Genomic DNA, 71487 nt, shown 5'->3' on the forward strand with positions numbered 1-71487 from the left:
CCTAGTATAAAGTTAAACTTTTGAGATGAGTGGCAATCTCTTGGGAGCAGCTATAAGAAGAAAATACTCATGGATAATAGTATAAAAATATATTGAAAAATAAATTAAATAAAGAATTGCTACCTTATATAAGTTTGTTCACTCATACACTCACATGAACTTTGACATTGATGATCTTATGAGGAGTGAACATCCATAATGATTGTTGCAAATAAGAGAGTGTACCCTATGGAATTTGTTTTGTGAGTTACATTACACTATGTTTGAACTAAGATGCAACTTAAGTGTTTTAGCCCCACGAGTACACTACAGCCCCTAAGTTTATTTCTCTAACTCCCCTGATACAAAGCTCACGACACTCACCATATGTGAGCCCTAGCCCTTCTCATCTATTCCATATCTCCTTCGAATTTCTTGGGAGAAATAATTGGTTTTGAGTTTGTTAACTAAAGATTCTCTATCATGGTAAGATTTTAAGTTTATTCAAATCATTCTCTCATTCCAGTTATAGGTTTCGGCGCATATATATGGAAATTGGGATTTTGGTTGTTGTTTTCTGATGTTAGGGCTAGAATACCTTGGATACTTGAATATTTGTTCATATGAAATTATTTTATGTATGTATTGAGTATGATTTATGAGTGGGTTCTTGGCCTTTGTCATTCGGTTTTCATGGTATGCCCACCAAATGTTTGATTTTTTTATCTCAATTAAGTTGTCTTAATCATTTGCTTATTGTTTGACATACATTTATGCTCATACATCAGATGCATTTAATCCATAAAAAGTTGAGACACATGGGAGTTGTTCATCATGTCTTTCATCTCGACACATATAAATAATATTTATTCTCTTATGAGTCTTGTCAGATTCGTGTTAAAAAAAAAAAAGTAGGAGTGTTGAAGGAATAGAAAATTGAAATATGTTGAAATATTTTGATACTATGAAATTTAGGGGGAGTTTCAGTAAGTATGTTGTTGAGAGGGAGTTTAATGAACTTGCTTAAATGAATTTGTTGAGGGGGAAGTTGAATGATATTTGTTTATTTTTGTTGGACATAAATTTGATGTTGGACTAAAATATTGTTCTATGTCATTATTGTTTTATTCTTGATTATTTGCTAGAAATTTTTACTTGGTTTCTTGGTTTGCTATTTGTGATTTTGACAGGTTTTATATTACATTTATCAAGTTAGTTTTGTCACCAATCCGCCAAAGGGGGAGATTGTAAATGCAAAAATTGGATAAGATTATATGATTATATGATAAGATTTATCTTATCATTATATTTGAAATTGTTGGATGAATATAAAATAATTATTGATTTATTTCTAAACAATATTGAGTGTATCTAGAAGTCTTAAAGGTCGTTTAGATAAGTCATTGAGGTAAAAATCGAGTCCAAGAGGATCTGTATTTATCCAGAATGAAAGCTAAACAGAGAACAATCACTACAGAAGAGAGTTATCGCGAAATGCATGTCAGCCATTCATCAGGAGACGTTCTCGCGATAGATTCTATACGTCATCAGAATCCTACTTCAACTGGAACTTTTTCTAAATTGTTTATTTAAGAGATCCTATTGATTAGGATCTACAGAGATTTAGATCTACATATTTTTTAGAGCACTTTCTAATGCATATTTTGGGGAGAAGATTTTTCAGTGAATTTTTATATTTGTGATCTCTCTTTGAGTGTGACTGTGCTTCAAGTGTGAAGGATCATTGATTGGATTTTAATCATTAGAGTTTTAGGAGGGAAGTCAATAGTTTGAAAAGTGCTAGAAATTCTGACTACTACTGCAATAGAAGACAAATGGGTCATTTGTCTGGACAAATAAGAGAGTCAAGCTACAAAGGTTTTGTAATTGAGAATTACTTGTAATTGATTTTTAAATAATAAGATTGACTTTCCTGAGTTTGACTGCCCTGTTGAGTTTTACCTTTAAAGAGTTCTTTAAAGGGTTTCCCTTCGTAACCAATCGTTGTGTCTTGTAAGTTTGATTATTTATTTTAAGTATTTGATTCGTCATACAATCTTGATAATTGAGATCTAACCAATTTGTTCAAGAAAATTAGTAGACAATTTCGTAATTTTACATGAATACTTAGGAAATTTCAGAAGACAATATAGAAGAGTGGAATTTTGCAGGGTTTTATGGGCACCCTGAGGCAACCAAGAGGAAGTTTACTTGGGAGTTATTGTTTAGATTAAAATCTAGAGTAGGAATGACTTGGTGTGTTGCAGGAGATTTTAATGAAATATTAGCTCAAACTGAGAAGAAAGGGGGCAGATGAGACTTGAGAGACAAATGGTGATGTTTCTTGAGACCTTAGAAACAAATGATGTGTTTGATATGGGATATGTGGGAGATTGTTTTAAATGGAGTAATGGTCATGATGACCATAATTTTACAAAGGAAAGACTGGACAGATGTGTGGCAAACAAGGAATTGAGAGGGAGGTTTTAGCTAGTAAAGTTGGAAGGTCTGGTTGCGAGGAGCTCAGACCACAACCCTATATTAATAATTACAAGGAAAGAAGGATATGGGGTGAGGAAAAGGAGATTTCTATTCAAATTTGAAGCAAGTTGGCTAAAACAGGAGGATTGGGAGGCAATAGTTAAAAAAGTCTAGGAGAGGAAATAGTTGACACTTGAGCCTATTAAGCAGGTCCATAATTTGTTACAAAGATGCAGTGGTGAGCTATTTAAGGGCTTCAGAAAAAGGGACAAGGAAAGGGGAGGAAATATTGAGTTACTATAAATAAATAAATAAATAAATAAATAAATAAATAAAAATTAAAGAATTGCAAGATGTGGAGGATCCTTAGGTTGCAGTTGAATTGAGAGAGCTTAAAAAAGATGTCGGGAAATTGCTTGAGCAAGAGGACTTAAGGTGGAGGTAGAGGGCAAAAAGAAACTGGTACAACCTGGGAGACAAGAATACTAAGTTCTTCCATGCTTGTGCCAACCAAAGAAAAATAAGAAATAGGGTGCTTTCAATAATGGATGCTCAATAAGTTTTAAGGGTTGAAGAGAATGAGATTGCTGAAACTTTTAAGAGACATTTTTCTAATGTGTATAGATCTGAATCTCCTTCAAGAGAGGCCATTAAGGAATGCATACGTCCTATTGGTAAAAAAGTAACAAACAACATGAATGAGGAGCTGGAAAAAAGTTTTAGTAGGGAGGAGATGGAGGCAGCTTTGAGAGATATGGGCCCTCACAAATCTCCTGGTTCAGATGGCTATAGTGTTTGTTTTTATCAGAATTTATGGGGGATTGTTGGAGGTGAGGTTAGTGAAGTAGCTCTCAGTTTCTTGAATGGTGGTAAGATAGAAAAATCTTTGAACTTCACCTATATAGCTTTGATCCCAAAGTTGTCTAAGCCTGAAAAGGTGGGGTATTTCAGGCCAATAAGCTTGTGCAATGTCTTGTACTAGCTCATTGCAAAAGCCTTGGCAAATAGACTAAAGAAGGTGTTAAATGGAGTGATCTCATAGAATCAGAGTGCCTTTATCCCAGGCAGGTTGATTACAAACAATATAGTGGTAGCTTATGAGGCTTTACACTCTATGAAAACCAAACTAAAAGGTAAATTGGGGGCTATGGCTTTAAAACTCGATATTTCAAAAGCCTATGACAGAGTTGAATGGAGCTATCTTGAAGCAAGTATGGTGAAACTGTGGTTTGAGATACGATGGATAAGTATGATAATGGCTTGCATTACCACTGTCTCTTTTGCAGTTTTGTTGAATGGACATCCTGGTGAAATAATAACACCATCAAGGGGTTAAGGTAAGGATGTCCTTTATCTCCCTATCTTTTCTTATTATGTGCTGAAGGTTTGAGTGGCTTGTTGAACGAGGTAGAAGGGGCAGGCTTGATTAGAGGTGTGGCAGTGGCAAGAGGAGGAATAAAGCTCAATCATCTCCTTTTTGCCGATGACTGCATCATCTTTGAGAGAGCTTGTTGGGAGGAATGGGTGAGAATTAGAAGTATTTTGCAGCTTTATGAAAGGGCTTAAGGGCAATGCCTCAATAAACAAATGACTACCATCATGTTCAGCTCGAATGGTAGAAGAAGGGACTGGGAGAGAATCATAGAAGACTTGGGTGCTCGAGTCCAAAACAGTTTTGAAAAGTATTTGGGATTACCTGCAATTGTAGGGAAATCTAAGTATGATACTTTTAGATGTATTAAAGACAAAGTGTGGCAAACAATAAATAACTGGAAGAATCACTTTTTGTCTCCTACTGGGAAAGAAGTTCTTTTGAAAGCTGTGATCCTATCAATCCCGAATTATAGCATGAGTGTTTTTGCACTCCCAAAGAAACTATGCAAGGAAATAGCAGCTGAGATGGCAAATTTTTGGTGGAGTTTTAAAGAAAATGATAAAAAGATAAGATGGATGGGTTGGGACAGAATGGGAAGTTCAAAGAAAGTTGGGGTCCTTGGGTTTAGGGAGTTAGAGAACTTTAATAAGGCTCTCTTGGCTAAGCAATATTGGAGAGTTTTGCAAAATCCTGAATCCATAATTACAACCAAGGTTTTGCATGATAAGTACTTTAAAACATCTTGTTTGTTGGAGGCTAAGCTAGGGAGAAGTCTCTCTTTAATATGGATAAGTTTGTGGGGGGTTATGGATTTGTTAAAAGAGGGGTTGGTGTGGAGGGTAAATTGGGAGAGCATTAAAACGTGGGGTGATAGGTGGATCCCTCAACCTTCCTCTTATAAAGTCTAATCTCCTGTCACATATTTCTATAGGGAAGAAAAAATGGCTGTGCTAATTGATGAGAATAAAGGTAAGTGGAAGGTGGATGTGGTGCAGGAAATGTTTAATGAAGATGAAGCTGGAATTATTTGTGGTTTACCAGTTAGTAAAACTGGTAGACTAGATAAGCAGATATGGGCATCTTCAAGGAGTGGGTTTTTTAATGTAAAATTTGCATATCACTTTGAAATGCATAGAAGAATAAGGATATTGGGGGTGCCCTCAAATGATTCTTTTCAAAAGGAAGGTTGGAATGATATTTGGAAGTAAAAATCCCGGGGGTCATCAAGATGTTCTTATGGAAAACTTTAAACAACTGCTTACCAACAAGAAGAAATTTGTTTAAGAGGAAGATGCTTGGAAAACCTTGCTATCCAATCTGTAACCAATATGAAGAAACGACTTGTCATGTACTTTGGAGTTGTGTTGCAGCAGTGGATGTCTGGGCAGATGGAAGTAGTCCAGTACAAAAATCGTCATCAGAGGAAGTGGATTTTGGGCTGATATGGAGGAAGATGACAGAGACTTTGAATGCGGAAGAATTGGAATTGGCTGCTACATTTTAAGGAACATTTGGCTGAGAAGGAATATATTCATTTTCGAAGATCTATTTACTAGCCTTGCTACCATTTTTAAACAAGCTGTGATGACAATTGCTGAGTTCAAAGAAGTAAATTGTATAGGAAGATCAGAGGATAACTTTGTAAAGAGAGAGCTGGTAAGACGGAAGATGCCTAGAGAAGGGGTCACAAAAGTCAATTTAGATGCTGCTTTTCTAAAGGACAGCAGGAGGATGGGAGTTGGAATTATGCTCCGAGATTAGTTGTGGGATATCCTGATATCTGCTTGCATGCCACAGGTTAATGTCATGTCTGCTATTCAAGCAGAAGCTATTGCCTTGTGGAAATTGATGACGCTATGTGAGGAGGTGCAGGTGGGTAGATGAGAGTTTGAAGGAGACGCTTTGTGTATTGTTAAAGCTGTAAATGACAGAGGTGAGAATTGGGAGTGGGGAGGCCAAATAATTGAAGACATAAGAGGAATGTTAAGCAACAAACCTCATTGGTTAATCACTCATACGTATAGAGAGACCAATAAGACTTCTGATTTCTTAGCTAAATATGCTTTAAACATTGATGAAGATTTAGTATGGATGGAAGAGGGCCCTGAGGGTTTGTATAATTTGATTTTACAAGACAAAGTTGTAATTGATACTTCTTAATGAAATACAGAGGTATGTTTTGATAAAAATAAAAATAAAAAGGTTTAGCCAAGCTGATCTTACTTACGTCATATGCTTTGACATCTAACTCCGTTATTTTGATTACTTTGATGTATTTGAAAGTGATAAAATTTAAAATAAAGAACAAAGTACACTTGTTAGCGGCATAAAATCAAAATGATAGTAAGGCCAGTTCTGAATATATACATACTATCAATTTATTTCATTTTATTATTACAATTTTTTTAAATTTTCATACAAAATATAATAAACAATTCAATCTTTTCAAAATTTTAAACAATAATAATATTAAAAAATTAATATTCTAACAATATTTTATTTAATTTTTATCTAAAACTATTTTATCTCACTTCAATATCCAAACCTCACCTAAAACTCGCTCTTTCTATATTTTGGAATGCATGGGAGTGGATACAGATGAAAGTGCATGTTTTGTTTTGGAAGTTAAGGGATTGTTTTAATAATGAGATAAGATGAAATTATCAAATTTTTTTAAATATATTATTTATATATAAAATATTTTTTAATTTTAAATTTTAAAAATTTTTATTTAATTATTTTACAATTTTTACAAACTTCAAAATGAAAATTACTTTATAATATTTTTATTCAAATTTTTTTATCACATTTTTCAAAATTTAATAAAACATGTTAACTGAATTAATAATTTTACTATTTACTGATTATTTTATTATTATTCATAAAATTCTAAAATTTTGAAATATTTAAGCTTTTATTTGGAGAAGCCAAACGCAACCTAAGGGTGGATTTAGGTATTGAGAAGAATTGTGAATAATAATAAAAAGTAAGTAAAAAATAATAATACAATAATAAATAATAATAAAAAATAAGTAAAAAATATAAAATAATAATAAAAAATAAGTAAAAAATAATAATAAAATAATAAATAATAATAAAAAATATATATTAAAAAATATTAAAGATACCTCAACAACACATCCTAACTCTGCCAATTCGTGATTCACCCAAGTATTCTGCAGCTCGCTCCACGCAAATCCCGTTTCTCTCTAATGTCAACGCAGCTTTTATCAATTCAAGTGGTCGTTCACGAGGAAGAATACTTTTTCTTTATTTTTTTAGTCCAATACATGAGCGTGATAGGATTAGTATTACTATCTATTTATTATTAATTTTTTATTTAATTTTTTTTTATTTTACTTAATGATTAAAAAAATAAATATTAAAAAAATTATAAATTTTTAATTTTTTTAATAATTAAGAATATTAAAAAAATATTTAAAAATAATAAAATAATAAAAAAATTTAAAATAAATTTAAATAATAAATAGATAATAATAAGATAGCTATATAAAATTTGGGAAGCCAAGTGAGCAGACAAACGATCATGTTTCGCGCTTAAAATCATACTTGTCTTGGAAAAGGGAAATATAATATTATTTTTTCTATTTTCAAATAAATAATGCTATCATATGTCTCATATTTTGTCGTTGTGAATCATATATATTGATATGGTAATCACTTTAAATGTGTTTTATTAGTAAATGTGATTGAAAATGAACACATCTAAAATCAACAACTCATGTACCTTGCAGCTTACTTATTCGAATATGACAATAACTGCCCCTTGGAACATGGGATTTTTTCCATTTGGTTTTAGACACGTTTGGCTTCAGGTTTTAACCTACTTTGGTTTTTGAATAATTTATACCGACAGGGTCATTTAGATATTAAGAATATCAGTTAATAATAGTGGAATAATTTATAAATAATAGTAAAATAATTTGAATTAAGATTTTTTTTTATTTTGAAAAAAGAGAGAAAAAAAATTGAGTAAAAATATTATAAAATTAAAAAATTATTTAAATATAATTTTTGTTTGGAAGTTTTGAAAAATTGTATATGATTTTGTGTTTTGTTAGAGAGTTTGGAAAAGTTGTAATCATAATTAATTATGTAATAATTAGATGAAATTTTTTGAAGATTTGAATTTGAAAAGTATTTTGTATTTGAGTAATATTTAGAAATGAAATATTTGAAAATATCTAAAAATACCTAAAAATACAATAGTTGTGTTTTCAAATAGATCTTCAACTTCTTTGTGACCATTGAACCTTTTAGGCCATATTTGGTTGCTAAGGTGATTTTAGATAATCTGTTAATAATAATAAAAAAATAGTAAATAGTAATGATAAAGTAATTAATAGTAGTAAAATGTTTATGAATAGTAGTGAAGTAATTTGAGACTACTTCATTTACCAAACATAGCTTAATTGTCTGGTCCTTGACCATCCGATTCCTATTTTGCACATTAACATTATTTGAATTTTGGGTTCAATTCAACATAATAATATGTCTTTGCACAACAATTTCCCCACCATGCTCGCCAGTATTGTGCTTTGGAGTGCACTACAATAATGTTCTAGTTTCTCTAAGACCTATTTTGAATAGTGAGTTGAGATTAATTGGGATTATTTGTAAATAATAGTGAAATATTTGAACTGAGATGATAAGAGTTAGAAATGGTTTTAAGTTAAATTTTTTTATGAGATTTTGGAAAAGGAGAGAGAAAAAATTTAATAAAAATATTACAAAGTAAAAATATTGTTAGAATATAATTTTTTAAAATTATTTTTGTTTTGAGATTTGAAAAAGTTGAATTGTTTTTATGTTTTATTTAGAAGTTTAGAAAAGTTGTAATAACTAGGTAATAATTAGATGAAAAAGTTAAATATTTGAAATCGAAAAGTATTTTATATTTGTGGTGTCTGTATATTGGGATAAGTTAAGATTAGATGAAATGAGATAGAAGCATCTCTCTATCCAAATCAAACTGAAAGCAATTTGGTCATAATTACCATTTATGCTCCAACCTAAGGAGAAGGGAGGGTGCTGATAGTTTGGTAAAGAGCCAAAATAGCTTCCCTTTCCAAGTTCCAACCAAAGGAATTTGTAAGGTCGACCCTCGTGCCTGTATTATGCCAATTCTGTAATTTGTAAATAGAGAATTAAAGCTATTGAATATCTTCTTAGGGTTTGTTTGGATATTTAGAATATTTAAATATATTTTTGAATAGCAATGAAATGATTTGATTTAAGATGTTTTATTAGGTTTTGAGAGATGAGAGAAAAAAATTAAATAAAAATATTATAAAGTTAAAAAATTATTTAAATATAATTTGTTTTTGAAATTTGAAAAAGGAGTATTATTTTTTGTGTTTTATTTGTGAGTTTGGAAAAGTTATAATGATTATATAATGATTAGATAAAAAAGTTAAAAATTTGAAATTGATCAAAGTGTTTTGTATTTGAGAAGGAAATATCTATTAATACTTGAAAACAATTGTGTTACCAAATGGGCCATTATTCTCCATGTCGTCTAGATATTCTAAAATTTGCAGACAAACTGTCCACAAAATTGTGCATGATTCAGTTGTTCTAGATGAAAATTTTCATAAGCCAATTTCCTCAATGAACACAACATCTTTAAAGCTTGGAAAGCCACTTTAAGTTCATATTTGGGATTACGGTGAAAAATATAGTTTATAACTTTAAGGCTTATAGTTTATATTTTAAGTAATAAGTTTTACTATTAAAACACTATTTACTGTTTGGTAAGCATAAGTTTAAAACACTTTCAAACATGTTACATTTTTTTTTTTTGGAAATGAATTTAAAAAGTCTTTTTTGAAGTAGAAATGACATAAAAGATTATTTGATTTTTAAAGATTATGACTATATTATTTAAAGTTCGAAAGTTATAATTATCTGAAAGTTATATGCGTATTTTTTTCTATTGACGACATTTTTAGAATTGGAATTACGTTTTGCATTATAAAAAAAAACACGTTTAAGAAAAAATTTCAAAATGATGATTTTCTTTAAACATATTTTTTAGCTTATTTGAGACTAAAGAGTACTTTAATATATAACACCTAAACAATTTAATTTTTTTATTAAAGAGCTTTTAAAACTGTTTAAACATTTTTTAAAACTCTTAACTCAATCCTAAGCAAGCCTTGAATAATTCAAAATATGCAATTTGGAACCCTCCCCCACAGAGGTTTTTTAGCTGAATTCTGTTCACAATTCGAGACCATGGAGCTGCCACCTTTGTTGTTATATGTAGTGCGCAACTTCTATATATGACTTTAGTGAATTGCTATTGTGCCCTAGTTATAACGTTTACTTTGTTTTATTGACGTGACACTATATAGTCGTCGCATTGGTTTATTAAAAAAAATAAAAAATAAAAAAATATATATATTTAAAATAAAATAGTGTCTGAAAATGCAAAAAGATAAAAAAGTAAACCCTAAGTTCCCTCTACTCCTTTTATATTTGTGTTTTTAATTTTTTTTAATAAACTACGTGACACCATCCATATCAATAGAACAAAATGAGCGATATAACTAGATTGGCATAGTAGCATTTCTCATAACTTTAAAAGAGAAACACCACTTAACTTAGGCTAGGGATAATTAATCGGCATAATTAGAAAAATAGTAAATAAGGTGTAGAGCAATTTAGTCAATAGACTCCCTCTCTCCAGAAACTCATCCATGGAACCAACTCAAGATCTCATCAAGTTCAATGCATTTGTTGTCATTACGGACACTTACTATTAGAGTCTATTTGGGAACATAACTATTCTCAAATATCTTCAAATTCAATATTTTTTCTATCATTTTTTAAAATTTAATAAAACATCTCAGCTAAAATTATTTAATTACTATTCACAGATATTTTGAGACATTCTTAGTACCTTAACAAACCCTTTATGGTATGCGCAGCAATGTTCTGAAAAATATAGCATCAATCAATCGGAATAAAAGGAGAAGCCTTGATGAATTTACTTGTTAATAAGGCTAGGATTTATGAAAATTACCTCGGAGGAATATTCTCAGAGGGTAGCCGCTTGTTTGAAAAACCTAAACTGATAGAAAAAGGTAAATAATTTAATTATTTATATTATATTTTTAACACTTTGCTCAACTTTTGCGCTAGAATCAATGAGTGAGATAAGGTAGAGTTTAGAGTTATGATTCGAATTCAGGATTTTTGCTATGCATGATAACTCGTGAAATCACAATTTGTCCAAAAAATCTAAATTAATAGGAAGATATAAATTTAATTATTTGTATTATATTTTTAATAGTTGCACTTGCTCTCATGAGCGAATACAAGACTCAAGCCTTGGGCGAATTTCAGTGATCACAAGGTTAGAGAGCCATCTAGATTCCTCCTTATAATTCAAGTGTAACTAAAGGGTACTAATAGCCTAGTTTGTAATATTTTCGACACCTGAATAAGCCTTCTCATTGCGTAAATAATAACAACAATAACAATAATAATAATGTTCCCCCCACCTTCTGAGTGATACCCTGCTTTCCTTGTCTCCGATGATAGGAATCCCACTTTAAAAAGAAAAGGTTTGGCAAAAAGAAGAATAAATGTTAAGTCCGAAGAGTCATTTCCCAAAGAACACGGCTAATCTCTTTTCATGCATTGCCTGAACCTTTTTATTCCTATTCCCCCTTTCTTCAACTAGAGCTTCTAAAGATACATACTAATAAAGCGAGGGAATTAGTTGCCTATAAGAATTCATCCCATCCTCCCCCCTAAAATCATCTGTAGCAAAAAAATGGCGAAACACTTGGGGTTTCTGTTCTGCATCTTGATCATAGTCATGGACATTGTGGCCGGAATACTTGGCATTGAGGCTGAAATCGCTCAAAACAAGGTTATTTGCTGAAATCCACAAACTGATCATATCGTATTGATAAGTCATGTATTGTTTCCCTTATTTTAATATATATATTATATATAGGTGAAACATTTGAGGGTGTGGATATTCGAGTGTAGAGATCCAAGCTATGAGGCTTTCAAGCTAGGGTTGGCTGCAGCAATTTTTCTGGCCCTTGCTCACATCATCGGTAACTTGGTTAGTGGGTGCATTTGCGTTTGGTCCAAGCAAGATTATGCCAACTCCTCAGCTAACAGGCAATTAGCAGTTGCTTCCCTCATTTTCTCTTGGTAGGTGCTCGATCTTGCTTCATGTTCATGATTTTTGGATACATGCAACCTTGTACGTTTTTCCCAATAAATTAAGAACCTCATGAACATGATGAAACATGTTTACCTTTGTCATGACACGCGTGCGCGAACACCAGGATCATATTAGCTGTTGGATTATCGATGCTGATCGTAGGAACAATGGCGAATTCGAGATCTAGAAAATCGTGTGGACTAGCTCACCAACGACTCCTGTCTATAGGAGGGATTTTATGTTTCGTCCACGGAATGTTCATTGTCGCCTACTACGTGTCCGCCAAAGCCGCAGCAAGAGATGAAAAGGAGCGAAGAAACCATCCCGGATCAGGTGCTGCAGCCCATGTTTAGAATGCCATCTCTCCTCTCTTTTTGGGCTTCTTTGTGATCATCACAAGATTGCCTTTGCCAGATTGGGTTTTAGACAATTCTTTTGTTAACGTTTGTGTTGATCATGATGTATTTGATTGTAAATGCTAACTAGAAATGACAATAGATCCCACAAATGGGTATGTATATATTTCGTTAATCCTTACATTGATATTGCAAGAAAGAGATGTTCCACTATCCGATCATGGCTGAAAAATACCAATATTTAATTGGTTTGTATAATGTAAGCACAAGCCAAAAAGATTACATCGTCTAGCATTTTATACATCTTCATCCCATTCAAGTTCTACGATAAGGCAAAACTTTCCCATAGATTGCATTATGCCTTGCATCTGTCGACATATATTTTAACGTATAGCTTTCGACTTTCAGCAAGGAATAGAAAATAAAGAGAAATTAGAATGATGATGTAATTGAGATGTGTTTCTTTCCCAAGCTGCGGCCTTCTGTCTTTTTCAAGGAATTGTCATTTGCAAGGAGCTCACTTTAGTCTCCCTTTCGGGCTGGGTTGGTGTCCCTCCATTCTGGGCCGGGTGTAGTTTCTAACAGAGTGTAAAGCAAGGCGATGGGCTTCTGTTGACTTACTCTCTCTTGCTGGACTACTGTAATATTGACCCTGGGTTGGATAGTTACTAAGAAGCATTTGGGCTTCTTGTACAGAAAGATCATCATAAACTCACACCCTTTTCATCAAATCAGTTGATGGCATGATGCCATTCGGCTGGAGAACAAAAAACAGCCCCATGAAACTTGGCAATCATGAATTGCTCCAAGTCCAAGTGGCATAACTAAAGGAAACATTTGGTTACATGCAGTGATATTTTTAAATAATGCTGGTTATCATCTTCAATATGATATATGAAATGACATCTTTCATTTAATAAAATAAAAATTTTATATATTTTTTACTTATTTTATTAATATAATTATCTGTAATATTTTATTTAATAAAAAATATTTATTTAAACTAATTATATTAATAAAATATATAAAAATATATAAAAATGACTATATATAATTTGATCTCAACTTTAAGAGAATCATGGGCCTGTTAAGAATTCGTTTCGGTCCAATGAAAAAACAACGGCACATTCGGAGAGCGTTTTAGAGAGAGCGCCGAAATCCAAATTCAAATTTTTTCCCTTCGACCCCACTCTCCCAACACTCTCTCTTCTTCCCCTTTCTCTGCAAACCCTAACTTCCCAAATTAACCCCTATCTTTGATAGAAGAATCTTCCGCACTCTCTCCTCGGGCCCCTCCTTCCTCTTCCGCACAATCTCACGGCCTTTCATTCCGCAAATCAATGGCCAAGAATTGGATTTGAGTTTCCTCGGATGCAATTCACTGACCCCCAAGTACTCTCCTGGAAAAGAGCTCTGTGAGTCCTCGTCGTACCCTATCGTGTTCTCGGCTTCGAAGATGGCCTCTCGCAACCAGAACCGGCCTCCTCGCAGTCCATCCGCTGTAAGCTCTGATTACTTGCATTTTACTACTAATAATAATAATATTATTATTATTATAATTATTAGTGTTATTACATTGGGGTTGCTTCGTTGCTGAGGAACGGAGACAAAAGCTTAGTTCCAGATCTTATTAGGTGTTGCTTTTTCTTTTGTTTAGGATGTTGTTTGACTCCAAAGAGATTGTTTCTGTTTATGTCTCTAGCTGATTAGTTATTTTTCTCTTCGTTCCTAGATGACGAAAAGTAAAGAATTTGGTTTAACAAACTTTTCAGATTTTTTTAAAAAATTTTTCAACTTCAATCCGAACATCTTTTAAAGTAAAAGAAAACAATTCATTTTTTTTTTTCAGAAAACAAACCATCCACTTATTTGCCTTAGAGTCGAGCAAAAAAAAATACTGAAACCAAAATTGCTTTCACAAAAACGAAAAAAAAAACTTCTAAAAAAATCAATCCAAACAACTTTTTAAGACACTTTCAATTATATACTCCGATATGAAATAATATCAAAATCTTTTCACCGAAACATTTTCTCATTCTCCCTACATACTTTCACAAAATCCAACACAAAACAAATCTTATTTTTTTTTTCAAGAAATCTAAAAAATTGCACAAATGTTCACTTACCAAACATGCCCTAAAGCTCATTTTAGAGAATGAGATACCTTTAATCTATTTGCATGCCAAGAAAACAGATGCACATGAATTTAAGAACGAAAATACAAATGTCTGTTTTGAAGTTTTCAGGTTTCAAATGGATTACTTTGGTTTCTTCTTTTTTATGTTATGGTTAATTCACACTTCGTGCTGTATTTTTTTAAATGTAGAAAAAGGATGGTATCGACCAAGTTCCCTTCGACAAGCGTCGGAAGATTGGATTGGGAAGAACGGTAGGACCAGCAAGCACTGGCCGTATGCGGCAGCCATTTGCTGTGGTTAACAGTAGGCAAGATGGTATGGGTAATAGTGATATGGGCAGTGCTGAGGGTTCAGAGTGTGGAACCGTAGAGTTTACAAGGGAAGAAGTTGAGGCATTGTTGAATGTAAAGTTCAAGGGAAAGCAATTTGATTTTAAGGTATGATTTGTTTTCATGAATTTAAAAGTTGGTCTAAATTGTTTGTGAGCTTCTTCTCTGAGCTTTGGTATGGTTTTGTTTTGTTGCTATGCTTGGCAGGGGAAATTGGAACAAATGACCGAGCATATTAAGAGGCTCAAACTTTGCATCAAATGGTTCCAACAAACTGAAGAAAACCATGTTCTTGAGAAGGAAAAGCTTCAAAGTGTGATGGAATCTGTTGAAAAAAAGTGCATGGATACTGGTAATGTATTATGTTTATCTAGGGTAAATGGGGAAAAACCATTTTTTTTTTTTCATTAGAAGGTTGTGCTTGTCCCTATGTGTGCATCCACACTTGAACATATTTATATGATTTACAAAGCATTTAATCAATACAAAATGATTCATATTTTGTGGTACTCTCCTGTCTAGATTTTGTGAAGCTTCTGAATTGAACAACTCATATGCAGCATTAATTGCATCTGCTCTGAATAAAGTTACTTAGTTTGGTTAGAACCATTTTGGTTATAATACTTTTTCAGTGTAAAATTTTATTGACTTGGAGAGAATGGCAATATTTTTTTCAATTAAACATAACCATTTCAGTCAGAAGGAAAGAATTTCATTTATATGATAAAAATCCGCTTCATTTGATGGACGTGTTGTTTCTTGTGCAATAAAGTATTTGTGACATTAGAGTTGTTAAAAGGAAAACATTTTTTAATGTAGACTCATTTCTATTTTCTTAGAGGTGGAGATGAAAAGCAAGGTGGAAGAGTTAAATCTGATTATTTCAGACTTGAAAAAAACTGTATCTTCTTTGGAGGAGAGAGTTGCAAAGGAAGAATCAGATAAGTTGGTAAGCATTTCTGTAATTGGATTTTGTGTGAACAGCTGATACCTTTATGTTTCTAGATCTCATTTCTTGTGGTCTTATGACTAGGATGCGATTGAATGCCATAGAAAAGAAAAAGAAGCAAGGGTTGATGGTGAGAAGTTGCAAGCTCTTCTTTCATCAGACCTTGAAAAAACTCGGCAGGAGAAATCAGCTGCTGAACGGAAGGTAAACTCCTTACTGAGGGCGTGTGCACCCCTGGGATTAGTTGGGGCTTTGTTCTTGGACACCCGGTGCCAATAAAAAAAAAGAATTTGCTGAATAATGAACCTTAAACTCAATGGTTGCGCAAGTTAAAGTTTGGTTGAACTCGGCAGATTACATCACTTATGATGCTTTCTCCATATTAATTTGTTGGATCTGCAGGCAGCCTCCTTTGAGGATATGTATAAGCGAGCACAAGAGTATAATGTGAGTTTACAACAGTACAACAGCAAGCTTCAAAAAGATAATGAAACACATAGCGAGTCACTCAAAAGAGTTGAAATGGAGAAATTGACTATTGTGGAAAACCTTAGCAATTTAAGGTGCCACAACAAGGCATTACAAGATCAATTAACTTCATTCAAAGTAAGTTCTTATGGGAAGTATTCATTTATTTTTTTATTTTTGCCACCGGTTTTCCCAAACTGAATTTAATGATATTCAACAGAGTTCAAACTATTTTAGACAGGTTTATTGTTTTTTTTTTCCCTCTGATTCTTTTATTCATTTGTAATACCAATGGCATTTCTCTTGGCTCCAGAGGTTTTTTTTCAGCTTCACTAATAGTCCCTATGACTTTTGGTAGTGTCTTGATTGGTGTCGTGTTCACTCTTTATATGTCAGGCTTCACAGGATGAGTTTATAAAGCAAAAAGAATCATTATCAAATGAACTAAGATGCCTTCGTGGGGAACTTCAACAAGTGAGGCATGACCGTGATCACCAAGTGACAAAGGTTCAGGCTTTAACAGCAGAAGTGGTGAAGTACGAAGAATTCACTGGGAAATCATGTGTAGAGTTGGATAATTTGACAATAAAATCAAATGCCTTGGAGGTTTGCTACTTATTTTCATACATCATATATTCCTGCCTTCACTAGTTGTAAGATTTTGGGCCCTTTTACAGGAGACATGTTCATCTCAAAGGGAGCAGATTCGCATACTGCAGCAACAACTTGCTGCTGCAAATGAGAAATTAAAGGTAATGCTGATATTGGACAGAATGTAGGAAGCTGGCTTATGTTTTGTCAAGTTCTGCACGGGGCATCATTAGTGTGCTCATAGATTCTGGTGTGCATTGCGCATGTGTTTAATCTGACAGCATGACAATGCTTTTTTTTTTTTTTTTTTTTTTTCCCGTGTAGATGGTTGACTTATCTGCTTCAGAGACCAGAGCAGAATTTGAGGAGCAAAAGAGAATTGTGCAGGAACTACATGATCGCCTAGCAGATACAGAACTGCAGCTTAGTGAAGGAGAGAAGTTAAGAAAAAAACTGCACAATACTATTCTGGTAATTATTGTTTCCTTTCTACTTCAGGTTTTATGAGGTTTCACTAGTAGTAACATTGCCTTTTGTTGTAGGAGCTCAAAGGGAACATTCGTGTTTTTTGCCGAGTTCGTCCCCTGTTGCCTGATGATGGTGTTGCAACAGAAACTGCTGTAATTGCTTACCCTACATCAACGGAAGCTCTGGGCCGGGGCATTGACTTGATGCAAAGTGGTATGGCCATATTTGTTAACCTGGCAACATTTGATAGGGGAATTTTTTGATGTATATTATTTGTTGCACCTTTTACTGCTTTGCATATTGTTATTTAAAACGAAAGTTTCGTGATTTGACTAAATGCTACTAAATGTCAGCAGGGCAGAAGCATCCTTTCACATTTGACAAAGTGTTTACGCATGAGGCTTCTCAGCAGGATGTTTTTGTAGAAATATCCCAGCTTGTACAGAGTGCACTTGATGGGTACAAGGTAAATCTATTTCACCGGTTCCCAATTATTCATACCGAGGCACTTGCATTTTCAGCAGATTGATATGTTCAAATCAAGATCAGGATTTTATGGCTCAACCTAAGTTAGACCAAAATGCAAATAAGATTGAGGATAATCTGCTAATTGCTCTGGGAGTATAGGAATCTTCTGAATATGGTACCACTTGCAGTGCTACAAATAAGCTTTCTTGTTGGGTGGGATGTGGGACGAATATCTATAATAGGGGTTTACACTTAGTTCTGCTTATTTTTGGTTTGACTTGCATTGGATTTTTGCTATTGTGGCTTCAAGTGTAATAGTTTTAGCTATCGTTGCCTATCATTTGGTGGCTGCGCTGTTTTTTTGCCAGGCCTGGACTTGTATTTTATAGTTTTCATTGAATACTACATTTTATTTATAAATGAACTGTGCATGTTGAATAGGTCCTAGAGTTGGCTCTAAAATTTTGTTATCGATCACCTCTAAATTTGTATTAATCTGATGCTGGTGTTTCTTCTGACAGGTGTGTATATTTGCTTATGGCCAAACGGGTTCAGGTAAAACATATACTATGATGGGTAGGCCAGAAACCTCAGAGCAGAAAGGGCTGATACCTCGTTCACTAGAACAGATCTTCCAGGCTAGTCAGTCCCTTCAAGTGCAGGGTTGGAAATACAAAATGCAGGTTAACTACCAAGAACTTTTACTCATAATCTGCTTACATTTCCTAGTGAAGCTCTTAACGATTGCTGACCAACATATGTAGGCTTCAATGTTGGAAATATACAACGAGACCATCCGCGATTTATTATCAACAAATCGATCAAATGGTTTGGACGTGTCACGGACAGAAAATGGCGTTCAAGGAAAACAGTATACTATTAAGCATGATGCAAATGGAAACACACATGTTTCTGACCTCACCGTGGTTGATGTTTGCAGTATAAAAGAAATTTCTTCACTTCTGCAGCAGGCTGCAAAAAGCAGGTAAGCCCATTAGTTGATGTATATGTGGTATTGGAGGCTGCGGTCTTGCATTTTGTTTGTGATAGTAAGTGGACATTCTGTATATATTGTGTTCCACATTGTGTGGCAGGTTTCTGTCATCCAATCTCCAGGAGTTTCTTATTAAAGTGAACTTTTATTATTTGTTCCAGGATGTATTTCTGCATGTTTATAAAGTGTGTATACACATACATGCACATTCACACATACGTACAACATATATGTGTAAATTTATTTGTTTATTTTAATAGTCAATATGGTCAATTTTGTAAGCCTACCATAGAAATCACGATTTGTTTTTATTTTTTTTTATTTTTTTGATTGGTAGAAATAGTAACACACTTCTAGTGAAAAAGGAGCACATTTTATCATATAACTTTTTTTGAACTTTCATCTTACTGTCCCTTGTATGACTAAATCTAATGCTGAAAGATTCTATTTAGGTCTGTGGGTAAGACACAAATGAATGAGCAGTCATCAAGAAGCCATTTTGTCTTTACATTGCGCATATCTGGTGTAAATGAGGTATGTTCCTGATGGTAATGTGTTCTGTTAGTGCCCAAAGAATTCTCTCTACATTTTGCATGCTTTTACCTGTTGATATGCTCTCTTGATTTGCTAGAGCACTGAGCAACAAGTACAGGGGGTTTTAAACCTCATTGATCTTGCTGGAAGTGAGCGGCTATCAAAAAGTGGGTCAACTGGAGACCGGCTGAAGGAAACTCAGGTGAATTTCAGTATTCACCCTTTTTTTTTTCATTTGTTAGCGTTGTATATCTTCTTAAAATGAGTATGCTGATTTTTTGTAATCAGGCTATCAATAAAAGTTTGTCTTGTTTGGCCGACGTAATATTTGCATTGGCAAAGAGGGAGGACCATGTTCCTTTTAGGAACTCCAAGCTGACATATCTTCTCCAGGTGCGGTTTTGTTATTTAACTTTTCAACCATTGGATTGTATGCTCATACGTCATGTTGATGGGCAACACTGAAATACTGAAGTACTTAGAATAAAATTTTGGTTGGTTGTGCGAAGAAGTACTTGGAATAAAATACGGAAGTAATTAGGTGCAGTGTCTTCTTCCAAATACTTAGGTGCAGTGTCTTCTTTCAAATACTAAAGTACTTAGAATAAAATACTGAGGTGCAGTGTCTTCCTCCAAATTTTGGTTGGTTGTGCTAAATAATGAAGTACTTCGAATAAAATTTAAAGGTAGACTCTAGCTCAGATTTGCTTAAGGACAGTTAAAATGAAATGGTTCTTTAGCGGAGTTAACTATCTCATCAGAAGCAATCTACTCTGTTATCCTAAGAGATTTTTCCAGAATTAGAAGTTTTTCTTACATGTGGCATGAGTTCATTTGAAGAATAAGGTTTGGCATCTCTGCCATCTCTGCATTTTTCACTCGTTCAAGTGTCTTGCTGGGGTGGTTGTCAAAGTGAGCTTGTCTTTGAGTTTCAACGTGCAAATGAGCTCAACATATACTGAACTTTGCTGTCTTGTTTGTCTCTAACGTGATGAAGCACTTTGATGCGTTTTCAATTCAATAGCAACGTTCTGTTATTCCATCAGTCTGGCTCGAGAGTGTGTGGTTTTCAGGTGCTTTAAGTTGTTATCATCTTACTCTGTTTGTGGCTTCCATTAAACATTGTTTTTTTTTTTTTTTTTATTAAATAGCCATGCTTGGGTGGGGACTCCAAGACCTTGATGTTTGTAAACGTCTCCCCAGATCCTTCTTCAATTGGTGAGTCTCTCTGCTCTCTGCGGTTTGCTGCCAGAGTCAATGCCTGTGAAATCGGAATACCCCGGCGTCAGACAACAACAGTGCGGCCATCAGATTCTCGTTTGAGTTATGGCTGACCACGTGCTCCACAGCTTCTCCTACATTTTGTTGGTCTGCTTCTCTGCCATCGACAATTCACAGAGTAACTGTTATATGTAAAAGTTATAATGATTGTAATGTGTATAATGGGAGTGGATTGGTGGTGTGAATTGATTGTAGTCCTGTTTCTATCTTACTACTAACTTGTACTTTAGATTTATGCTTAGGGTCTGGAATTTATTGTTGGCCCTTAGAGAGACAGAGAGAGAGGGTCCCCCAATTCTATATCAAAATGTTCACACTACTCGAAATAGTTAAAAGTGGCTTTGTTGATTGCATTGTATGCTGAGTGGCTTTGGGAATTCTCTGATTGGTCTGGCTTGTTTGGTAGCAGGATAATGAATATGAACATATGAAAAGATTGTTTTCAATGCTTTCACTAGAAATGATATTACTTCCATTTCTGCAGAGGGTCAGGAATTCGGCCCCACTTCAAGTACTGCATCAAATTCAGTTCCGAGAAAATGAGGTTAAATTAAAGAAAATGGTAGCCTGACAGTGACAGCGAAACCAATAAAAAAATCAATTTAAAAAAGGGCTACATTTAGGTACAAGAAAACATCATTAATTTGTATGCCTGTCCAGATTAATCGATGAATTTTAGAACGGTTTAATGCGAGCCGGACAAATTCAACGAACCGGGCAGGTACAGACCCCTACGATTCGCTCATATCTGTCCGAAATAATTATTCCGAAGTACCTTTCAATCTAATCCCAAACGTTTTCTTTCATTAATAATTCCAAACTTCGAAATCAGAGAAAAAGTCTATTATCCATGATAAATGATCCATCATCCCCTTGTTTCCAATGTCAGTGACTGGCCATCTGTCTTATTCATTTGATTCATGTCTATCTGAAACTGGATGCGGCTCCCACGCCGCTGAGTATTCCGTTGTGCGTACCGTTCATTGTTTTATTTTAATTTATTTTTTAATTTTTTAATCACTTTTTCAATTAAAAATATATATTAATATATTTAAAATTATTTTTTTAATCACTAAATAAATAATAAAAAAAAAAATATCCAACACTATACTGCAGCGGTAAACCCGGCGGCACAGCAGCATTTTCCAAGTTCCATCCTGAAAATAAGTTAGGATAGTATTTTCTGACCCACATACCAAAAGATTGGACCCACTGAGAGAGATAGAAGAGAGAATCCAAGGTGTTTTCAGCCTTTCATGATCCGCCTCTTTTACGGGGAGCGGTAGTCTGTAGAGCAATTCTACGTCTTGTTACACTAGCGTCTGGTTCTGGTTCTAGAGGGGTAAGAGTTCCCAAGAAGGTGAAGAGGAAGAAGGAAATGGACGGTCCAGGCCAAGAGCAGCATACCAAGTCTAGGGTTGTGAAGGTTGACTCTTTGGAGTCGTGGGAATTCTATGTTGCCCAAGCCACCAATAAAGGGTGCCCTGTAAGTTTTCTCAAACACTGTATTTTGCCTCGACAAACACCCTCTTCTCCTCTACCTGTCTTTCTGAAAAACACACACACACACACACACACACACGCACACAATCCATGCGAGTCTTGAAAATAATCCCTTCAAATCATCATAAACACCCCCTCCTTCTCTGGCGGTTTACGTAGATTATGAAAAAGTACCCCTTTTTTAGCGTTTATTTTCACTTAGATGATCTCGAATAAAATTCGGGTTATTAAATTTGTTTTATTTGGGGTGTATTTTAGATTGTTGTACATTTCACTGCTGCATGGTGCATGCCTTCAGTGGCTATGAACCCCTTTTTTGAGGAAGTGGCTTCAAGCTATCCTGATGTTCTGTTTCTCACAGTTGATGTTGATGAGGTCAAGGTAACTCGTCTAATCTTTTTAAACGATTAATGCTTAATTTGTCAATTCTGTTTCTTGTATAAGCACAAAATAAATGGCTTTTCCGAGTGAAAATCAAAATCATCATTGGCATAATATATATATATATATATATATATATATATATATATATATATATATATATAAAACCACCTATTGAAGGAAGAATGTTATGTTTTCAATGGAGTGTGTTAACATACTCTTCTCACCATGTGGTTTATGTACAATTTGAGCTGGCTTTTTCCAGGTTTTTATGGTTCTTGCTTGAACCATTAGAATAATGCCCGATTTCACTTCATATAGGTATGATTCGACTTGTTTATTTGTTAGATTGACAAGGATAAAGGATTAGTACGTAAACAATAGCTGCAGCTAAGCCTGATTAGCGCAGATATCCATTCTTTAGCAGCATGAGTCGGTGAATGGAATATTTTCAATGACGATTGATCCACCGTTGAAATATCCTGCCAGTCATTATCTTTCTAGTAATAATCATGATCCGAGTAATCATTGTTGGCTATAGGCCCTCCAAGAGTTTTTTTTTTTTTTTTTTTTTTTTTTTTTTTTTTTTTCTTTTTTTTAATTTTATTTGAGCTAAGGAGTATGAATCTTTGATGTCTTGTTTTCAGATCATCTGATTTTGGGACAACTTTATATTCTAGTTACTCTTTTTTCTCCAAGGAACCAGAACTTATTTCTTATGTATACTTCTGGTGTACCTGGCTTATGTCTATCTTTTTATCAATAAAATTTCTTATTATCTATTAAAAAAACTGTTTAAGCGGACTTGAAATATGTGTGCATATCTACGCATGCTTCATCTGAGCAACTTCTCATTCTGCAGTAAACTCCTGTCTTTTGGATTAGTGAGTTACAGCGCTTTGCTGTTGCGATATTATCTCCAATGTAAATCTTGGTGCTTTGGGATCTGTCGTTGATTACATTATTCTGCTTTGCTTCGAAAATAATTTTCCTGGAGTTTGCATACTTTGACCAGGTTGTGTTTCATTCCTTTTAGAGAACTTCATAGCATGTTGAGAAGCATGCCAGCTTAAATTTCAGCCTAACATAGTTAAACATTTGGGTCTGTCATTGCTGTTTTACGTGCATACTTGGAGTGATTTCGTGCTAGCTGATGCCTTTATAGAGACGATATGCTTTTATTAAAGGGAGAACAACTTGCACTCCTAGGGTACTTCCAGCTTGAATTCTAAATAAAGAACACAGTTCGTACATGGCTGGTATCATTTGATGCAGAGCTTGAGATCTCAGCCATAAAATTCTTCGAATTGATGTTTGGTGATTTTCTTTGTTGATGGAGATTTTATATAAGATGTTCTTGCATTGCAATTGGTTAGGAGGTGGCGACTAAATTGCAGATAAAGGCGATGCCCACATTTTGGCTAATGAGGGATGGTGCTCCACTCGACAAACTTGTTGGTGCCAATCCAGAGGAGGTAAGGAAAAGGATAGATAGTCTTGTGCAGTCCTTTCGTGTTGATGTTGCATAGTTCCAACATAAGTATGATATTGTACATTTGTAAATGTTAATTGTGTGACTTTTGTGGTCCAACATTCAAACAGATGATAAGTGAGCTTGTGTGCTTTGTGTGATGGGTGTGACTTCAATCTCATAAGTACTTTTGCGTTTGCTATATGGGTTAAATTGCTGCCTTTCTTTTTCATACAGCCGGCCATGTTTCCACTCCGGATGTTGGTATGGTGCTTGAATTAAGTGGTACCTATGCCTAAAAATAGGAAACTTTAGTAGAAAATGAGAGAAAAAGTTACCTGCTCCTGTACTCATGCTTTTTAACTTTCAAGCAAAAAAAAATCCACACTAAAAATAGCTGTTAGAGTGGACAGCTTTAAATCAAGAACATAAAACAAATTTGCCTGTTAGTTTGGTTTTTCTACAAATCGAAAGCAATAACCACATTCATTGCGATTCATTGCAATTAGATATTCCTTTTGAAGCCCAAGCCAACAAATATTTGACATTTTTTGTTCTCAATAAATAGACTAATGAACGCTCCAGCTCAAAAGAAACGAGGTCTTAAATCTGTCTTTTGGCATTATTTCGGGTAGTCTTCGAAGGATGTGAGCAGCAAAAGGCCTAGCATCGTTGACGTTGTGCACTGTGTCTGGTGGAGATGGCGGCTGACCAACAAATCTCCCTGTTCTTGCGCTTCCCCACCACCTTTTCCCATTCACTAGCCGGTGTCCCAATCAACCAAAAACACTATTTCTATTACCACAGTTAAGGATGATATATTGGGTGATGCTGTGCGGATGGTCATGGTGTCTCAATTACTAGGTGAAGCCACGAAGTTGGAGTTAATGGAGAATCTGCAGGATAAGTTTCATGAATTGAAAGGGGCGTTTGGGTCTTGATGTTCCGGTTCTTTCTGCTCCGGATTTTTCTTTCTCCCTATAGAAAGACGACGCAAATGCACTTTTGGTTTTGAATTACTCTGTATAATAGTGCTGCGAAGAATATTCAAGGAAAATAGGCAAGCGCATTTTTTTGGGTCATGTCCAGTGGAGTTTTGTTTGTATAGGAAGAACAGAAAATTGTAAGCAGCCTGGATGAGTACTCAAAGAAGCTTTTACATGCAGTCCAAGCTTCTCTTTCTCTGCCACCAAAGTGGCGTAAGGAACGAAGAAGCCATAGTTCATTTTTATGTTTCTATTTCTATGGAGGGTACGTTGCAATTGCAAGACTGTATTCGCTGGATTATAAATGTTGTTTAAGAATTTGAAACTTCCATCGATTCTGATTTATTGGAACAGTTGGTAGTTTTTGTTAACCAGTTTTGGAAATCTAGCTCCCGCTTCTGAGCTGTCAAGCATGTCTCGTTAATTGTTCTAGAACGTCGACAATGCAGTTTCAGATGTGAGAGCTATTCTGCCTCAAATGTCAAATGAGTGCCAGAAAATGACACAGCAGTCCCTATTTCACACAGCAAGTTGTTTTGTTAGGACTTATCCATCTTCAAATGAAACCTACAATTCTTATTTACTACCTTAAACAGGAGGACTTATTAAGAAACCTACTGATAAAAGTTATTCTTTAACAGGGTAATTTGAATCCCATGTATTTCCCAGAAACATAGGTCCTCCAAACATCAAGTGCTCCAAAGGTAGTCATCAGAACAGTACTCAAAACCATTACAATACTAACTGAGAACACGACCAGAGATGCCCTCCCATATCGACGAATCGCTCTCTTCACCCCCACCAATCCGACAAGTGAAGCAGCAAAACAGATGATGGCGAAGATGAGGGCAGTGTGCATGTGCTCCATGCCCATCAAAACGTACAGGAATACCGACATGGTGGATGAGAAGAAAACCATGAACGAACAAGTCGCTGCTGTTACCTGCACCAAGATGATGTCAAAGTAAAAAATAAGCAGTACTGGAAGTTTAAAATGATCGTAGTCTGGATGGGGGGATCAGAAGCTACCTCAGGTACTATCCCAACTTGAAGAAGAAGTGGGCTTATGAGCATTCCACCTCCAATGCCAAAGAAACCTCCCAAAACCCCTGCTAAAAATGCCATTCGTGGGAAGACAAGTTTGCTTGAAGGTCCGTCTCTAAACTGTAGGTCTTCTTCGTCCTTAACGAATGAGTAAATGCTTATGCTAAGTGAAGTATTAAAAATTTTAATCTAAATCACTAAAAATAGTATTCACTCATTTTATTTTTATAGCACCTCGTGGTTTGGAGAAGTCTGATGTTTAAGTACAGTCTCCTCTTTGCATAGGATCCAGGAGGTGAAAACCATTGCCAAAGGAATTTGGAATGATGAGATAATCCAGTAACCCAATCCACAAGGTTCTACTTGGATTATTAGACCCTGCACATTAAAACGACATATATGCTGAAAAAATAAGTCGAGAGAGAAAATTAAAAGCTAGGCAGCAGTCTTGACTCCAGATATTTCTATTTCAAAAGGTTCTCTATGGACCATTTTTTTAATTTATTTTTTATTTTTTACAGATGCACTTAACTACAAATAAAATAAAAAAGAAATGTCAAAGAAGCAAAATAAAATAACGTTAAAAGATCCCCACAAACCTGCTCGATGATACTTTGATTTAATTCCTTATGGCTGGTCATGTTCGTTCCAGTACGTACGGGACCACGAATCCCTTGGAATTATTCCCAAATTACATGTTTGCAGATCCATTGCTATGATTCCATCTCTAGATATATATATATATATATATATTCTATATTTATGTAACGAAAGCTGTATGTCACTTTAGCAACGTAATATACCATTTTTATCACAGTAGTACTGGATGATTTTGCAGTGATGAACCAAATGAAGTAACAATATATGTCAGTAAGGTAGCAAATGAGTAGCATGGTTTTATGTCGTAATTAATGGACATTCAAGTAATTAGGTCCTTATATAATTAATTAGGGATGTTTAGAAATGGAACGGCTTTAATCACACAGTACGTACAAAGTAATTCAAGAAACCAAAAAAGAAATGCATGAAGTTCATTTGTTGATGATTATCATAGAGAAGATCATCAATGGTTAGAGATGGACCGTCGTACGTACCTGTCCATGCCGATTGCCACGAAGAAGATAGAGAACAGAGAAGGAAAGCCAGACCAGAACTAAGACCCCCATTTTCATCCATGGAAACCTCAAATTGCAACCTGATCCTTTCACACCCAAAGCAGTTTTGATCCCTTCACTTTCATCACCACATGATGAATTCTCATTAGTCAACCCATTTTCCAAATTTCCACCCCCATTTCTCCTCAACAGCTCTTCAGATTCCATTCTCCAATAAAACACACCATTTTGACAAGTCTTAGAGGTAGACCAAGCAAGAAAAGTAGCAAAGAGAATGGTAATGAGCCATTCTGGGAACACAAGGTTGCAAATCACCCCTATGCTCACTCCTAATAACATACATGGCTCTGATAAAAGTGCTATATCAAAGTCGATCAATGTCTTGCCACCAAACTTGGGACTGAAGTTGCACAAATTGCACATAACATTTGCAGCTGAACCACCAGTGACCATGAAAGCTGAGAGACTCGAGGCTGTCTTGAGGTCTACGCCTGCAACTATAGTCAGTATGGGTATGAAAAGCCCACCACCTCCAATCCCTCCTGCACTCGATATAGAAGCAGCTATGAAACAAAGAACTCCTGCCAAAACAACTGGGGTTTCTAATCCTATAAGCTGGTTTAGTTGGGACTCTATCTGGTGATTCCTCCATTGGTAAAGTTTTTCTAGTACTCGGTCACTTCTGAGAGGAACGGAAATGGATTTTGTTGGTTTTCCATGGGAATGGCCGAATGGGATGAGAAGGATAAGGGGAAGAATAAAGCATGCAAGACTTTGGTAATTTTTCATTTGGTTAGGGATTCTTGGTAGTGTTGTCTCCAGATGAACGGTATCCGTGTCTTATATAAGAACGTGGAGGAAGTGTTGCATGACATTTGTGAGGACATCGACAGAAATAAGATCAAGTCGACAGACCGAAAATGGCTATGATGTTTCAAGTATGGTAATGTCATTTCTGTTGGGTTTTTGCTCATTTGTTTTAGTCCCACGTTGGTTGGGAATGAAAGAGGAGTAAAGGTCCAAAGCCTGGGTTTAGCCTCTTTGTAAAGTGTACTAATCAAATGCTTTGTTAGTAAATTTTTATTCTAATTAAATTTCTCTGTTATCCATTTTTATAAAATGGTAAGAGGTATGAGTTAAAGTTTTGTTAGTAGGAAAAACTTTGTAGATGTGTTTGGGGTGATTAGAGAAATTATGTGATTGTAACAATTTTTTATATAGTAAATTTTCTTCTTTGGGTCTGATTATTTTTCTCCTGTTTTGAGAGTTTTTTATGTAAAATCTTGTATTGTTATCATTTATCTATTTTCTTGATATTCTTGCAAAAGGTAGATCCTATAGAGTGAATTTAAAAAGTCTAAATTTCCAACAATTTCAAGGGGTCATTAATTAGCTGAATGCACCATCTCTGGTTAATAAAAATATTAATATTAAAGACAAAAATCTATCTCTACAGTTACGTTTAGATATTGAGGTGATTTTAAATGATTTATGAATATTAATAAAGAAGTTAAAAAAAAATAGTAATAAAAAATAATGAAAAAAAAATAGTAATAAAAAATAATAAATAGTTTGTAAATAATAATGAAGTATTAACCATACATATATACCCAAATCTGATTTTTATAACACCAACACGCCATGTAAAAGAGATCCCACGGTAATAAACATTATTGATTTTTAATTTCTTTTTTATAATTATAAGGGGTCTACCAATAAATGTGCTGACATATCAACCTTACGAGTAATAAACTCAACGTTACAATACCTTGCCACGGACGGCACGGAGACACATCTTTCTAAAAAATTATTTGAAAAATTGGTTTAATTGAAAGTTAGTTATTTTTTGTTTTTATTGTTATAAGTATTTATTCCAGTGATATAAATATATGTATAGAAAATGATAATATGACTGTTAAATATGACTATTAAATATGTCAACTCATATATTATTACACACCATAGATGATCAAACTGCAGGCCGTTCCTCTTCAAAAGAGCCTACAAGTCGTTTAAGCTTAGAACCTGAAAAGGGATAAATTGTATTCTTTTCCAGTTTTTGCTTATTTCCATTATTTTGATTCTTTGTAAATACTTATTATTCTTTTGCTTAGCCAGCTGCTATTTTTAGTATAGAAACGGTTAGTTTGTTACAGAAATGTGTATATGTAGGACAGATTGTACAGTGCTCATTACACAGAATATTGAGAAAGCATCTTCCCTCATCCTTCGTGTACCTGCTCTCTGTTTTTCCAGCTTCTTCTTTTCTTCTCTTTGATTCCTTACATGGCATCAGAGCCCTGAGAGCAACAATCATGGAGGTTTTTGAAGGATCCGATAGCTCATCAAACAGTCCCAACCATTCCTCTACTCGTTCAGACAAACCTTCAAACAGCCCTCGTGCCACATACATGGCCAAATACTCAAACCTCGCCGATCCCAGCAACCCCTTTCGCCTGGATACTGGCGACAACCCTGCACATATTTTGGTCACTGACCTACTCACAAGTGAGAACTATACTACTTGGTCCCGAGCAATGAGACGAGCCCTCCGTGCCAAAAATAAGTTGGGCTTCATCACCGGCTCAATCCCTCAACCCACTGACCCAGACGACCCCCTCTTCGATCTCTGGGAACGCTGCAACGATACCGTTGTTTCATGGCTTCACAACTCCATCAGCTCCTCCATTCGGTCTAGCGTTGCCTTCATCGACGATGCCCACGCCATTTGGCTTGATCTACACGATCGGTTCTCCCATCAGAATGCACCCCGCATTTATCAGCTCAAAAAGGCACTTGCTGGCCTCCTTCAAGACTCTGACACTGTAAGTGTGTATTACGGCAACCTTAAAACTCTTTGGGATGAATTGCTCATTTATGATCCTATACCTGTTTGTGCTTGTGGCTCAATGAAAACACTCTCAGATCGTTACCAACGTGATTGTGTGTTTCAATTTTTGATGGGTTTAAATCCCACCTATTCATCTGTCCGAGACCAAATAATGCTTTCAGATCCTCTCCCCCCCATCACAAAAGTTTTTTCCCTCATCCAACAGCAAGAACGCCACCACCAGTTACTTCCCAACTCAAACCCGTCTGACTCAATGGCTTTTGCCATTCGAAAACCTTTTCAATATTCTACCAAAATTTCACCCCAACCCAAATTCAAGAAAGAAAGAGCATACTGCTCTCATTGCAAAATCACAGGACACTCCCTTGAAAACTGTTTTAAAGCTGGTAATGCTGAAGCACCCATCTGTTCTCATTGTCATATGACTGGACACACCATGGAGAAATGTTACAAGCTCCATGGCTATCCCCCTGGACACAAGCTTTTTAATAAATCTCAAGGATCTAATGCTCTTGCTGCTCAAATTGCTCCTGACCTCGAGGACAACAGTGATGATCGGGTTGGCCTTACTAAGTCTCAGTATCAGCAGTTAATGGCTTTACTCCAACCAAGGGAGTCCTCCAACACTGTTCAGCCCTCTGCTAACCAGATTCAATCCAACATTCCTTCCACTTCGACTGCTCACATATCTGGTATCCCTCTTTGTTTATCCACATCCACACATAATTCCTTGTTTTCTGAAAATATTTCTTGGATAATTGATACTGGTGCCACTGACCATATGGTCTGTTGCACCACCTTTTTCACTACCATTACTGCCCATGTATCTCACTCTGTTAAATTACCAAATGACACCAATGTCCCTGTCACACACACTGGCACAGTCCACTTAACACCCTCCATTTGTCTCACCGAAGTCTTATGTGTTCCATCTTTTAATTTTAACTTAATTTCAGCTAAAAAGTTAGCTGCCAATCTCACTTGCTGTCTAGTGTTTTTCTCTGACTTTTGTCTAATTCAGGACCTTTTATCTTGGACAACGATTGGGAAGGGTGAAGTGAAGAATGGCCTATATCACCTGCTTAACATTGCTGTCCCTCCCTCTACATTGGTCACCACACTTTCAAATTTTTCACCTGTCAAGAACTCGGCTACAGCTTCTGTTTTACATGCTGAAAATGTTACTGACCTATGGCATTGTCGCCTAGGTCACCTTTCCTTTCCTGTTTTAAATCTAATTTCAGATCCCATTGTAAAGCAAAGCATTTCTACTTCTAATACAAAGCCTTGTTACATCTGTCCATTGGCCAAATTTCATAGACTTCCTTTCCCTCATAGCACACATAAAACATCAAGACCCTTTGAAATTGTGCACTGTGATCTCTGGGGACCTTGTTCAGTCCCTGCCTATGATGGTTCAAAGTATTTTCTCACATTAGTTGATGACTTTTCTAGAAGTACATGGCTATATCTTCTCCATAATAAAGCAGAAACCAGAAATAACATTGAGTCTTTTGCCCATATGGTTGAAACTCAATTTAACCTCAAAATCCAAATTTTAAGAAGTGATAATGGTGGAGAATTCCAAATGCCATCTTTCTTTCACACCAAAGGCATCATTCATCAAACTAGTTGTGTGGCCACTCCACAACAAAATGGAGTTGTGGAGAGAAAACACCAACACTTGCTTAATGTGGCTCGTGCTTTAAAATTTCAAGCTAGTCTCCCTCTTGAATATTGGAATGATTGTGTCTTAACAGCCACATATCTCATAAATCGGACTCCTAGTCCTTTACTTCAAAACAAGACACCATTTGAAATTTTATTCAAGACCCCACCCACTTATGCTCACTTAAAAGTGTTTGGAAGTCTTTGTTTTGCTGCCACCCTTTCCCAAGGTAGAAAAAAATTTGATCCCCGAGGTCGCATGTGCATTTTTCTTGGATATCCTTTTGGCACCAAAGGTTATAAATTACTTGACCTTAAGTCCAAAACCACCTTTATCTCTCGAGATGTACTCTTTCATGAGTCCATCTTCCCCTTTCAATCCTTGTCTCATCCCTCTCAAACTCCCTCCCTTGTCTTTACAAAACCCTTGCCCGACTCTCTTGATTTTCCTACCACTGCCTTTCCCCAACATCCAGCCACTTCACCTTCCATTTCAGCACCACAGTCATCACACCAACATATTGCTACATCCCACCATCCCCTCCCCTCTTCTCCTCATGATGACCCTTCCATTTCCACCCATGATACCCCACCTTCTCCTCCTCTTCGCAGGTCTAATAGAGTAAGGACAGCTCCACAATACTTGCAAGAATTTCACTGCCACCAGACTTCACTTTCAGCTCCTTCTCAATTGCTGTCCAAGTCTCCATCATCCTCTGTTGGTAATCCCTGCTCTCTAGCTAATTTTCTGACATACCAGAATTTTTCTCCATCCTTTACTGCTTTTTCAAACTCCATTTCCATTGTTTCTGACCCAACAACTTACAAACAAGCTGTCAAACACCCTGGTTGGTGTCAAGCCATGAACTCTGAACTGTTAGCCTTAGAACAGAACCAAACTTGGATAATCACTGACTTACCTCCTGGAAAAGAGGCAATTGACTGTAAATACGTTTACAAAACAAAATTTCATGCTGATGGATCTGTAGAAAGGTTGAAGGCAAGGCTTGTTGCCAAGGGATTCACACAACAAGAAGGGATAGATTATACGGAGACCTTTTCTCCAGTTGCAAAGCTTGTTACTGTCAGAGTTTTATTATCTGTAGCAGCAGTACAAGGCTGGACACTTCTCCAATTTGATGTTAACAACGCCTTCCTCCATGGCGATTTGGATGAGGAAATATATATGCGCAAACCTCCTGGTTATGACAAAGGAGGACCCACTCAAGTTTGCAAGCTTCTCAAGAGTATCTATGGTCTTAAACAAGCTTCCAGACAATGGTATTCTAAATTCTCTTCCTCTCTTATTGCCTTTGGATTTGAGCAATCTAAAGCTGATTACAGCTTGTTTACTAAACTAGATGGTTCATCTTTCACTGCCTTACTAGTTTATGTAGATGATATTATTGTGGCTGGTAACTGTTCCTCTTCCATTGCATCACTCAAATCTTTTCTGAACACTCAGTTTAAGATCAAAGATCTTGGTTGTTTGCGCTATTTTCTTGGTTTGGAAGTTGCAAGGTCTTCCAAAGGCATTCACTTATGCCAAAGAAAATATACTTTGGATATCTTGGCCGACTCAGGGACTCTTGGCAGCAAACCTCTCAAGCTGCCACTTGAGCAGAATTTTAAACTTAGCAAATCATCTGGTGCTCAACTCTCAGACCCGAGCTCTTATAGAAGACTCATTGGCCGTTTGCTATATCTAACCATCACTAGGCCTGATATATGTTATGCTGTCCAGCTCCTTAGTCAATTTATGGATCATCCCACCACTTCACACTTGGCTGCAGCTCATAAAATACTTCGGTACATCAAAGCAGCACCTGGACAGGGCATCTTGCTATCATCTTCCTCTCAACTTCAACTCAAGGCCTATTGTGATTCTGATTGGGCCTCGTGTCCTGACACACGTCGTTCTGTGACTGGGTATTGCATTCTTCTAGGGGACTCACTTATTTCTTGGAAGTCCAAGAAACAATCTGTGGTGTCTCGTTCTTCCGCTGAGGCTGAGTACCGCTCCATGGCTTCCACATGTTCTGAGCTTACTTGGCTTCGATATTTACTTCTTGATCTTCGGGTTTCTCATCCTCAGGCTGCATTGCTTTACTGTGACAACCAAGCAGCCCTCCACATTGCTGCCAATCCGGTCTTCCACGAACGTACAAAGCATATTGAGTTAGATTGTCACTTAATCAGAGACAAGATCCAAGAGGGCAGCATCATCACAGCTCACATTGCCTCAAAATGTCAACTTGCTGATATATTTACAAAAGCTTTACCTTCCTTTATTCTTCAGTTGCATTTGTCCAAGATGGGAATAGTGAACCTCTATTCTCCATCTTGTGGGGGGCTATTACACACCATAGATGATCAAACTGCAGGCCGTTCCTCTTCAAAAGAGCCTACAAGTCGTTTAAGCTTAGAACCTGAAAAGGGATAAATTGTATTCTTTTCCAGTTTTTGCTTATTTCCATTATTTTGATTCTTTGTAAATACTTATTATTCTTTTGCTTAGCCAGCTGCTATTTTTAGTATAGAAACGGTTAGTTTGTTACAGAAATGTGTATATGTAGGACAGATTGTACAGTGCTCATTACACAGAATATTGAGAAAGCATCTTCCCTCATCCTTCGTGTACCTGCTCTCTATTTTTCCAGCTTCTTCTTTTCTTCTCTTTGATTCCTTACATATATATATATATATATATATATTTTAATGGTTAAGATTGTTTAAAAAATACTTAAAGAAAAAGAAAATAAAGATTTTGTAATTGAAATTTATATATACTTGATTTTCAAATAATAAAATTGATTTTTTTGAGTTCTGCCTTGTAAGGTTTTACTTTTAAAGAATTTTTTAAAAGATTTTTCTTCATTACGTACCAATCTTAGTGGTATGTAATTTATTTACTTTATGTTATTATTTAATTATTAAATAATTATATGATTGATCACTAACTAATTTAGTGAGTAAATTAGTACATCTTTGCATTAATATTCAGAAATATTTGGATAATTTAAGAGATGATGATCGCGCAGGCTGTGAATGCTAACAGTAAAACCGAGCCTCTAGAATTAAGGAAGAAAGACATTATTCGTCTAATTGTGGACAACTTGTTCAACTTCTAATAGCCTCCCAGTTGTAGAATTAATTGTGTAGGCTAGGGTACTTAGGTAGGTAAGTTTTTTTCTTTCATCCCATTCAAGAGTCAAGCATGGAAAATTCAAAAGAATGAGTACTCCAAAAGGGTTTTACATCAAAAGTAAACTCTCTAGAACAGCAACAGGCCACCAGATGACAGTAATCCCAACCACAAAGAACAAATTCAATCCCTCCACTTCCACGTAAAATTAAATGACAATAATGTCATAGGTGATTCGTCCCCACAAAATACAGAAAGCTGATAGTTGTACTCAACCTGATTGAACAATCTCTTCTTCTTTTTGTCACCTTCTCTGATATCAATCAATTACCCCTACACTTTTCTGAGAAAGAAAATAGAACTTAATTATAAAATTTGGCAATTAAGGTCTTATCAAAATTTGTCAAACACATTTATTAATTTTTTCTTAACTTCATTCTCAAATGTTATCTAAATATAATTTTTTTTTTTATTTTGTTTTAAATTTTCATATAATTATTATTATTATTCAAACACAAAAATCAATATAACTTTTACAAAACACGAAACAAAAAAACATCTTAAAAAATTATATTCAAATAACTTTACGAGTTTATCTGTCAACTCTTGCAAACTCTAATACAACACAACATTTATTTTTAAAAAATATTTCTTTTTCGTTTCATTTTTGCATAGATTAAGCAAGAAATCAGTTTTATTGAATATCAATAATGATAATGATGGGTGGGTTCTCTTGTGGAGGAATCTCAAGGATAAAGATTGTTTGGTGGGTTTTGTTGTATGGATATTGGTATTGTTAATGTTTTATTTTCTATGCCTTCAGATCGAGTTCCAGTGACTCGGATCTTTGGTCTACTTAGAGTAAACACAGAGAGTTGGAGGCCTTGGTGGAGACTGTGGGAGTCTCCAATACTTAAGTTAATATCTCCTTAGTAGGTCGGAATTCAGAATTCCGATAGGAGTCAGAATTCCGACTTCCGACTTCTTTTATTTTGATAGGTTTTATCTTCTTTTAAATTTAATTATATACTAATTTATGTATTAGTTTAATGTGATTAATCAAAAAGTAAATTTTATTAAAAATAATATTAATTTAAATTTTAAATATAAAAAAATCAATATTTATACATAGATTAATACACGACTCTGCTTATAATTTATATGTACTAAAATTCTTTATAAAAATATAGGTCTTGATCAGTTTTTCACGCTTTTTTATAATGAAGTCAATCTTTTTATAAAAGACTTGAATTTGTACTTTTGAAATTAGTACATGGCATTTCTCTTTTACCATTTATGATTAATTTACTAATTAAGGAGACTTGCATTATGGGAGATATAGTACTTATATATATATGTGTGTGTGTATATAGGCGGCTCATGATCTAGCTAGCTCCCTTCGCATTTTCGAGCGAAAATCACAAAGAAATTTCCTGCATGCTTGAGGCAGGTAGTACTAGCTAGTACTATTTTTTTGAAAAATCTTATAATAATTATGGGCATGCATGCAATGATTTGCTGATTGCTTTTTTTTAGTGATCATGATCAGATAGATCAAGATGAGTGCATACAACGTCACAATTAATACCGTTCACGTTAGATGGGTGCGCGTACTGGTATACAGAATCGTTTACGACAATATATTTCCTTTATAGATAGCTAGGAGCTAATTATACATAATTCAGAAGATCATAAATAATGAATAATAGAAATAACAGCCGAGTTCAAAGTTTGATTAAACAGTCCATAAGAATAAACATTTTGATTCAACAACAAAAAAAAACATCATTTGCAGCATCGTAGTTGGTCATTTGAAGTACCTGAAATTAAGATAAAAAAATATTCAATCAATAAATGTAACCAAATATTGATCCAGAAAATTGAACACAGTAAAAGTAAAATTTAATTACCATTAATACCAATAAAGATTAAGTTAATTCTGATATCAACTTATATTTATCCATTCTCCATCAGTCATCGGCAACTATACTGGGGTTCACAATTACATCTGTGAAATGATAAAAAAATATAAATTAAATAAATTTATGAAATCATAAAAACAATTAAAATAATAAATAAAAAAAACAAGTAAAATAAGATTACCATCTTCAAGCCTATAGCTCTCATCATCAATGCCAATGCTATCTAGTCCAAGGGGTGTATCAATGATCCAGTTCTGTGTGCAAACGAGGGCCTCCACGGTTGACGATGACAAAGAACTCAGGAAAGCATCCAACACTCGACCTCCAGTGCTAAACGCCGACTCAGATGCAACCGTCGTAATAGGAATGGCTAGCACATCTCGGGTAATACGGGAAAGGATTGGATACTTGATAGAATTAGCCTTTCACCAAATGCATATCTCAAATGCAGGACTAGGTGCCTTGACCTCTTCCATAAAATACCGTTCAACTTCTGAAGTACACCCCATAATATTCTTCGATGCAACCAGCTGATGATACTCGTTCATGATGTCGTAATTCCTACGGCGTCGAGGCAATGTGTCAATCGAGCTAAAGTCATCAGAGGGAGGTGTCGGAGTCACGTGTGAGGTACCCGCTGAAGATGAAGGCTGTCCACTATTTTTGTAGTGGTTGTACAAGTCATCGAGATCAGTTTTCAGCGCTGTAATAAATGATGCAGCCTTCATTGCCCCGAGGACGGAATTTGCCCAATAGTCTATCACAGCCAACTTGATTCGAGGGTCAAGAATCACAGCCACAAAGAGTAATCTATTTATCTTCTCAATTTGCTCCCAATATTTATTATATTTGGACAACATCCTCTGAGCCATACCAGATAACAGTCTGCTAGGTTCATCACAACTATCTTCCAAGGGGTGGTGTAGTGTCGAGATCTGACTGAACCACAAGTTTGTAGTCGTGTATGCGGATCCAGATATTTTCATTGTAATATCATAAAAAATCTGTAAAAATGTGACAAAGAATCCTACACTCGTCCAATCATGTGTGTCTGGCCGACCGAGCCCCTTTCCTGCAGGCTCCAGCAAAGCATACCGCAGACCCCCATCTTCCACCTCCATCCGCTCAAACACTTTTTGGTATCTCTGTGCCACATCCAACATCATGTATGTAGAGTTCCATCGAGTGGGAATGTCCAAGCATAGCGTCCAAGAATGTTTTATCCCAAGTTGTTCTTCTATTACCCTGAATTTTTTCAGCCTTTGCGGGGAAGCCCTCACATACCGCACAATGTTGCAGACTTTTGTAATGGAATCATCAACCTCTTTTAACCCCTCAGTCACAATCAGGTTGATTATGTGAGCACAACAACGAATATGGATAAACTCATGGTCTCGGATGACATCATCTCTCACTCTCGTATTCCGCTTGAACCATTCAATTGCAGTATCATTGGCACTGACATTGTCAACTGTAATGCACAAAACTTTCTGAATTCCCCAATCTTTCAAGCAATCATCCATCACTGCCCCAATTGATGCACCCTTATGATCATTGATTTCTTTAAATCCAGTAATCCGTTTTTTTAAAGTCCATGAACTGTCAAGGTAGTGTGCTATAATACGCATGTAGGAAACATTCTGTATAGACGTCCATGTGGCAGTCATAAATGAGACTCTCTGGGCAGTCCTCACAAACATTTGTCTCATCTCAGCCTTCTCTTTTAAATGCCTTTTCATACAATCCCGCATCACTGTATACAGTGACGGCAATGGGAATCGTGGCTCAATGAGCTTGATAAACTTTCGGAACCCTCTTTTCTCAACTGTAGTAAAAGGCATCTCATCTTCAATGATCATCTCGGCAAGCGCATCTCTCAATATCTTCTCACTATATTGAGGGATGACCATTTTCTTAACTTGCGTACTATCAGTCGTATTAGAAGTTTCATAACTCAGCGTTGTTTGATCTTTGGCCACCAATCCCTTCGCTATCTTATACCTCTGGCAACCATTTAGATGTGATATCAAACAAGTAGTGCCTTGTTTCTTTGAATGACAAGCAACTTCTTGGCCGCAATGGTTGCAAGCCGCGTGCGGTTCCGAGGGGTCACCGTCAACCTTGGTGAAATGTTCCCACGTCCACGATCTTTTTTTATTTGATCGTGGATGTGGTGGCTTGGCACTCGAGGATGGAGGTGGTACATCCAGCTCATCCCCAATACCCATCTCAGCCTCCTCATTAAATGTATCCTCATCTTCTATATTTACCGGGAGTGGGAATCGACTACTTGCACATGAAGTTTGTGTTCTGGAAGAGGGTCTCGATCTCGGTGCTGGGGACGGCATTGTGGCATCTTGATCCTGTTCTGGGGTCCCATATGGTTCTTCCTCCATAGCTTCAAATCTGACACATATATAGAAGACCAAATTAATAAGTTTATTAAAAAAACAATAAAAGAATCTGACACATATAATAGGTGATGCAATTTAGTAGATATGATTGTTAGATAGAAGAAAGTTTGGCAAAAAAAGATTGTTGAATGGAAAATGGAGTATATATGGTTGTTTGATAGGAGAAAGTTTGATACAAGAGTATGGTTGGATGAAAAATTTAGTAGATATGATTGTTATTTTTAGTGTCATTTAACTTTGGATAATCCATTGAGGATGCTCTAACGTGACAAACTTCTAATATGCCACATTTCACTCTTCCATTGGCCTCTTGGCTTTTATCCCCAAAATAGTTAAAGCACTAAAAATAAAGTCAAGGCCTAAGGGATTTTTAACTGGGGTGTTACATAGAGCATACAACATATTCTGCCAAAATCAACCGACCAAAACCTTGATTTAAAATAACTACATAAGCCAGACAATCACACAAGTTTTATAGCAAGCAAGTAGTGTATAGCATAAGGGAATTCATTTGGCAATGAACACTAATAACGATGAATAAAATAAAGGTCTTTAAAGAATCCAACTTTAACAAAGAATTCATTTGTCTATGTAGATTCGAACCCTTATTTCCCATTTGGATTCAGAGCATATTCTAAAGCCATATAAGGAATCCAACTTTAACAAATCAACCATAGACAAAAGTTTGACATCAAAATTCTAAAAATGGAGTGGTTCCTCTCAACAAAAGTTTGACATCAAAATTTAAAATCTCCCTGTTAATGTTTAAATCAATTAAGAGATAGACGTTCTAATCAAATTAGGACTTCTGTGCCAAATAAGACAGTTGGTGTCCTAATTCCTAAACAAAATAAAATAAAAATAAAAATTTTAAACTCCTAAAACCCATAGACAACTGGATACATCAATAATCAATTCACCCATCCTAAAATTTTTTTTAGCTAATGTATTATGTATATTCCGTTTCTTTGTGACATTTCCACAAACATGTTGCCTTCAATGTCCAAAATCACAAACAAATAAAATATTGAAAATGAAAAATGGTTCCTCAATACATAATCATTTCACAACTCAGTTCACCATTCACAGAAAAATTCCATACATCAAATAATCCCTTTAAAATTTTAAATAAATTTCGGAATACACAAGAGTCACCAGTTTTTACCTTTTGGAAAAAACTGGTCGGATTCGGCACTGCGGCAGTGCGGTGATGGCAGTCTACGGCGGACGGAGTCACGGTGGGGGGCGGCGGCTTCGTGCAGCGTGTGGCGTGAGAGGTTTGTGGAGCAAAAATGGAGATCGGCGTGAGAGTCTGAGAGCACTGTGAGCACTGTCTGTCTTGAGAGTGAGAGTTTAGAAACGGAATTCAGATTGAGACCGTGAGTCGTCTAGACTGAGGTAAGTGGCAAGTTTATTCAAAACGGCGTCGTTCCCATTTAAATGGAACGACGCCGTTCCACTTTTTTTAAACAAATATTCCAGCTGCAAAACGACGTCGTTTTGCAGCCGGATTATTTGTTTAAAAAAATTGGAATTCGGAAGTCGGAACCAACTGGGTACCGATTCCGATTCCGACTTCCGAATCATAATCGGAAGACTTCCGATTCAGATTCTGAGTTTCGAATATTCCGACACCGCTGGAGTCGGAATCGGAGCAAAAATCGGTCGGAATCGGAAGTCTCGGAATTTTGAACACCCCTAGAGGCAAGGGTGAAAATGAATGAAGAGGACAAGATGAAAAAGAAAAAGAAAAAGAAGGCAGATGTCCGAGAGAGAGAAAATTTGAGAGATAGGAGAAAAGCAACTCAAACATGCAAGATGAGACATACAGCTGTCGTTTCGCACCATTTCCAAGAGTCAGAATAGAAGGATCAAATAAGATGATAGAGTGCCTTCTCTCTCTCTCGAGTGAGGAAGAGTGAGGTTTTAGTACCTCTGAGTTTTTACTCAAAGGTTTTGGTCTCACACAGTGTGAGGTAAGTGTTGTTTTGGTCTTGGATCTTTGTTTTGTTTCTATTAGTTTTCTGCCCAGTTACCAAATACTAGATTCCGATGGATGCTACTGATGAACTGGCAAAAAGATGGGAAACAGTGCACTTGACAAAGGAAGAGAACTCATGTTTTCATGTTCAACAAGAAGCAGCAAGAGGACATGGGAATCTATGCATAATTGGGAAGGCTTTGGTAGAAAAAAGTGTAAACAACGAGGCCTTCAAGATCACCTTATCTCAGGTATGGAGGCTGGAGGGTTGGGTCAAGTTCAAGGAGTTAGGTGACCAATGCTTCCTGATTGAGTTCTAGAAAAAGGCGGACAAAGAGAAGGTTCTAAGTGGAAGGCCCTGGTTGTATGACAGGAGTTTACTAGCTCTACAAGAAGTGGATGAAACAATTTCGATTAGTGCACTTCAGTTTGTGTATGAGCCATTCTGGATCCAACTGCACAACCTCCCCTTAGCAACCATGACAAAGTTTTTCGGAGAGGAATTTGCAGCATCGATTGGGCCTGTCATCTGAGTTGAAGCAGGTGCAGATGGACGTGCATGGGGCAGATGCCTTCGTGTTAGGGTGGCTGTCAACCTGCATAAACCTTTGATAAGAGGTAAATGGCTCAAATTCGAGGATAAACAACATTGGATTCCAATGAAGTACGAAAGGTTACAGAATTTCTGTTTTCAATGTGGAGTGTTGGCACACAAGGGCAAATCTTGCATGAGACCACGCTATGAACAACAACGAGAGGAAAAAGTAACACAACAGTTTGGTCCATGGCTGTGAGCACAACCAATGAACACAAACCTTTTTGATAGCCACAGATACAGTGGCTCAACTGGTGACAGCCACCATAAAGAGGAACAGTGTGAAGACAAGAAGGGTGGTGATAGAGGAAAAATGTTACAACAGGCTTTTTCAACTTTGTAGTCGAAAGGTGAGGGGGGCAACTGGGACAAGACAGATCGAGGGGATGAAGGGCAGTCAGAAGCAGAAGTCACCTTAGACAGAAGGAAGTGTGTAAACTTTCCCCTCGGGCCACTTAATAAAGCTCAACATGGTAATCACTCATTAGACTCAAAAGGTGCATCAGACCAAAGCAAAAAAGACCCTGCCGAAAAGGAACCAGTATTTCCTGCACCACCAGGTAATCCCACTAACATGGAACTAGACAGTAACTATGAAAGTTTGACTTATCTAGAACTGGCAAGAAACCAGTTAGAGTCATGTAAGGTTATGAAAGATTTAGAAAAAAGTGAGGGAGGTCCAGCTGTCACACCCATGGACCCTAGCAATAAGGAATACACCTCAATGGAACTGACTAGCAAAGTACCTACTTTACCTACCAACAAGAACCTAGGTAGAAGGCCTATAGAACACACCATTAGAAGATGGAAGAGGCTGGCTCGTGTAAGGACACCAGAAACAACAAGCAATAAAGAGGAAACTCTAATTGAAATATCAAACTATTCCTTGAGAGCAGGCAATAAGAGAAATGGAAAATGGATCCATAACAGCAAGGAACCTGTTCCAAAGAAACAGAAGGGGAATGAAAACATCAATGGAAACATCATCTCAAAGGCAGTGGCTGGTACCCAGCCCTGCCAGCATCAGTGACCATCCTAGCTTGGAACTGCCGAGGGCTTGGGAACCCTCAGATAGTTAGATCCCTTAACCTGGTTGTTAAGGATAAGTACCCATCCATGGTTTTTCTCATGGAAACCAAGTGTTCTAAAACAAGGGGAGAAGAAGTAAGTAGAAGTTTGAAGTTTGAAGCATGCCTGGCAGTAGATAGCAGAGGAAGTAGTGGGGGCCTTGCACTAATGTGGAAAACAAGTGTAAATGTAACAATTCATAACTACTAGAGATGGCACATCAGTGCTTATGTAACAACAGAAAAAGAGAAACCATGGTTCTTCATGAGGTTTTATGGCCATCCTGAGACAGCTAAGAGACATCAAAGTTGGGAGTTCCTCAAATCCCTTAAACCAACAAACAAAACACCTTGGATTTGCTGTGGAGACTTTAATGAAATTGTCTGTCAAGCAGAAAAGAAGGGAGGTGGCCCAAGACCTTACAAACAGATGGAACTCTTCAGAAACACACTCGAATGGTGCAATTTGAATCCAGTGGTTACCAAGGGTCCAAAGTTCACTTGGGCCAACAATAGAGCTAAGGCAAGCTTCACTAAAGAAAGACTAGATCATGCACTTGCTAACCCAGAATGGCTGAAAGAATTTAAGGATTTCTATGTTAGGGTGCTGCCAATCTTATCCTCAGGCCACGCCCCCTACTAATCAGCATTGGCACATGCCAGGGGCAACAAAGCACTAGGAGAAAGTGCTTCAGATTTGAAGCATCATGGACCCTGAAAGAGGAATTTCCAACTGTAATCAAAGAAGCCTGGACAAAGCCAGCAGATGGGGGAATTAATTCTGAGGCAATGAGGAACAAATTGAGACAATGTGGGGAGGAGCTTTAGAAGTGGAACAGGAACGTCAACAAAAGAGCTCCATCCGAGATAAGGCAGAAATTGAAGAGGTTGGGTGAAATACAAGAGCAGGCAGTGGAGACCACCATGAAGATGTTAGGAACCTGCAAAGAGAGATTGACTAGACACTGGCTGAAGATGAATTGAGGTGGAAACAAAAAGTCAAACAACATTGGCTACAGAAAGGAGACAAAAACACAACCTTTTACCACCTACATGCATCTCACAGAAGAAAAATTAATCGAATCTCACAAGTTCTGGACCATAGGAACAACATGGTGTCAGAAAAGGAGGAGATAGGAGCCACATTCACAAGGTTTTTCTCAGAATTATTCACCTCTTCCTCCCCCTCAGGAATTGAAGACTGCATAAAGGAATTGCCCTCAAGAGTAACAACAAGCATGAAATCCTTTCTAATGCAGAGGTTTGAAGAAACTGAAGTCACAAGTGCTGTTTCCCAAATGAAAGGAATGGGATCTCCCGGGCTAGATGGCTTTCCAGCTTTGTTCTACCAACAAAATTGGGATATTACAAGTATAGAGGTGACAAACTTTGTGCTAAACATTCTCAACAAAGCAGGTTCTCTGGAAAAAGTAAATGATACTTATATATCCTTGATCCCAAAGGTCAAAAACCCCACAAGAGTGTCAGATTTCAGACCCATTAGTCTTTATAATGTAATATACAAAATAATTGCAGAAGTGATTTCCAATAGACTCAAGCTTGTATTACCTGACATAATTTCTATGAATCAAAGTGCTTTTGTCCCATGTAGAGCTATAACTGACAACATCTTGGTGGCCTACGAGACACTACACACTATGTCCACAAGAGTGCAAGGCAAGACAGCTTACATGGCACTGAAACTTGACATGAGTAAGGCTTATGATCGAGTGGAATGGTCCTTCTTAGAGTCTGTAATGTGCAAGATGGGGTTCGATAGAAAGTGGATTGCACTTGTGATGAATTTTCTCACTTCTGTCACTTACTCAATCTTGATCAATGGAGAAGGTCAGGAGAGTTTTAAACCAACCCGTGGACTAAGGCAGGGGGATCCTTTGTCCCCCTACCTTTTCATCATATGTGCATAAGCTCTCTCAAGTTTACTGTCCCAAGCAGAAATCCAATGCAAGCTTTCGAGTGTACCAGTGGGAAGGGGACCAGTTAAAGTAAACCACTTGTTTTTTGCTAATGATAGCATGCTATTTTGCAAAGCAAACACCCTTGAGTGGAGGAGACTAATGCACATCCTGAAGTGTTATGAACAAGCCTCTGGACAACTGCTCAACAAAGAGAACTCATCCATCTTCTTCAGCAGAAACACACCACCTGAATGTAGAGCTCACATCCTTCGAATAGCAGGAGTTAATGCAACGAGATCATTTGAGAGGTATTTAGGCCTACCAGCCATGGTGGGAAGAGTAAAGGCAACCTGTTTTCATGGATTGATAGATAGAACATGGGCCAAGATAACAAATTGGAAAACAAAGAGTCTGTCATCAGCTGGAAGAGAAGTACTCTTGAAGTCAGTACTGCAGGCCATCCCCACTTACACAATGGGCATCTTTCTACTTCCTAAGTCAATCACAAACAAGTTAGACCAGATTCTAAGGAAGTTTTGGTGGGGGTTTAGTGAGGACCAGTCCAAGATTCACTGGCTAAAATGGAGCAAGATAAGCAAATAAAAGACCAAGGAGGGTTGGGATTTAGAAGCTTCAGTAGCTTCAATGTTGTCCTCCTTGCAAAAAATGGGTGGAATATGCTACAAAAACCAGCCTCTTTCCAGGTCATAATTATGAAACAGAAGTATTTCCCACGAGGCTCAATCCTAGATGCCAAGGTAGGCAGTCGACTATCACTAGTATAAAGGAGCTTACATACTGGTATCAAGCTTCTAGAAGAGGGATTACAGTGGAGAATTGGAAACAGATCAAGGGTAAAAATCTGGGAAGATAAATGGCTGCCAAGACCTCATTTTCTTACCCCAACAAGCAGGTCCAATAACATAGAGGAGGTTACAATGGTGGCTGACTTAATAGACCCCTACCTAAGGAGATGGGATGAAAACAAGATTACCACCTTATTCACTGAACAAGAGGTGGATGTAATCAAATCCATACCAATCAGCCTAGGGAGGAGAGAAGACAAATTGGTTTGGGGAGGCACCATCAATGGCATCTTCTCAGTGAAGAGTGCCTACCATATGCATAGAGAGATTCAATCCAACCAAGAAAGTGGCCCCTCAACTATCAATACTCAAAGAGACCTGTGGAAGGCTGTGTGGAATTTGAAGACTCAGAATAGGGTCAGAATGTTCCTCTGGAAAGCCTGTAGTGAAGCCTTACCAACCTTCTCAAACCTCTCAAAGAGGAAAATCACGGAAGAAAACAGATGTCCAATATGTGGCCTAGAAGAGGAGACTTCAGGCCATGCCTTGTGGAACTGTGAAGCTGCCCGTGATGTTTGGAGCCAAGCCAGTAAACCAATTTGCTAGAAGAAGCAGGGTCGATAGTGAGACTGATATGGACAAGGAGGAATGATTTTGTGCATGGGAAGGACTTCTGGCACCCAAACTCTATTGTAAGGAAAGTCTATGATGATCTCAGGTGTTTAAAAGAAACAGAACAGGCTGTCCAAGTTGCAAGGACCATAGAAAACTCAGGTAACAACCAGAAGTGGAAAGCACCCCCGGAAGGGGTGTACAAGATGAATTGGGATGCTACTCTTAACCAATCCAGGGGCCTAATTGGAATTGGAGGACTAATAAGAGACAGTAAGGGACAAGTTCTTGGATCTCTCAGAGCAAAAAGAAGCCTCATAGTATCCCCTTTTGTAGCATAAGCATATGCAATGATGATGGCAGTCCTTTTCTGCAAAGAGGCTGGTTTCCAGTCCATCATATTTGAAGGAGACTCACTACAGGTTGTAGAAAGGATGCATAAGTCAAAAGGTGATTGGAGTCAGGGTGGTTTAATAATTGAAGACACAAAACAGGTGCTAGAAGACTTTGTCTCTTGGAACTTTAGCCATACCAAGAGGGATTCTAACATGGCAGCACATGTACTAGCCAAGAATGCCCTCTTGAGTGATCTAGATCTCTATGTGTTAGAGGAGATTCCTAGTTGTATTAAACATGTAGTTCAGCTAGAAGCTTTGTAACAAGTGTTTAATCAATGGAAGTTATCTTATTCACAAAAAAAAAAGCAGGTCCAATAACATAGAGGAGGTTACAATGGTGGCCGACTTAATAGACCCCTACCTAAGGAGATGGGATGAAAACAAGATTACCACCTTATTCACTGAACAAGAGGTGGATGTAATCAAATCCATACCAATCAGCCTAGGGAGGAGAGAAGACAAACTGGTTTGGGGAGGCACCATCAATGGCATCTTCTCGGTGAAGAGTGCCTACCATATGCATAGAGAGATTCAATCCAACCAAGAAAGTGGCCCCTCAACTATCAATACTCAAAGAGACTTGTGGAAGGCTGTGTGGAATTTGAAGACTCAGAATAGGGTCAGAATGTTCCTCTGGAAAGCCTGTAGTGAAGCCTTACCAACCTTCTCAAACCTCTCAAAGAGGAAAATCACGGAAGAAAACAGATGTCCAATATGTGGCCTAGAAGAGGAGACTTCAGGCCATGCCTTGTGGAACTGTGAAGCTGCTCGTGATGTTTGGAGCCAAGCCAGTAAACCAATTTGCTAGAAGAAGCAGGGTCAATAGTGAGACTGATATGGACAAGGAGGAATGATTTTGTGCATGGGAAGGACTTCCGGCACCCAAACTCTATTGTAAGGAAAGTCTATGATGATCTCAGGTGTTTAAAAGAAACAGAACAGGCTGTCCAAGTTGCAAGGACCATAGAAAACTCAGGTAACAACCAGAAGTGGAAAGCACCCCCGGAAGGGATGTACAAGATGAATTGGGATGCTGCTCTTAACCAATCCAGGGGCCTAATTGGAATTGGAGGACTAATAAGAGACAGTAAGGGACAAGTTCTTGGATCTCTCAGAGCAAAAAGAAGCCTCATAGTATCCCCTTTTGTAGCATAAGCATATGCAATGATGATGGCAGTCCTTTTCTGCAAAGAGGCTGGTTTCCAGTCCATCATATTTGAAGGAGACTCACTACAGGTTGTAGAAAGGATGCATAAGTCAAAAGGTGATTGGAGTCAGGGTGGTTTAATAATTGAAGACACAAAACATGTGCTAGAAGACTTTGTCTCTTGGAACTTTAGCCATACCAAGAGGGATTCTAACATGGCAGCACATGTACTAGCCAAGAATGCCCTCTTGAGTGATCTAGATCTCTATGTGTTAGAGGAGATTCCTAGTTGTATTAAACATGTAGTTCAGCTAGAAGCTTTGTAACAAGTGTTTAATCAATGGAAGTTATCTTATTCACAAAAAAAAAAAAAAAAAAAAAAAAAAAGATGATAGAGAGAACTCCAAATGGCCAGACGACTGTTATGAGTGCACAAAGATCATTTCCAACTTAACTCTGAGAACTCTAGAGAGAGATTTTCTTTTCGAGAGATTTTACTTTTCTCCCAGCTAAAGAAGTATCACATCTTCATTTTACAGAGAAAACAAAATGAGAGATTAGAGATTATATTTATATTATAATAGATTTATCCTCTAAATGATCCATGTACATGTGCTCTATGTTAAATTATGTAAATTCATGTGTCTTTATCTTTATTTACATGTTTAATATTATTTATTTATTTACTATTATAGGTACGTATCAGCATCCTATCGATGTCCCCAATCGTCACAATGGGTTTCAAACCACTTTATCATGACCTAGACCACCTCTGTGGATTTGAAGAGTAATTTTATATACAACTGTAAATTATATATTTTTTGAAACTGGATACTAAATTCATTAATTATGCTGAAAATAGCTCAGTAATTACATTTGATTGAATGCACAAAGGGCCATCTTCAATGTTATATACATCTTCATCTAAGTTTAAAACATATTTTGCTAGTTTGTGAGCTGCTTTGTTGCCTTCTCGATAGACATGTGTTGCTTTCCAATTGTTGATGCTAGACAAGATGTTCTTTGCATCTTCAACTAAGAGACCCCCCAGACTCCAGTTCTTTCCATCCCATGCATTAGGTTGATAACTTGCTTTGAGTCCCCTTCTATGTGGACTTGGTTAAGGCCTAGTTCTTTACAAAAAGTGGCTGCCACTACTAACCCGTATGCTTTTACTTCAAATGCTTTCCCTGCTAATGGTCTCCTTGCTCTTAGTGCTCCAATGACATAGCCTTGGTGGTCCCTAGCTAGAACCCATAGCCCCATTTTACCTATTTCTACCTTTAGAGCTGCATCCCAGTTGACCTTGTATGATTCTCTTGTTGGTTTTTGCCATGACAAAACTCTCTGGTCAACTAATTGTTGGTGGTCTCGTTGAAAACTATTTGCATCTTTGTAGGCAAGGGCTTCTGTTTTGGCTCCTAGCATGAGATGATTTAGATGCTTAAAGCCTTTGCCATGAATGAGATCATTTCTCCTGGACCATATGCCCCTCATCATGACAGCACTCTCCTAGAGTTCATTTGTATCAAGCTTTTGATTCAACATTGCCCAAACTTTGAAAAAAAATATCATTTTGGAAGGACATTTTTTGGGCCTTGATACATTCCAGGCTCCACACATCCCTAGCTGCTGTACAGCTCTATAGTGCATGACCAGAGGTCTCGGGTTCAAGTTTGCAAATAGGGCATTCACTGTCTTCTACTATTCTTCTTCTTTTCAGGTTAGTTAGGGTGGGTAGTGCTTTTTTGCATGCCCTCCAAATGAAATGTTTGACTGCAGGGGCCACATTCATTTTCCATAGCCTTTTCCACACTCCTATTTCCATTTGCCTATGTGAATTCTCCCCCAACTTCTTCTGCTTCTAGTTGATTCTAGTGGTGGTATCCACTTTTTATAGAATATTGTCCATTGGTAGTTAGATGCCAGGTTAATATGTCTTCCCTGCCTCTGGAGCTAATAGGGATGGAAGTTATGGCCTTGATTTCCTCTTCTAAAAACATCTCCATTAGGAGATCGTCCTTGCATCTCCTCTGTCCTGGAACAATCAGGTCACACACTTTTTCACACCAGCAATCAGGTTCTCTAGGGGTACTCACCTGAAAGTGAGGTAGGGATGGTATCCACTTTTAGTCTAGATGTTGATGTTGCACCCATCACCAATCCTCCACATTAGGCTTGACTTGAGGATAGACATTCCATCTATGATGCTTCTCCAAGCAAAGGAGAGACCAGATCCTAGTTTGTCATACAAAAGTTGCCATGCACTGAAGTATTTCTATTTAAAGACTCTGGAAACAAGAGAGGAAGGGTCTTGGATCATTCTCCAGCTTTGCTTGGCAAGCATTGCCAGGTTGAAGGCTTTGAAGTCCCTGAAACCAAGGCCTTCTTGCTCCTTTGTTGAGCTAAGTTGATCCCAAGGGATCCACTGAATCTTAGAGGAGTCCTCATTAAAGCCCCACCAAAACTTTCTTAGTAGTTGGTTTAGCTTTTTGGTTATGGACTCAGGGAGGAGAAACATTCACATTGAGTAAAGTGGAATGGCTTGGAGCACTGCTTTAAGGAGGGTTTCTTTGCCAATTGAGGAAAGCTGGTTTGTTTTCCAGTTCACAATACGAGACCAAGTTCTGTCAATGAGGGAGTGAAATGCTGTTACTTTAGCTCTTCTCAAGATTGTAGGTAGGCCGAGGTATTTCTCAAAGGTCCCTGTGGATTTCATTCCAATAAGTTGTAGAACATAGGTCTGTAACTCTTTCTTTGTATTCTTGCTTGAAAAAACTGATGATTTGTCCCTATTAAGTACTTGGCCCGAGGCATTCTCATAGGTGTCCAATATGTCAATGACTTTTGAGAGTTTTGTTGCGCCTAAACTTTGACTCAAACTAGTGAATCAAAAATTCAGTGCAGTTTTACCTGCAAGTATACATGTGTTGTAGTACCTAACAAAGTCGAATTAATCCACAAGGATTGACTTATGTGATGAAGAAAATAAACTCAAACAAATAAAATAAATTACTAAAATGAATGTGCAATCAAGTAGACAAAAAATTACTGAGATGAAGATTTTTAACATAACAGTATAAAACTAAAATGATAAAATAAATTGATATGGAGAATGACTAAGGTTTTAAGGATCCGTCTAATAATTTAGAATATTGTTTTCGATTGATTTATTTCAATTAAATTAGAATAATAATTCCATTTAATTGGAAGATTTAGCATTTAAGATCAATAAAATTTATCACTAAAGATTAAGTATAAACAATTGATGATTAAAATATTCACAAATTCATTTGAAAATCACAGGGATTCTTCAAGCATCTAATGTACCCGAAGATCACAATGGATCAAGATAAATATATAGATAATCAAAGTTTCTAATAATAAAATCATTCAATCGATCAAACTCACAATAAAAATACTATTGTTGATTGAAAACAATATCTAACTCATTAGACTTCAACTCTAACCTTAATACAAAAGATTTAGCCAACCATGTTCATCACAAGAGTCATGGAAATCAAATAGATATTCTCCATCAGTAAACTAAAATAAAATCACAAAATAATACTGAAAAATAATCTGAACAAAAGAGCCAAGGTGAGAGAAAATAGATCCCCAAAAGAAAAACTCTTGACTTCCAGCTTCTTTTTCCAGGAATCAGCCTCCCCTATTTCTTTTCCTTCCTCTCCGTCTTTTCCTTCATCTCCGTAAGCTCCTCGTTCAGTCCCCGTAAGTCCATTTTTATTCTTCATCTCACCAAACTCTTTTTGTTTTGGGTTTCATGAGCTGCCCTCTCTATGAATCACTCCTCTAATCTCTCCAAAACATGATACGTGACACCCAGTAAGTCTATTCTCAGCACATGAAAATGTTAGCCTTTCCTTTTCTTGTTGCAAAGTCCACGACTCCACTACATTATGGTTGAAATGTAATAGTCGCGTGTGCTTTCGGTTCCAAAATTCATGTGCTTCCAAAACAACTTTCCTTTTTTTATTCCATGCATGGGTCCCGCATAAGATTTGTCTTTAATTTCCTACATGTAAACATATAGAAACAAAAAGGAAAAAGTGTCATCATAAAATAATGAGTGGGTCCCACTGAATCATGTGCATGTGTTTTTCCTTTGATTTCCTGTCCAAAATCAAGCCGATCATGTGCTAAAATTGCATGTATTTTTATCTAAAGACAATATGAAATTATAAAATCAAAGGGAGAATAAAAATAAGGAAAAGAAACAACACATAAAAAAAAAATAGAAAACCAAAAACAAATTAAAAAGTAAAAATATAATATCAAAGAAAAATATTGCTAAGATTATCGCTCATTAAATCAGAAGTTATAATTTTAAGTATAAACCATGATATTAATGAATTTAAATCACAACTCAAATTTATACCTATTAACTATTTTTTCATCTAAAACCAATAATAATGGCACGAAGCAATTAAAATACATTGGTTTTAAATATATAAAATATTTAATATCTTAGCTCAATCACACCCCCTACTAACTTTTTGCTAATCCTTGAACAAAATAGTAAAAATTAATTGAGATGAACATTGCATAAAACTTGAAATTCAAACAAAAGCAATCAAACATAATTCTGAATTCTCACAAAAAATCGATTTGTAACTACTCAACACCAAGAGATGTATCCACAAGGAAAGTCTCAACAATTGTTCACATAAAATTGGAGCAAATGTCTTAGAACTCGGATATGTGTGTATAGCTAAACTTCTGTGTGTTCCTAATTAATAAGCATGATTTATCATAGGATTTTTCAACCTTAAGATTAATCATTATTGATTCTAACTACCTCAAAACCCAAGGGACTAACAGTTTTCACGATAACTCTATTTAGAGGTTGAACAATCAACCCCCAAAATTTTGGGTAACTGTTTCTAGCACTTTATTCAGGAAAACTAATACGCTTTCATCTTCTTTTTCTTTTTTCTTTTTTCTTTTTTTTAATTTATTCATTTTTTTATATAATAAGGCTCGGTAGTTCTGCAGTTTACTTCTCCTACTTTAAATTCATGAACATTAATGAGAAACATTACAAGTGTAAGCATGCGTAAAATGTTCTTTCAAAACTTGCCCTTCATTCTATATAAATCATATTAATTCTCATCTCTATAAATATCGCATCCCAGTGTTTCAAGTTACTCTTTAACAAAATATGATGCATCATAAGTCATGCTCTATACTTAGGGTTGAAAATAAATCTTCACAAAATAATTCCGCTCAATCACTCTACCAAGATGCTCAAATTTCACAAAAATGCCAGAATGAGTGTGTTAATCATTTGTGTTTCAATGCATATCACAAAAAATTTTTTTTGTACTAATACATTTTCAACAGAAAACCCTCCCCCCAACTATTTGTGACATTGTCCTCGATGTTCAACAAATGGATGTTCGATGACATATGTTATATAGGCATGAATTGAAGCAAGATAAACACTACAGAACATATTTTGAAATGAAAATGATTAAACAGAGAGGAAAGAAGTTACCTGAGATACTTAAGTGCACACAAGGAGTAGATTTCAATCGAAGTTAGAAGATACAAAGAGCAAAAGAAAGAAAAACAAAACAAACAAATACGGTATATACAATGAACAATCAGAAATTAATTCTGATAAGCAGGATCCTCCAGAGTAGTGGACTCAACTTCTAGGGTAAAATCACCCAAAAATGATTTCAACCTTTGTCCATTAACTTTAAAAGCATTACCATTCTCTGGGTTTATTATTTCAATGGCTCCAAAAGGATAAACAGTTTTTATAACAAATGGACCAATCCATCGGGATCAAAGCTTGCCAGGAAACAAATGGAGTCTTGAATTATACAACAAAACTTTTTGGGAAGGTTCAAAAGATTTTCAAAAAATATTTTTATCATGAAAAAATTTCATTCTCTCATTAGAAATACGAGAGTTTTCGTAAGCTTCATTCCTGATTTCCTCTAACTCATTAAGCTGGAACTTACGAAGAGAGCAAGCTTTATCCACATCAAAATTAAATTGCTTATGCTTAAGACTTAGGTCTTCGTAGGGGTCTTTTTCTGCCGTACAGCAGTCCCTTTCGTCTCTTTGTTTTCCCTATTAGGCAGCGGTGGTATGGAGGATGATTTAGATGATTTGTATCAAAGGTTATCTTTGACCGAACAGGAGGAGGAGGCAGTTGTGGTGGAATCATGTGTTTGGAGGAATCTTCTCTGTGTAATGGTAAGGGTTTAGTGTTATCCCTTTTCACTGAAAAACATTCTAACCAGGATGCTTTCAAAATTACGATGAAGCGAGCTTGGAGACTGGTACGTGGGATGAAATTCTAAGATCTTCACTCTAATCTTTTTTTTGGCCGAATTTGAAGACTTGCGTGACAAAGAGAAAGTGTTAAGAGAAGGCCCCTGGTCCTTCAATAAGCATCTTCTTTTAGTCCAGGAAGTGGATGGAAGTAAACAGGTTCAGCAAATAAAAATCCGTGAAGCTTCTTTTTGGGTCAGACTACATGACCTTCCTCTTCGGGCTCGGAATGAACGAGTAGGGCTACGTATCGGTGCGAAAATCGAGAGGGTGATAGAAGTTGATTTGGATAATGGTGAACTGGTGTGGGGGGATTTTCTTCGGGTTTGAGTTTCGCTGGATGTGAGGAAGCCTTTGCTGAGGGGTACCCGATTTTCCATGGGTTCAGATGAATCATACTGGGTTCAGTTTTTGTACGAGCATTTATCTAATTTCTGCTTCTTTTGTGGTTGTCTGGGTCATGGAGATCGGGAATGTGAACGTAGAGCACAAGCAGGTCCGGGTGCCTCTGAAGCATCGTTCCCGTATGGTTCCTGGTTAAGGGCCTCCAGTTATGGGGACTTATTTCGTGATGGATGAACTTGGAATCAATGAACTGGGGTGTGGTCAGGCCGTCGTGCTTCTCCACCAGCATCTCCCGTCTCAGGGGACTACGTAGTAGATGGAAAACCGGATGAAACGTCTCCTACTTTCTCGGCGCCAATTAAGGAATTAAATGGTAAGGATTCGGACCATTATGTTCCTGCTGGGATTGAAGAATTATCTACAAATTGGGGAACAGTTAATGGTGATGGTTCGATTCAAATTTCTGATGAGGGGGTCGACCATATGCTTCCTGAAATTCCTGAAATGGAAATTCCTCTTTCTAAGAATGTTTCGGTTACTGATTTGGGTTTTAAGTTGGATGGGCTTGTTTTGGGTGATGGGCCGGGGCCTGGGCCATCTTTGCAAGCTGTGGAAACTAAAGGGGCTTGTTCTAATTGTGAAGAGCTGGGCAATAGAGTTCAAGTCCCAGTATCGGTGGAACGGCCTGATGGTATTTCTAACAGGAAATGGAAGAGGATGTCTTGTATTTACTCTGCTTCTCATACCGCAGTTAAGGGCTCTCCTTCTTCCAGTCTAGCTCCGAAATGGAAGGCTTCTTCTTCTGATGATTATGAAAAGGGAAGACCGACCAAACAAGGAGGCTCTTCACGGGGTAATTTGACTGAATCGCCTGATGACTCCACATCGGTAGTGGCTGTTGATCAGCCCCGCCGAAGGCAATGAAAATTCTCAGCTGGAATGTCCGTGGGCTGGGGAACCCACGAGGCATTCGAACTCTCTGCGATTTGGTGTAGAGAGAAGTTCCCGACATTTTGTTTCTCCAGGAAACGCGATTGAATGCAAAGGAATGTGAGGTATGCAAATTTAAATTGGGTTTTTTTAATTGTTTAGTTGTTGATTGTAATGGGAGAAAAGGTGGTCTTGCTTTATTGTGGGGTAGGGATATTTCTTTAACTATTTTGAACTATTCGACTTGTCATATTGATGCTCGGATTGATGATGTTATGGGTGTGGGCACTTGGTACCTCACAGGTATCTATGGTTTTCTGGAAGTTTCTCAACGTTTTAAAACTTGGGATATGCTACGTTATTTAAATAGACGGGATGGGAAGGCGTGGATGGTGATTGGGGATTTTAATGAAGTTTTGCATCATGAGGAAAAATGGGGTGGTTTACCTCGGCCAAACTGGCAGATAAATGCTTTTCGGGATGTGGTTGATGACTGTTTGCTAAAGGATTTGGGGTTTAAAGGTAACCAGTTTACATGGTGAAATGGGAGAGGAGGTGAGTGGAGTATTTGTGAGAGACTTGACCGTGTACTGGCAAACCAACCATGGTGTATTTTTTCCCATCTGCAGGTGTTTCCCATGGTGTGGCTGCTTATTCTGATCACTCTCCCATTTGGGTGATTACTGAAGCTGATAGCGAACATGGGCATTTTAAACGCCCATTTCGATTTGAAGAAATGTGGGTGGGGGAAAAGGGTTGTGAAGATATTATTAAAGCCAATTGGAGGGGTGTAGAAGGGGGTCATGATTTGGATCATATTATTCATAATATTAAGGAGTGTGGGTTTCAATTGAATTTGTGGAATAGGAACTGTTTTGGTAATGTGCAGAAGCAATTGAAGTTGGCTAGGTTGAATATGGAAATGCTAAATGTCTCGGATTCAACAGGAGAATGCAAAGCTGATCATATCAAGGCTAGAGAAGATTTTCAGAAATGGTTGGAGCGAGATGAGGTTATGTGGCGACAAGGTTCAAAAGCCTTGTGGCTGAAAGAGGGTAATAAAAACTCTAAATATTTCCACATGAAAGCTTCTCAGAGAAGAAGGAAGAATAGGCTAGATAAATTAAAAGATGGGGATGGGGTGTGGGGAACTGGTATTCAGCGTGATAAAATTCTTTTAGACTATTTTGGAGCTCTTTTTGAGAGTTCTAATCCAAGAAGCTCAACAGATTTTCTGGATGCACTTGCTGATCGCGTTACTCCAGCGATGAATTTGGAACTAAGCCAACAGTTTTCTGAATCTGAACTGTGGAATGCGCTGGCAGAAATGAACCCCTCTTCGGCACCAGGACCTGATGGAATGTCTCCTGCATTCTTCCAGAAATATTGGCACGTGGTAGGATCTTCCATGAAGGGTACGATCCTCCAAGCTTTAAATACAGGTGTTTTTCCTACTTCTCTTAACCATACATATATTTCCCTTATTCCTAAGAAGAAATGCCCTTCCGTTGTTGCTGACTATAGACCCATTAGTTTGTGTAATGTGGCCTATAAAATTATTTCTAAAGTCATTGCTAATCGTTTGAAAGCTGTATTGCCTTGTATTATTGGGGAAAGTCAAAGTGCCTTTGTTCCGGGTCGTTTAATTACGAATAATGTATTAATTGCTTATGAATTGATACATTATCTAAAGCATAAGAAGTCTGGGCATCAAGGTTATATGTCTTTGAAGTTAGATATGTGCAAGGCATACAATAGGGTCGAATGGAGTTTTATTCAAAAGGTGATGGAAGTTATGGGATTTTAACTGAGTTTTATTTCTTTGGTGATGTATTGTGTTAAAACAATTTCTTTTTCTGTTTTGGTTAAAGGTGTTCCGAAAGGGCCTATTATTCCTACTCGGGGGTTGAGACAAGGGGATCCTCTATCCCCTTATCTTTTCCTCTTTTGTATTGAAGGTCTTTCTTCTTTGCTGAATGCTGCTGGGGTTAGAAAGGATGTTTCTGGGCTGAAAATTTGTAGAAATGCTCCTAACATTAATCATTTGCTTTTTGCGGATGATAATGTTATTTTTTGTAAGGCGGATGTGGAAGAGAATAAAAGGGTACAAGAGGTGTTAGATGTTTATGAACTAGTTTCTGGGCAGAAAATTAATAAGGAAAAAACATCTATGGTTTTTAGCAACAATGTCAGCCACGAGTTACAGCAAGATATTTGTTCTTTGTGGGGGTAATGGAGATATCCAGCAGTATGAGAAGTATCTTGGATTGCCTCCAATAGTGGGTAGATAAAAAACCAGGGCATTTCAATCTATAAAGCAATGGGTTTGGCAAAAATTGCAAAGTTGGAAGGAAAAATTATTGTCTCAAGGGGGAAAGGAGATCTTACTCAAGGCTTTAGCGCTTTCGATACCAACTTATTCGATGAGTTGCTTCTTATTGCCTGCTTCTTTTTGTGCTGAATTAGAGGGTCTCATGTCAAAATTTTGGTGGGGGCAAAAAAGAGAGGAAAGAAGGATTCATTGGGTTAGTTGGCGCAAGATGTGTGAAGCTAAGTGTAGGGGTGGATTGGGGTTTAAAAATCTAAGATTTTTCAACCTGGCTCTTTTGGCTAAACAAGGTTGGCGTTTGCTGTAGAATAATAATTCGGTGTTACATAAGCTTCTCAAAGCTCGGTACTTCTCTAAGTCCAGTTTTTTAGAATCCAATTTGGGGCATTGTCCGTCATATACATGGAGGAGTATTTGGGAGGTGAAGCATTGGCTGAAGGAGGGTTGTATTTGGAGGATTAGGGATGGGAAAAAGGTTAATTTATGGCATGATAAATGGCTGCCAGGTCATCAAAACTTAGCTTCAGAACATGGGGTTCTCGAGACTCACAGGGAGGATGTTGTGGCATTGGTTTTTCAGGTGGATAATCTGGGATGGGATCTTCAAAAACTAAGAACTCTCTTCAATCCAAGTTTAGTGTGTGAGATCATGAAAATTATGGTATTTCCGAGTGGTACAGCTGATAAATTGATCTGGTATTTTGAAAGAAATGAGCTGTTTTCGGTTAAAAGCTGCTATAGGCTGATTATGGACCTCTCTCGGCTTGAAACTTCTGAATCCTCTAATGTTAGATCTCAGCAGAAGTTATGGAAAGCTTTATGGAAGATGCCGGTGCCAAATAAAATTAAAGTTTTTGCTTGGAGAGCTTGTATGGATAGTCTTCCATCTAAAGTTAAATTGATGTAGAAACAGGTTCTTCAGGATGCTTGCTGCAGGTTCTGTTCCTTCCCGGAAGAAGATTTTCTGCATGCTGTCTTCACTTGCGATCAGGTGCAAGCTTCTTGGGCTCAGTTTTTCCCAATGTTACATAATCCTAGTCCTAGTAGTTTTGTTGAGTTGGCTATGCAGTTTGTTGGTGGGCAAGATTTGTCAAATTTGGCAAGATTTTTCTGTTTTGCATGGGGTTTCTAGTTTAGGAGGAATAAATTGGAATTTGATTACAAAATCCTCTCTGCTTCTCATGTCATTGCCCATTCATTGGGTCTGTTTCATAGTTATAAAGCTGTGGTGATTAAATCTCGGATGCAAGCCCGGTCTCATTTTAGTTGGAAAGCTCCTCCTGTAGGTGTGCTCAAACTTAATACTGATATGGTGCCATTTTTTCAGATGCTCATAAAGCTGTATTGGTGCTATCTTGCGTGATTCTACTGGGCATGTTCTTATGGCTGTTTCAAAAATTGAGCTAGCTTTAGAAGATCCTGAAACCGTGGAGCTCCTGGCTATTTTCCGTGGCATGCAGCTATGCATTTCAATGGGTATCTCGGCTCTTGAGGTGGAAAGTGATTGCTTGCTCCTTGTTCAAGCTTTGCAACAGGAAGATATGTCAAATTCTTTGCTAGGCAATTTGTTTTCAGAAGTGAAACGTTTATGTAATTATTTTTCAAGTGTTTCCTTTGTTCATGTGTATAGAGAGGGCAATAGAGCTGCTCATATACTTGCTAGAAATGCTTGGAGAGTAGAAGATATTGATATGTGGTGGGATAGTGTTCCAGACTTTCTTTCTCAAGCCTTATGGTTTGATAAATGTCTGTAATCGTTTTATCTCCAATAAAGATGTTAGTTCCTATCAAAAAAAAGAAAAATTGCTTAATTGTCCAATAAACTTTGTGTTCCAATTCCACAAGCAAGTGACACACATTTCCAAAAATGAGTCGATATAAGGACATACCAATTGGGGTTTTAAAAACAGTACGGTATGCCCACAGTGCGTCGGTTAGTCGTAAAGGCTAATCTTTGCGACTTGGGTTAACCATATTTTTAAAATTTTTTTGATCTCCTGATTAGATACTTCAACTTAGCCACTTGTTTGTGGATGATAAGGGGTAGCAACCTTATGAGTAATACCATATTTTTGCATTAATGCCTCAAAAGATTTATTGCAAAAATGTTTACCCCCATCACTAATAATGGCTCGAGGTGTTCCAAACTTTGATAAAACATTTTCTTTCAAAACTTTCAGCACAGCTTTATAATCATTGTTCTTGCATGGAATGGCCTCGATTCATTTGGACACATAATCCACAGCTACCAAAATGTAGAGATTGTCAAAAGAAACTGGGAAGGGTTCCATGAAATCGATGCCCCAACAATCAAATATTTCAACAATCAAAATTGGATTTAATATCATCATATTTCGGCGAGTAATCCTTTCCAATTTTTGACAATGCTTACAAGTTTTACAAATTTCATGGGTGTCCTTGAAAAGGGTAGGCCAATAGAAACCACATTGCAAAATTTTAAGAGCTGTTTTCTTTTCAGAAAAATGCACCACATGCCCAGAGTGACAAAAAGACATTACACTTTGAAATTCGCTATTGGAAACACATCGTCTAATTATCTGATCTGGGCAATATTTAAACAAATATTGATCATCCCAAAAGAATCTTTTTACCTCTATAAAAAATTTCCTCTTATCTTGTTAAGTCCAAATTTGAGGAATTTCACCTGTAGCAAGAAAATTAGCAATGTCAGCATATCAAGGCAATTGAGATATACCAAAAAGTTGTTCATCTGGAAATGTGTCTCTAATAGGAACGGTCTCTATGGAATCTGAAAAAACAAGTCTAGACAGATGATCAACAACAACATTCTCAATTGCCTTGGTGAAAAATAATTAAAACACAAAATAATATTGAAAAATAATCTGAACAAAAGAGCAAAGGTGAGAGAAAATAGATCCTCAAAAGAAAAACTCCCGACGTCCAGCTTCTTTTTCCAGGAATCAGCCTCCCCTCTTTCTTTTCCTTCCTCTCCGTAAGCTCCTCGTTCAGTCCCCGTAAATCCCTTTTTATTCTTTTTCTCACCAAACTCTTTTTGTTTTGCATTTCTTGAGCTGTCCTCTTCGTGAATCACTCATCTAATATCTCCAAAACCTACTACGTGACACCCCATAAGTCTATCCTCTGCACATGAAAAGGTTAGCCTTTTCTTTTCTTGTTGCAAAGTCCACGACTCCACTACATTATGGTTGAAATGTAATAGCCGTGTGTGCTTTTGGTTCCAAAATTCATGTGCTTCTAAAACTACTTTCCTTTTTTTTATTCCATGCATGGGTCCTGCATAAGATTTGTTTTCAATTTCCTACATGTAAACGTATAGAAACAAAAAGGAAAAAGTAAGTGTCATCATAAAATAATGAGTAGGTCCCACTGAACCATGTGCATGTATTTTTCCTTTTATTTACTGTCCAAAATCAAGCTGATCATGTGCTAAAATTGCATGTATTTTTTATCTAAAGACAATATGAAATTATGATTTGGAAGAATAACAATAAGGAAAAGAAACAACACACCAAAAAAAAAAAAAACCAAAAATAAATTAAAAAGTAAAAATATAATATTAAAGAAAAACATTGTTCATGTGAAGAAACATCACTCAATTAAATCAGAGGTTATAACTTTAAGTATAAACCATGATATTAATGAATTTAAATCACAACCCAAATTTATACCTATTAACTATTTTTTATCTAAAACTAATAATAATGTCACGAAGCGATTAAAATACATTGGTTTTAAATATATAAAATATGCAATATTTCAGCTCAATCAATATACATTGACTAATTCCTCTAGAAGACTTAAACCTCTGTTGAGGCTCTCCATAAATTAAGATAGAATAAGTGACAGAATCAAGGCACTTTTGAACCAATTGGATCCATAGAGGAGGGAAGCCTATTATGGTCATAACAGCTTTTACGAAAGCTCAGTCCACCCTATCATAAGCCTTGCTCATATCCAATTTGAGGGTCATAAAGCCTTTCTTCCCTTTGATCCTTGAATTCATTGAGTGGAGAACCTCATAAGCTATGAGAGTGTTGTTTGAGATGAGCCTTCTAGGAACAAAGGCATTTTGATTCACTGAAATGAGCTGAGGGAGAATTAGTTTCATCCTATTGGCTAGTGTTTTCAAGACCACTTTATACAACACATTGCACATGCTTATAGGCCTGTATTCAGCTACCTTCCTTGGATTTTTGACCTTTGGTATAAGGTTAATGAATGTGTCATTCACTTCATTCAGAGATCCCTTTTGGTTCAGGGCTTGGAGAACAAACAACACACATCTCTTCCTACCACTTCCTAGTTTTTCTAATAAAATTGTGTAGGAAACACATCAGGGCCAGGGGCCCCTAGTGGGTTCATTTGGAACAAGGCCACTCTTACTTCTTCCTTGGTAAAAGGTTTATTTAGGCATTTCTTCATCTCAGCTGTGATTTTTGGTTGTAGTGCAGACAAACAGGACTCAATATTAGAAGGCAAGTAAGAGTTGAATAAGGATGAGAAAAAACCTGTGAAGATTGAACGAAACTCCTCTTGGTCAGTGACTATGTTTCTAGATTGGCTAGTTATGGAATTGATGGTGTTAACCTTCTTTCTTTGAGTTGCTTGCATATGGAAATAGTTGGTGGTTTTGTCTCCATTTTTTAGCCAATGCTACTTTGCATGTTGTTTCCATTTCAAATCATTTCCTTCAAGGTAGGTCTTAGCTTTCCTTCGCAGCTCCTGCATCTGAGCTATGTGAGTTCCATCTCTTGTGTCTTGAAGGTGACTGATTTTGGCCCAAATTTGATTAGGACCCTATTTATCCTTCTGACTGAAGTCTTTTTTCCATGTTGTGAATCCCATTTGACAGGATTCTAGCTTTTTCCTCATGATTTCAGCAAGGTTGTTTCCCATTACTCTCTTATTCCATTTTGCCTTTACCACTGCACCACTTCCTTCTTTGACTTCCCATGCTGCCTCATGCCTGAATACCCTATGCCTCCCTCTACCCTTTTTTATCTGATCTGGTATGCTGACATGGAGTGGAGAGTGGTCAGATTTCACTGTTGCAAGTACATTATAGGTTGCTGAGCTAAATTGGTCTAGCCATTCTTTGTTTGCCATAGCCCTATCTATTTTCTCCTTTGTAAATCCTTCACCTCTTCTTTTATTAAACTAGGAGTACTTTTGTCCTAATCTCGGTATGTCTCTGATTCCACATTGTTCTAGTGTCATTCTGAACTTTTCAATCTGTCTATAGGGTCTACTAGGGCCACCAACCTTTTCTTTTTGGTGTAATATTTCATTAAAGTCCCCTGCACACAGCCAGAGAATCTTTGGTTTAGGTTTGATCTTCGTGAGGAGCTCCCAACTGCCATCTCTTTTCATCTTGTCAGGGTGTCCATAGAAGCCCGTGAATAACCAGGGACTATTTGAGCCATTTTCAGTGATCATAGCACTTATGTACCACCAAGTGTAGTTTATAACTTTGACCTTCCACTCCTTCCACAGTAGTGCTATGCATCAAATTGTAGGGCCCTCCTCACTTCCTCCATTCTATATTTATTGCATTTAGTTTCCACACGGAAAACTAGTTTGGGCCACTTTTCCTTAGTTAGCTTCCTAAGGATATGAATTGAACGGGGGTTCCCAAGCCCTCGACAATTCCATATTAAGAGACTCATTTGGGTGGGTAGTGCTGGGAACCAGCAACTGCCTTTTGCTCTTGGGACTTAGTAACAATAGCACTATTTTTTGTTCTTTTTTGTAAAGGGGCCACCTCTTTTTTGCCTCTTAACACTCTCCTCTTGGATCTAGTTTGCTCTTGGAGATTTGTGACATCTTTTAGAGCAGTAGATGGATTTATTGATCCCCTTCCCTATCTTTTCCATTTGCCCCCTCTAGGTTTCTCTTCTTGGTCATTACTAGTCTTAGGAGGGGCCCTTTCAGTCATAAAGGGGTCGACACTTTGCAAAGATTCTTGTGCATTTGTAGTGACCACAAGAATCTCCCCCCCCCCCCCCCCTCCGTTTCTTTGACTAGTTGTTTGAAGGCTGCTGGTAGTTAAGGACATTTATGTTCCTGCTCTGCCCACATTTAGATCCTTTCCCAGGTCCAACTCCATCATACAGACTGTGCCTTTATGATAAGTCATAAACGGCTCATGAGAGAAATTTTCCTTTTCATGATGCCCCACCTTCTCAGCGCCATTATGTTTTTGTCCCTTGGTAGATCCTACCCATGTGCAAGGGGTTTTAAGAGTTTCTGGGACTTTGTTTTCCTCATCCACATAATTCAATGTAGTAGGTTTGACCATAACTTCTTCCATTGGTATCGACTCCTCATGTTTAGTTTTTCCATCCCCCACTACCTCATTGGACCTTACATCCTTTTTTCCTCTCTGGTCACATTTCCACTCATCCCCATTATCTCCTCTATTAGGAGGTTTCTATTTTTTCTGTTCCTCACTTGACTGACTACCTTCGTACTTCTTACTATCAAAGATAGATGAGTTCATAGGTTGGGCCCTGAGCCACGAACCAAATTAGTGTTGTTTTTCATGTGACTGGGACTCATATTGTGGTCTAGAGCAGGTTTTCCCTTTATGGAATAAGACACCACAACGAAAACAAAAACTTTGTAAACGTTTGTATTTAAAAAATATCCAGTACCTTTGTTCGTCAAATTCCAGCCATTTACCTCTTAGGAGGGGTTTGTGTAGGTCAATAGCTGCTCTAACACGAAGGCATTGTCTCCATGCCGAACCATCTGATTATGCATTTACCCATATCATATGTCCAATGCAAGAGCCCAGTTTCTCCCCTGTATCTTCATTCATAGCAGCCAGAGGGAGGTTGTGACACTAAACCCAAAAGGGTTCATACCGAAACTGAGCTGCATTGATGGACATTTTCTCATCTACTTCTTGGATGGTAAATAAGATTCTATTGAAACATCATGGTCTTTCACTCAGTATTTTTTCTTTATCTTGTATTCTTTGAAACTTTATCAAGAAGCATTGGTCACTTAAGTCCTTAAAACGCACCCCTTCAAGCCGCCAGGTCTAAGCCACCATTGTTCGAAACGCTTCATTGTTTACGCCTTTTTCAGAGAGGACATGACTAATGACATAGAACTTTCCTGAATAGTTACAGTTCTTGGCTCTTCAAATTGAATCTGAATAACGGACGTTTCTTTGTGCGACAGATGGAGTCGTTCCCATTGGTTAGTTAGTTCTTCCTCGACCATTGTTGCGAGGAGAGAGAGTAATGAATCAACTATCTCACAGCCAGTGAGACCACGCCAGATGTCGTAGGACGATAACACTAAACCCCTCGAGAGAGAAAGAGAGGGACTAACTGTAAAGTATATAAACATTACGTAATCGTTTTTTTTTTAAAGTAAAATTTATTATTAAAAAGTTAATTTTTTCCATATACATCCTATATTTTATTTATTTTTTTTAAATCAATTACTCGTTAGTTATACAATTCATAGTTATAAATAATTTTTTGCAGATTTGAAAGGACTCTTTTCCCAATTCAGACGTTTGTATGATTTTGGACATTAACGAGAATAAAGTAATTGGTGATTGCCTCCCACAAAAGACAAAAGATATATAGTTTTACTCTTAACGACTTGAACAACCTCTTCTTCTATGCATCACCTACCAGGATTCTGATATCCATCAATTACCCCTCCATTTTTCCCGAGAAGGAAAAGAGAATTTAATAATTATCCCAAGACACAGAAAATGTAAACCGATAAGTAGGGGAGACGATTGACGATGGGGTGTCATGAGGGAGATCGAATTCCTTCACCACATTGATCTTCAGAAGTCCAGCGGTTGCAATAAAATTGGCATGTTTGGCGATTAAGGTGTTCCCAAAATTTTTTGCCATTTCTTCTTTATTTTTCATAGCTTATTTCCAAATATTATCCAAATATAAAACCTTTTCTATTTCAGATTTTATCTACTTATTATTAAAATACAACTAAACTTAATATAATTTTTACGAATCAAAAGATTACATAAAATAAAATAGATTACATAATAATTTTAATACAAATAAAAATAATAATTTTTACTAACTATAAGATTAAATACAGTAATAAAATAATTTTAATATAGATAAAAAAAAGTATAATTAATTAATAGATTACATACATATAATTAGGCTTGCATGTTGTCCTGCCAATCACTTTTTTGGCCCGGCCCGACTTGGCCAATAAACATGTCCATGTGAAAATAACCCAACCCGAATGGGTCGGGTAAAATCTCTCTCTCTCTGCGCACGCGTGCGCACACGCATAAAGGAGTGCACATCTAACATCGACCCAAAAATGGATGCTCTGTTTTGCAGGACAAAATGCATATTGCAATACTCTTCTGGGTTGGTGGTCTAAAGGGACGAAATGTGTTACGGCCAAGCTAGTAATTAGGCCTAAGGGACTTGTGGCCATCGGGCCCATAACCTTAAGAGTTATGTCTAGTTATTTCAAATTGCTAAATTAGTCAAGATTGCAAATAAAAGCTATTATCTGAGTTGCTGGTAAACAGAAACCTTAAGAGTTTGTCCTTAGTGGTTTTCGTGTCTTTAATTTTAGTAGTTACTTACCCTGTATTTCGGCATTCATGTGCCAGTAAGTAGTTATTTCCAATTTCTTGTAATTAGGCAATTATTTTGCCAGTCAGTTGAGTCAATTGTTTATAAATGTTATTGAAAGCATCAATGAAAATCATCAGATTCCTAGCCAACAAAAAATCCAGGAGATTGATCTTCTCGAACAGATCAGATCATTATATTATTTTCCTCTAACATTGGTATCAAGAGCCGGTGCATCCATGGCTAAGGGTAATGTTAGCACCCGCTACTCTCAGTTGGCTGACTCTTTGGCCACTTTGAAGCAAGCTTAGGACATGCAGGAGAAACAACAAGCACACCTACAACACATCGTTGAAGGATTAGCAATACAAATGAAAGTGGTGGCTTCTAATTTGGAGATGTTGATGAAACATAAAGGCAGAAAAATTGTGGAGGAACAAGTGGACTCACCGGTCTCACACGCTATGAATCCTCTTTTTGAGGATACCAGTGGCATTCAAACCAAAACTACTCGCTTGGAGTTTCCTACGTTTGATGGAACTAACCCCAACGGGTGCTTGTATCGAGCTAATCAATTTTTTTAAATATTACCAACCACATCCAAAACATGTGTCTTATTAGCTTCCATCTATATGGAAGGTAAGGCCTTAACGTGGTTCTAGGAGATGGAAATAGCAAGCGGATTCACTAATTGGGAGATTGGGAGGTGTTTGAACGTGCCTTGTGCACTCATTGTGGGCCATCAGTTTATGACAATGCTATGGAAGCCCTCACAAAGCTGAGACAAACAACGATGGTGGAAGTCTGCAAGTCTGAATTTGAGCATCTTTCTAATCAACTCCATGGATTAGCTGAGTCTTACTAACTTAACTATTTCTTGGGTGGATTACGAGAAGATATTCACTATATGGTTCGCATGATGAACCCCACTTCCTTATTGAATGCTTTTGGCATCGCTAAAATAAGAAGAAAATGTCGCAGCACTTAAGTGTATTGTTCGCAATCCAACTGGTTTTCCTAAGCCTCCATTGGTTCTTTTGGAGCCACAACCCAAGATGTCGGTTCCTACTCAACGTTTATCTCGAGTCCAAATGAAGGAACGACGAGACAAAGCTTGTGCTATAATTGTGATGACAAGTGGAGCCCTGGTCACCGATGTAAATCAGCAAAGCTTTTCATTATGGAGTGTGAAGATTTAGACGAGGATAATGAGGTTAAGTCCACCCCCTTGCTTCTTGAGGTAGTAGGGTCAAGTTCCAAGCATACTAACTTGGAGCCCGAGGCCAAAGATCCTACACCAGAGCAATATCCATTCATGCTCTTGTTGGTTCTCTGAACCCCAGGACAATTCGACTTATTGGTTTTATTCGTGGCATACCGATCGTAGTATTGATTGACACTGGGATCATCCACAATTTTGTGGATCCTTCCATCATCACCAAGGCACAATTACCTTTATGCCATTCACTAGGATTGAAAGTAAGGGTGGCAAATGGCGAAACTATCCGCAGCGAAGGACTTACTAAATCTGAAGATTTTAAAATGCAAGGTATTACCTTTTGTACATAATTTTTTGTCCTCACCTTGGGTGGTTGTGATGTGGTCTTAGGGTTTCAATGGCTAAAAACTCTTTGACCTATTCTATGGGATTTTTCAAAGCTATTAATGGCATTCACTTACAAGGGCAGCAAGGTAGCTCTCCACAATCTTAACCCTTCTGCAATCTCACTAGTAGGAGGTGATGACTTCAGGAAGGCGGCTAAAATGGATAAACGAGGTATGCTGTTACACTTAATTGATGGTCCTAATTTTCTTACACCTCCTACTCCAACTCACCCCAAAATTCAGCCTCTCTTAGACACTTTCCACACTATTTTTTAGACTCCTATAGGTTTACCACCAAGCCGGACTCACGATCACCATGTTCACCTTTATGAGGGGATCAAACCAGTTTTCACTAGGCCCTATCGCTATCCTTATTTCCTGAAAACTGAAATTGAAAAATTAATCACTAAAATGCTCCATACCGGAATTATCCATCCTAGTCAAAGACCATTTTCTTCCCCTGTTTTATTGGTACGTAAGCACGATGGAAGTTGGAGATTATGTGTTGATTATAGGGACTAAAATAAGGTGACTATTAAGGAAAAATTTCCAATTCCAATTGTTGATGAACTACTTGATTAATTACATGGGGCCACAATTTTTTTCCAAACTTGATCCTCGTTCGGGTTACCATCAAATACGAATTTTTCCTCGTGATATCCCAAAAACTGCTTTCCGAACCCATGATGGCCATTATGAATTCCTAGTTATTCCTTTCGGCTTAACTGGTGCTCCCGCTACCTTCCAAAGTTTAATGAATGAAACTTTTCACCCTTTTCTCAGTAAATTTCTTTTGGTTTTTTTAATGATATTTTAATCTATGGTAAAACTATGGATGAACATATCCATTACTTAAAACTTGTGCTAGAAACCTTGCAGCAAAATTAACTTTATGCTAAACTTTCAAAGCGTAGTTTTGATTGTCATGAAATTAATTATCTTGGTCATCTCATTTCTAAATAAGGTGTGCTAGCAGATCACTCCAAGATAGAGTCTATACTCAATTGGCCTTTTCCTACTACCTTAAAGTCACTCCGCGGGTTCCTGGGCCTTATGGGATACTACTGTTGATTAAAAATTATGGCATCATTGCAGCCCCCTTAACAACCTTATTTCATAAGAACAATTTCACGTGGTCTGACAAAGCCAAATTCTCATTTCAGGACCTCAAAGAGGCTGTGACATCACCTCCTATTTTAGCACTTCCTAATTTTTCTAAACTTTTTACAATTTAGTGTGATGTATCAAGTTATGGCATTGGAGCAGTTCTCTTACAGTAAGGCAAACCCAATGCCTTTATGAGTCAAGCTTTGAAAGGAACGGCTCTCACCCTTTCCACTTATGAAAAGGAGTTGCTTGCATTGGTTTTGGCAATTAAAAAATGGCGACCCTATGTCTTGGGATAGAAGTTTGTGGTCCAAATTGACCAACAAAGTCACAAACATTTGTTGGATCAGTGTGTGGGTAATCCTGCACAACAACGATGGCTCACCAAACTTTTGAGGTATGATTTTGAGGTGCATTACAAGAAACGCAAAGAAAATTCTATTGCTGATGCATTATCCAGGAAAGATATGGTAGAACTCTTGGCTCTTACATTACCATTGGCTTCTTGCTACTTCACGTTCTGAATATGCCACTTCTCTTGAACTAATTAAATTGCAGGATCAATTTCATAAGGGGCAACTCAATAGTTCAATTTATTCCATGAGGGATGGGCTGATTTTTTACAAAAATAGAATTTTTGTTCCTGCCAAATCTCCTATGCAAGATATGCTTATGGAACTCATGCACTCTAGCCCTTGGGGAGGTCACTTTGGATTCCACAAGACCTACATAGATTGAAATCTGATTTTTATTGGAAAGGAATGCGTCAGGACATACGTACTTTCATTTGGAAGTGTGAGAAGTGTCAACGGAATAAATATGAAAATATTCCTACACCAGGACTCCTTCACCCTCTTCCAATTCCTACTAAGATATGGACGGATATTTCTATAGATTTTATTGAAGGCCTACCCCTTTCTCATGGGTGTAGTGTTATCATGGTAGTTGTGGATCGCCTCTCAAAGTATGTGCATTTCATTTATTTGTCTCATCCATATACGGCTTTGAAAATAGCTACTCTTTTTTTGGAGCATGTATTTAAATTACATGGAATGCCTACATCAATAGTCACAGACCGTGACTCTACTTTTACAGGCCTATTTTGGAAGGAAATGTTTAAATTATAGGGAACCACCTTGCAATTCACTTCAGCCTATCATCCACAGTCTGATGGTCAAACCGAGATTGTGAATAAATGTGTGGAACAATATGTAAGGAGTTTTTTTGGTGCAAAACTGAAGGATTGGAAAAATTTTTTGGCTTTGGCTAAATGGTGGTACAATACCAATGTTCATACTTCTACCAAACTAACACCCTTTGAGGTCGTTTATGGGTATCCACCTCCAAAGCTTCTATCTTTTTGTCCAGGTACAACTAAACTTGAAGCTATCGAGGACAACTTATGCTCTAGAGATGAGATACTAAAATTGTTATAGCATAATCTTCATTTTGCTTAAGCTCGTATGAAGAAATATGCCGACATGCATAAGTCTGAGTGTAACTTTTGGATTGGAGATTTTGTCTACCTATTGTTACAACCTTATCAACAACAATCTCTAGTCAATCGGCGCAATCAGAAATTATCTCCTTGTTTCTATGGTCCCTATAAAATTCTTGAGAAAGTGGGAACAATAACTTACCGTTTGGAGCTTCCCGGTGACTCTAAGGTTCATCCCACTTTCCATGTGTCCAGCTTGAAGCTGAAATTGGGTCACCGCAATCTCCACTCCACCCAGTTGCCACCAACAACTGTTGATGGTACTTTTGAACCTGAGTTGGAGAAGATCCTATAATGGCTAATGGTGCAAAGAAACAACAAAGTGGGCATTGAGGTTCTTGTTCTTTGGAAGGGTCTTGCACTTGAGGATGCCTCTTGGGTAGATTATTACAAGCTGCAAAAAGACTTTCTTGACCTTGTGGACAAGGTCGGCCAAGGGAAGGAGAATGTTATGGGCCAAGCTAGTAATTAGGCCTAAGGGACTTGTGGCCATCAGGTCCACAACCTTAAGAGTTATGTCTATTTATTTCAAATTGTTGAATTAGTCAAGATTGCAAATAAAAGTTGTTATCTAAGTTGTTGGTAAATAGATAACTAGTGGCATCATGTCCTTAGTGGTTTTCGTGTCTTTAATTTCAGTTGTTACTTACCCTGTATTTCGGCATTTATGTGCCAGTAAGTAGTTATTTCCAATTCCTTGTAATTAGGCAATTATTTTGCTAGTCAGTTGAGTCAATTGTCTATAAATGTTATTGAAAGCATCAATGAAAATCATCTGATTCCTAGCCAACAGAAAATCCAGCAGATTGTTCTTCTCGAACAGATCAGTTCACTATATTATTTTCATATTTTCCTCTAACAAAATGGGTCACTTCTTTTAAAGGTAAAAATGAAAGAAGAAGAAAGACATGTCCAAAGGCTAGTTGGTGGACTATTTGATGGGAAAGAGAAACAAATAGTCCCCTAAAAAAATCACGATATGTGCCTCCTAACTAAGCCAGTCTATGAAATCTTGAGTTAGCTTCATAAGGCTACTCTTTGAGGCATTCATACAAAACAATCATATTTCAAAAAATAGAGAAGACGATTAGACAAGGAAGAGAATAGAAGAAACACAGCTTCAGTAAT

At 37.0% G+C, this 71487-nt stretch overlaps 4 protein-coding genes across 7 annotated transcripts; 3 read left to right on the forward strand and 1 right to left on the reverse strand.

Annotated features, from left to right (window-relative positions):
* The first annotated feature begins 11496 nt into the window (after positions 1 to 11496).
* LOC122279028 lies at positions 11497 to 12613 on the forward strand. The gene is made up of 3 exons (XM_043089289.1): positions 11497 to 11738; positions 11826 to 12031; positions 12169 to 12613. Exons 1-3 carry the CDS (start codon positions 11640 to 11642, stop codon positions 12395 to 12397), a joined length of 534 nt encoding a protein of 177 aa, XP_042945223.1. The 5' UTR covers positions 11497 to 11639; the 3' UTR covers positions 12398 to 12613.
* Positions 12614 to 13512: 899 nt separating this feature from the next.
* Positions 13513 to 20978, forward strand: LOC122279029 (kinesin-like protein KIN-14C). Of its 2 annotated transcripts, none has more exons than XM_043089291.1 (17): positions 13513 to 13901; positions 14727 to 14975; positions 15075 to 15219; positions 15707 to 15816; positions 15901 to 16020; positions 16219 to 16422; positions 16681 to 16890; positions 16962 to 17036; positions 17200 to 17346; positions 17418 to 17556; positions 17697 to 17809; positions 18333 to 18494; positions 18576 to 18796; positions 19258 to 19339; positions 19437 to 19541; positions 19628 to 19732; positions 20491 to 20978. In XM_043089291.1, the coding sequence occupies exons 1-17, from the start codon at positions 13857 to 13859 to the stop codon at positions 20671 to 20673; spliced, it is 2415 nt and encodes an 804-aa protein (XP_042945225.1). In that variant the 5' UTR covers positions 13513 to 13856; the 3' UTR covers positions 20674 to 20978. The 2 variants fall into 2 exon arrangements, with proteins under 2 accessions (XP_042945225.1, XP_042945226.1); XM_043089292.1 differs by having other exon boundaries at positions 13514 to 13901; positions 17700 to 17809.
* A 766-nt stretch (positions 20979 to 21744) lies between these two features.
* On the forward strand, positions 21745 to 25332 carry LOC122279031 (thioredoxin-like protein CXXS1). 3 transcript variants are annotated; one of them, XM_043089294.1, is made up of 4 exons: positions 21745 to 22106; positions 22382 to 22504; positions 23881 to 23979; positions 24611 to 25332. In XM_043089294.1, the coding sequence occupies exons 1-4, from the start codon at positions 21999 to 22001 to the stop codon at positions 24737 to 24739; spliced, it is 459 nt and encodes a 152-aa protein (XP_042945228.1). In that variant the 5' UTR covers positions 21745 to 21998; the 3' UTR covers positions 24740 to 25332. The 3 variants fall into 3 exon arrangements, with proteins under 3 accessions (XP_042945228.1, XP_042945230.1, XP_042945229.1); XM_043089296.1 differs by having other exon boundaries at positions 21749 to 22106; positions 24544 to 25332; XM_043089295.1 differs by lacking the exon at positions 24611 to 25332 and having other exon boundaries at positions 21752 to 22106; positions 23881 to 24188.
* Positions 25333 to 25476: 144 nt separating this feature from the next.
* On the reverse strand, positions 25477 to 28099 carry LOC122279030 (sulfite exporter TauE/SafE family protein 2-like). The gene is made up of 4 exons (XM_043089293.1): positions 27100 to 28099; positions 26240 to 26383; positions 25991 to 26143; positions 25477 to 25904 (listed from the first exon to the last, which is right to left on the reverse strand). The coding sequence occupies exons 1-4, from the start codon at positions 27907 to 27909 to the stop codon at positions 25596 to 25598; spliced, it is 1416 nt and encodes a 471-aa protein (XP_042945227.1). The 5' UTR covers positions 27910 to 28099; the 3' UTR covers positions 25477 to 25595.
* Positions 28100 to 71487: the final 43388 nt, after the last annotated feature.

Source organism: Carya illinoinensis, chromosome 10 (genome assembly GCF_018687715.1).
Source record: "Carya illinoinensis cultivar Pawnee chromosome 10, C.illinoinensisPawnee_v1, whole genome shotgun sequence".
NCBI classification, from domain to species: domain Eukaryota; kingdom Viridiplantae; phylum Streptophyta; class Magnoliopsida; order Fagales; family Juglandaceae; genus Carya; species Carya illinoinensis.

Bases quoted from the DNA above. Each gene is read 5' to 3' on its own strand.
- LOC122279031 (XM_043089294.1), top strand. From the start codon at position 21,999: ATGGACGGTCCAGGCCAAGAGCAGCATACCAAGTCTAGGGTTGTGAAG. The intron at 22,107-22,381 runs GTAAGTTTTCTC...GGTGTATTTTAG, and splicing joins CCACCAATAAAGGGTGCCCT to ATTGTTGTACATTTCACTGC. The intron at 23,980-24,610 runs GTAAGGAAAAGG...TATTTCGGGTAG, and splicing joins TTGGTGCCAATCCAGAGGAG to TCTTCGAAGGATGTGAGCAG.
- LOC122279028 (XM_043089289.1), top strand. From the start codon at position 11,640: ATGGCGAAACACTTGGGGTTTCTGTTCTGCATCTTGATCATAGTCATG. The intron at 11,739-11,825 runs GTTATTTGCTGA...TATTATATATAG, and splicing joins CTGAAATCGCTCAAAACAAG to GTGAAACATTTGAGGGTGTG. The intron at 12,032-12,168 runs GTAGGTGCTCGA...CGCGAACACCAG, and splicing joins GCTTCCCTCATTTTCTCTTG to GATCATATTAGCTGTTGGAT.
- LOC122279029 (XM_043089291.1), top strand. From the start codon at position 13,857: ATGGCCTCTCGCAACCAGAACCGGCCTCCTCGCAGTCCATCCGCT. The intron at 14,976-15,074 runs GTATGATTTGTT...TATGCTTGGCAG, and splicing joins GAAAGCAATTTGATTTTAAG to GGGAAATTGGAACAAATGAC. The intron at 15,817-15,900 runs GTAAGCATTTCT...TCTTATGACTAG, and splicing joins AGGAAGAATCAGATAAGTTG to GATGCGATTGAATGCCATAG.
- LOC122279030 (XM_043089293.1), bottom strand. From the start codon at position 27,909: ATGAAAAATTACCAAAGTCTTGCATGCTTTATTCTTCCCCTTATCCTT. The intron at 26,144-26,239 runs GTGCTATAAAAA...TCATTCGTTAAG, and splicing joins AGACTTCTCCAAACCACGAG to GACGAAGAAGACCTACAGTT. The intron at 25,905-25,990 runs GTAGCTTCTGAT...ATCTTGGTGCAG, and splicing joins AAGTTGGGATAGTACCTGAG to GTAACAGCAGCGACTTGTTC.